Source organism: Heteronotia binoei, chromosome 6, assembly GCF_032191835.1.
Source record: "Heteronotia binoei isolate CCM8104 ecotype False Entrance Well chromosome 6, APGP_CSIRO_Hbin_v1, whole genome shotgun sequence".
NCBI classification, from domain to species: domain Eukaryota; kingdom Metazoa; phylum Chordata; class Lepidosauria; order Squamata; family Gekkonidae; genus Heteronotia; species Heteronotia binoei.
This window is the reverse complement of record NC_083228.1, coordinates 103,182,143-103,254,231: the sequence shown is the minus strand read 5'-3', so window position 1 is coordinate 103,254,231 and position 72,089 is coordinate 103,182,143. Positions and strand designations below refer to the sequence as shown.

The 72,089-nt window shown below is 41.1% G+C and overlaps 1 protein-coding gene across 1 annotated transcript; it reads right to left on the bottom strand.

Annotated features, from left to right (window-relative positions):
• Positions 1-18,132: 18,132 nt before the first annotated feature.
• Positions 18,133-66,240, bottom strand: ATP1B3 (ATPase Na+/K+ transporting subunit beta 3). The gene is made up of 7 exons (XM_060242283.1): positions 65,867-66,240; positions 43,049-43,177; positions 39,365-39,472; positions 26,458-26,642; positions 24,987-25,037; positions 20,132-20,218; positions 18,133-19,255 (listed from the first exon to the last, which is right to left on the bottom strand). Exons 1-7 carry the CDS (start codon positions 65,973-65,975, stop codon positions 19,079-19,081), a joined length of 846 nt encoding a protein of 281 aa, XP_060098266.1. The 5' UTR covers positions 65,976-66,240; the 3' UTR covers positions 18,133-19,078.
• Positions 66,241-72,089: the final 5,849 nt, after the last annotated feature.

Here is a 72,089-nt window from a genome sequence, read left to right as displayed (position 1 = left end):
AAAAAAAATGTGGATGTCAAATTCACTAGGAGTTTCGCTCTTGTCTGGGCTCCAGTTTAAGGTCCTTTGTGAGACAGCCCTGACAGCCTTATTCAAGAGATTACAAATTCCCAGATTCCTCAGGGTCTCAGTAACCTAACCATAAGCTAAGGTGATGTCACATCACAACATTTTCATAGCAGACTTTTTACGGGGTGGTTTCCCATTGCCTTCCCCCCCGCAGCAAGCTGGGTACTCATTTTACTAACTTCAGAAGGATGGAAGGCTGAGTCAACCTTGAGCCGGCGACCTGAACCCTGCTTCTGCTGGGATTGAATTCAGGTCGTGAGCAAAGCTTGGACTGCAGTACTGCAGCTTACCACTCTGCACCACAGGGCTCATACATGGTGCCAATAGGTAAGGACCCTTTCCCTCCATGTTTCAAGTCACAATACCTCTGATTGCTACAGGCTATAAAAGTAGCTACAAGATTATCTGAAAATATGCTGACTTGTTGCTAATTAATCATGAATATATTCAAGAGCAAGTCTTTGAATCCTGCTATGAATTTTCTTTTTAGTGTATGTCACTTTGTGTGTGCTCTCAAGTCAAAAATAATACTCTAGTTTTATAACCTGAATTTCCTCACATGTACATACCTAATACACAAACCTGAAGTTGAGTTTATAGATCTAGCCCAAAGTGCTTTGTGGATTCATTAACTTTTACTAGGTCATCTTAGGAAGTATTTATGAAGTGTTCCCAACATAGTTGCTGTACTTGGTATCAGATCCTTGATAAGCAACATTTGATGTATTCTAGGACAAGGCCTTTGAAACAAAAGATAACTGATGGAAAGTAGTGATTTGGATTCAGAGTGTACATTTTAAGAGGAAGGTTGGAGTATGTTCTATTCCAGTCTCTGATGAAGCTAAATTTAAAGAAATACCATTATTTCTGGAAATCTGATCCTACTAACAGTGACAGCTCTCTCTAGGGTGCATTACCAAGTTTCCTGCCAAGTTTCCATTCATTTCAGTTTTATTCTTCTCATGAAACAAAACTGCTTGTTTCCTGTATATACACACATCCATGAATTCTGCACCATAAAAAAAATCAAATTCCTCGAAACAAACGAGAAGTTATTATGCAGTGACTTAGTATTTTTTTGCATAGCTTCTTCTCAAAAGGCATAAAATTATGCTGGTCAGCAAACTTTCTTCCTCTGAAGTATTCAGCAGGCACTGTCCATACATTTCCAAGCATGTTTATGAAGCTCTTAAGTGCTAGAAACTTAAGATTCTCTTTGGTGCCAAATTCTGAGCCACTTACTATATTGTGCTTTTTTTTCACTTTGTGAAATTGCAGAGTACTGTACAACTTTATTTGTGAAAGATATCAAATTGTTTGAGGGAAACTAGTGCAACAGTTGCAAAATGATCCAATTTAAAGGCATCTTAACACTCCCATTTTAGCCTGGTACGAGGAATGGAAGGCCTGTATTCCTTCCCCAAATGGAGGGGGATGGCTGACTCACAGATATTAAAATCTATAAACTTTTGGTGAACTGAGAATCCATGTGCACATGTAAGCATTTATTATCCTGTATTGGGATCCTTCCACATGTGAGGGCTACACCAATAGTTAACCAGTCAAACTTACCTTTATCTGCCCTCTTCTACCATCTTCAGCTTTCTTTTCCTCCCTCTCCAAGCAGCCTCTATCTGGGAAAATATGACCTAGTTGTGCAGTGCTTAATGCTTGGCCAGGTCCAGTTGCACAGAGGCAATTAATCTATAAGGACTTGAGAGGAGCAGTTCATTTCCTACTGTATCAACACCCTTCCCTCCTCTTTCCTCATTCCATCCTTCTTGCAACCCCCGTATCCTCACCTCACCTTGCTTTCTTCTCTCCTTCCCATCCATCAACAAATCTACCTTTTATCTGCCCCCCCATCTTCATATATATTATTGATTTATTTATACTGCACTTTTTACACAGTGGGAGAGCAAAGCAGCTTCTCCTATCCTTCTCTTATTCTCCTATGCTTCTATTTTATGCTCATAACCGTATGAGTTAAGTTAGGTTGAGTGCATGTGTAACTGGCCCCAAATCACCCAATGAACTTCCATGGCAGAATGGGGATTCTGACTTGGGTCTTCCAGATCCTAGTCTGAAATTATAACCACTACATCACACTGGCTTTCATCAGGTGGTTATTGTTGAATAGTAGCAAGCAGGCCCATAGCTACAGTGGGGCCCATAGAGTCCCACCCCCTACCTTAAAAAAAGAAAGCCTGGTCCCACCATTGGAAGAAGTCTGCAGCTTGGCAGAAGCCCAGGCAGCATGGTAGTTGCAGGGGACTTACTCCTGAGTAGACCCCCACAGGTTTTCCTGGTTCCTGGGGGATCCAGCTTCAATGCTGAAAGCCCATCCCCCTAGCTCCCTTAAAGAAAAAATCCTGCTTGTGGCCCCACCAAAGTTGAAATCCTGGCTACACCCTTGAGGCCAAGGTGGCTGACTAGGAGAAGCAGAGCAGTCAGACACATGGAGAAGACTCTCAGAACTTGTTAGATGTGTCCCACTCTGAAAATGGTAGCCCCGCTGCTGCCAGGGAGCATGAAGGTCAAGGGGGAACAGGGCACCATGCTGAGGATAAGGGGAATGTGCCCTCAGAAGGGACATCTTCTTCAGTTGGTGAATGGGTATCTTTTCGCACCAAGGAACCGTCCCTGGGCAGGGAGGGAGGGAGGCTCTTGGACGTTGGCAATTCAGTCCTTAGACAAGTAGACAGTTGGGTGGCAGAACCACATACTAACCATATGGTGACATGCCTGCGTGGTGCAAAGGTAGTGGACGTTACATGTGGTCTATCTAGATAGGTTGGTGGACAGTGCTGGGGAGGAGCCAGTGGTCATGGTACATGTTAGTACCAACAGTATGGGGAAATGCAGTCGTGAGGACCTGGAGGAAAAATTTAGGCTGCTACACTAGAGAGACAGACACAAATTAGGAGTAATGGATGAGATGATAGTGTAGGGAGGAAGGGTTCAATTTTTTGTTAGCACTGGGATGCTTTTTGGAACAAGCAGCTGTACAAAAGAGACAGTCTCTTTTGTTAAAACGGATAAAAGGAAGTACTTCTTCACCCAAAGGGTGATTAACATGTGGAATTCACTGCCACAGGAGGTGGTGGCAGCCACTAGCATAGCTACCTTCAAGAGGGGTTTAGATAAAAATATGAGCAGAGGTCCATCAGTGGCTATTAGCCAGTGTGTGTGTGTGTGTGTAATTTTTTGACCACTGTGTGACACAGAGTGTTGGACTGGATGGGGCATTGGCCTGATCTAACATGGCTTCTCTTATGTTCTTATGTCTCCACTTGTCCCAAGAAGGAACCAGGCTGCTGGTGCTTAAAATCAAAAAGGTGGCGGGGCAGTTCTTAAACTGAATCTTGGGGGAAAGCTGACAGAAAATGAAATGTCTCTGGTTCTGGATGACTCATTTCAAAGAGATGAAGGGTTAGCTGTTTCTTTTCTACAGGGCAATGGATTAGAGTTGTCCACTGAGACAGTGGCAAACAATATGGACTGCCTAGCAAGGTCTCAAAGCAGCTGGAGGAAGGTTGCAGGGGAATGTCTGGGAACATACCTGGGAATTTGTAGATGTTTTTATACAAAGCTAGAAGTGCCCAAGGTAAAATCGGAGTTGGAATGCTTAGTGATGGGGGGAAACATAGACATTGTGGGCATTTCAGAAACTTGGTGGGATGAAGAAAATCAGCGGGACATGGTGATTCCTGGATATGAATTATATCAGAAGAATGGTGGGGGAGGGTTGGAGGTGGAGTGGTTCTGTATGTCAGAGAGGGTATACAGTCCAGTAAGATTGAGAAGGTAAGATTCGCTTCTGGAAATGCTATGAGTCAAAATAGCAAGCCCAAAAGGAAGCTTAACTCTGGAAGTTTATTATCTCCCACCAGATCAAAAGATAGAGGATGATTAAAAAATGCTGAAAGAATTAAGGATAGCGGCTAGACAAAATAACTGTCATAATAGGTGATTTTAACTACCCGTACTTTGATTGGGATAATATGTGTTCAAATCGAGAGAAAGAGACACTCTCAATGACTGCTGTGGAAGCAGATGGTCACAGAACCTACCAGGGGAGAGGTGATCCTGGACTTGATTCTAAGTAAAGCCCAAGACCTGGTGAGAGATGTGAAAGTAATTGCACCACTTGGGAACAGGGTCCATAATGTTATTGAGTTCAACATTTATATAAATAGGGAGTTGCCCAAAAAGACCAACACAACCACTTTTAACTTTAAAAGGGATAACTTCTCTGAGATGAAAGGGGCATGTGAAGAGGAAACAAAGGAAACCACCCCGTAAAAAGTCTGCCATGAAAACGACGTGATGCGACGTCACTCCAGAGTTGGAAACAACTGGTCTTGCACAGGGGACTACCTTTACTTTTAGGAAAGGCACAAATAGATATAGCAAAATGCCTGCATGGTTAACAAAGTAATGGAAGCTGTAAAAGGTAAGAAGGATTCCTTTAAGCAGGTGGCTCAGTGGTAGAACATCTGATTGGTAAGCAGAAGGTCCCAGGTTCAATCCCTGGCATCTCCCAACTAAAAAGGGTCCAGGCAAATAGGTGTGAAAAACCTCAGCTTGAGACCCTGGAGAGCCACTGCCAGTCTTAGACAATACTGTCTTTGAAGGACCAAGGGTCTAATTCAGTATAAAGCAGCTTCATATGTTCAGTGGAACGCTAATCTCTGTTAGATTAATAAAAGGGAACACAGGCTGTGGCAAATAAAATGCAAGTCTGTGATCAGGCAGACAAAAAGGGAATATGAGAAGCATATTGCAAAAAAACATAGAAGACCAACAATAAAAATTTCTTCAAATAGAAACAGGAAACCAACCAGGGAGGCAGTGAGGCCCTTGGATGACCAAGGGGTGAAAGGATTACTGAAGGACAATAGGGAAATGGCTGAGAAACTGAATACATTTTTTTTCCTCTGTCTTCACTGTGGAAGAGAAGTGCTTGCCCACTCCAGAACCATTAATTTCGGTAGGGGTGAGTCAGATTGAGGTGACGAGAGAGGAGGTCCTGCAACTGATAGACATCATAAAAATTGATAACTCACCAGGCCCAGATAGCATACTTCCAAGAGTTCTGAAAGAACTCAAATGTGAACTTGTGGGTCTCCTGACAAAAATATATAACCTTTCATTAAAATCTGCCTCCAATCCTGAGGACTGGAGGGTTGCTAATGTCGCCCCCATCTTTAAAAAGGGTTTCAGAGGAGATCTGGGAAATTACAGGCCAGTCAGTTTGACATTGATACCAGGTAAATTGATGGAAACCATTATTAAAGAGAGAATTGGTAAGCAAAAGCTACTGAGGAAGACACAGCATGGGTTCTGTAAGGGAAGATCTTGTCTCACTAACCTGTTAGCATTCTCTGAAGGAGTGGACAAGGGTTTACCTTGACTTCCAGAAAGCTTTTGATAAAGTTCCTCATCAAATGCTCCTAAGTAAGTTCGATAATCATGGGGTAAAAGGACAAGTTCTCTCATGGATCAAAAACTGACTGATTAATAGGAAACAGAGTAAGTATAAATGGGCAGTTTTCACAGTGGAGGATGGTAAGCAGTGGGGTACAACAGGGCTTAGTACTGGGTCCAATGCTTTTTAGCTTGTTCATTAATGATTTGGAGTTGGGAGTAAGCAGTGAAGTGGCTAAGTTTGTAGATGACACTAAATTGTTCAGGATGGTGAGAATCAGAGAGGATTGTGAGGAACTCCAAAGAGATCTGTCGTGGCTGGGCGAGTGGGCATCAATGTGGCAAATGAAGTTCAACATGGCCATGTGCAAAGTAATGCACATTGGGACCAAAAATTCTAACTATAAATACAATTTGATGGGGTCTGGACTGGTGGAAACTGAGCAAGAGAGATCTTGGAGTTATGCTTGATAACTCACTGACAGTGTGCGACTGCAGTAAAAGAAAGCCAACGCTATGCTGGGGACGATTAGGAAGGGAATTGAAAACAAATCAGCCAGTATCATAATGCCCCTGTATAAATCGATGGTGCGGCTTCATTTGGAATATTGTGTACAATTCTGGTCACCCTACCTCAAAGAAGGTGTTATAGCATTGGAAAAAGTACAGAAAAGGGCAACTAGAATTATTAAAGGGTTGGAACGCTTTCCCTATGACGAAAGTTTAAACCACGTGGGACTCTTTGGCTTGGAGAAACATCAACTGAGGGGTGACATAGAGGTTTACAAGATTATACATGACATCAAAAAATAGAGGCTTGATTCCTTAGTTCATGCAAGAAATAAGTAGGAGATAGAGAAGAATATCTCAAAGAAAAGTATATATTGCACAACAGTAGAATATCACCACTTAAGTTGCATACAATTGACGTCCTGGATATAAATTGATTGAAGAACCCTAACCACTGGGGAAGAAAAAATTGAAACGAAGTAAAAAAAAATACCTAGAACCTTCATTTGGAACTGGGCTATAAGACCACTGCGTTGGACTCAATTATTTCATAATATAATTAATATCAGAATATTTTTGCCTAAGTGTCAGGTTTCTCACAAACTGTTTTAAACTGTCACTCCCATTTATTATTTGATGGACCTTGGGACCGATCGAGTCTAGAGTTCATAAAAGAACTTGCATTGGCTTTATTGTTCCGTTCACTGTGTATCAGATAAGTACCTTTAATTCTGCTGTTCTGTTGTTTAGCTATTATACAGAGACTGTTGTTGAGTTTATTAATTTTTACTGCTGCATAATGGATTGCAACCTATTATTCTGCTCAGCTGATGGCAGTCTGATTCTCCAAAGCCAAGGGACTTAGTCTGACACAACAGGTTAACTGAATATTGTGATATGATGAATATTGTATTAGCCCAGTTGAGCCCGTGCAAAACTGTGGTTGATGTGATTGAATGCAGACCAGTTCATTAACTGCTTAGGATCTGGCAAAGCAGGATCTGAAGCTGGTTTATTAACCACAGTTTTAATTATGGTTTTGTGTGTGATATGTGATTGTAGACATCCTGGCTTAATCCAGGCTTGCTTTTTGACACCCTTCTAAACTACAGAGAGAAGGAAATAAAACTAGCTTTTGTTGAAGTAAACCAGAATTTGTCTGTGAGCTGAATCCTGGCTTCACAAAATTAACCATGGTTGAAATCATGGTTTTACATTATGTTTAAACTGAGTTGTGTGTGTGAAAAATATGGTAGCACTATATGTGCATGAAACATTGGAAGACAAAGCTCCAAAGAAACCAACCTTTTCACTTTGCAAGTCTATTGTTATTGAGATGCAAATGTATCTGATCTAATAGGAAAGTGCTGCTTTGTAGTATCACACTTTACATATAAATAACTGTTATTTTTGTATGAAAATTTTATATAAGAATCTATTTCTGTACATTTCAAGTGATCCTGTATTTTATGATAATGCTGCAAGTAAGGAGTGTTCAAAATCAGGAAAATAGTTGCATCTGAAATGAAAAGCATGCATACTCTGAAAAAAAAAACCCCCACCCACATCCAGCTGTTTGTGACCTGAGAAGTAAAGCTAAAGTGTAGAGCTGAATAAAATAATTTAAAGACAACTGGGGTTGTTCTTGTTTTCAAGCAAAACACCATGGCAAAGGATAGTTGTCAAAGGTTAGTGTTCATAGCATGTGTTCCTCATTTCAAAAATACATCTTACAGAGTACTCTGCAGGACAAATGGGGTCAAGTCAAATTTATGCTTTCAAAATAAATATAAAACATCACAGATTTCAACACTTAGTGTTCATCTCTGAAGAGTCTTAGTTCTTAATTACATTGTAGAACCTCCTCCCTCTAATGTTACATGCTGCTGGTAATGCAAACATTGGAAAATGCATGTTTACTTGGATCTTGGAAGATGATAGCCTAAATGTCTCTGTCAAATATATTGCAACTAAAATTCAATTAAGCAACAGTGGTTGAGATATTTTGAGTGTACTATGCAGAAATTGTTTAGTGACCTTCATGTAGAAGTATATTAAGCTGACTGCCTCTTTCTAAAAGCAGACTTAACGTAGTGCAACATGTGTGCTAATTTTTTTTTCTTTAACCTTTGCTGTTCCTTTTTTAGAGCTCCAGAAACAAGTAAAATGTCCCTCAGGAAATGCTTGCATCAAATATGCTGCATGGGAGTGACCTTGGCTCAGTGGTAGAGCATCTGTTGTATACAGAAGGTCCCAGGCTCAGTTCTTGGCAGCTCTAGCTTTAGACAGATCAGGAAGTAGCTAGTGTAGAAGATCTATACCTGCAATCCTGAAAGCTGCTCCCAGTTCAAATAGACAACATAGACCTTGATATGACCAGTGCCTAACTGGCTCAGTGGTAAGGCAGTTTCTTGTGTGTTCATTTGGAGCAGCTCTGAAACCATGTGTCTTTTCTGCCTTTTCAGTTTCTCATTAGAGAGTGTATACATGAGTTTAAAGCGAATCCTTTAATGGAAAAGTAAGAAAATACAGCAGCAGGAGTTTGCCTTCTCATTCTGCCTTCAGACAGAATGTTTCATGTTGTAACACATCAAATTGACTCATCAAGAAAGTGGTATGTAAAATACAATTCCAACTGAACTTCTTGTTTTGGGTTAGACAGCCCAGTCTTGCCTATGATCTTCAGCTTCAGGGTCCAAGAAAAGAACATTAACTTGTTCATTAATGATCTGGAGTTGGGAGTAAGCAGTGAAGTGGCCAAGTTTGCAGATGACACTAAATTGTTCAGGGTGGTGAAAACCAGAGAGAATTGTGAGGCACTCCAAAGGGATCTGTCGAGCCTGGGTGGGTGGGCGTCAACGTGGTTCATTGGGGCCAAGAATCCCAGCTACAAATACAAGTTGTTGGGTTGTGAACTGGCAGAGACTGACCAAGAGAGAGATCTTGGGGTTGTGGTAGATAACTCACTGAAAATGTCGAGACAGTGTGCAATTGCAATAAAAAAGGCCAATGCCATGCTGGAAATTATTAGGAAGGGAATTGAAAATAAATCAGCCAGTATCATAATGCCCCTGTATAAATCGATGGTGCAGTCTCATTTGGAATACTGTGTGCAATTCTGGTCACCGCACCTCAAAAAGAATATTATAGCATTGGGAAAAGTGCAGAAAAGAGCAACTAGAATGATGAAAGGTTTGGAACACTTTCCCTATGAAGAAAGGTTAAAACGCTTGGGGCTCTTTAGCTTGGAGAAACGTCGACTGCAGGGTGACATGATAGAGGTTTACAAGATTATGCATGGGATGGAGAAAGTAGAGAAAGAAGTACTTTTCTCCCTTTCTACACCCACATAGCCTACCTAACAAGAACTCATGGGCATTCAATGAAATTGCTGAGCAGTCAGGTTTAAACGGATAAAAGGAAGTACTTTTTCACCCAAAGGGTGATTAATGTGGAATTCACTGCCACTGGAGGTGGTGGCGGCTACAAGCATAGCCTGCTTTAAGAGGCGATTGGATAAAAATATGGAGCAGAGGTCCATCAGTGGCTATTAGCCACAGTAAGAATATGTGTGTGTGTGTGTATACACGCACACATATATTGGCCACTGTGTAACACAGAGTTGGACTGGATGAGCCATTGGCCTGATCCAACGTGGTTTCTCTTATGTTCTTAACATGCTTGGAAATGGGACAAAATATCTATTCCTGTAGATCAGGGGTGCCAAACTCATTTGTTATGAGGGCCAGATCTGACATAAACGAGACCTTTTCGGGGCTGAGCCATGTGTGTCATAACAGAAATATAAACTTTATAAAAGACACAAACAAACATTTTTTAAAAAAACTTAAAAGATGCTTAAAAGATTTGCATTCTTGCATTATTTTATTTAGCAGTTTCTGATAACTGACACCTATTGCTCTGAATTACTGCATCAAAATCTGGAGATAGTGTCTGTGCTGTAGCAATCTTGAGTATGCTATTCAGGTATGTGTCTGTAAGTTGCAAACCTACTTTTGATTACAGAAATTTCATGGTTAATGCTTTGAGCCTGATCCAGGAGAAAACATGAACTGGCTGGGCATTGCAACTTTTGTATATAAGTTGCTTCATGTGCTGCTCAGCCAATGGAGAAAGAGAAAATAGAGGCTTTGCTCTGAAGCTCCTGTGCAATTGAGCAAGCCTGGCAAAACAAACTGTGATGCAGAAGAAAGCAAGAAACAGAGATGGAAACAGATGACAGTGAGATGCTCACGGGCCTTCTGGGGGCCTGATCCGGCCTTCAGGCTGCATGTTTTGACACTCCTGCTCTAGATGTTACAGCTAGTAGATGAGGCCACAGCAGGATTACATCAGTCTCTGAAGTTCCAAATGGCTCTAATGTCACTAAAGGTAAAGGTAGTCCCCTGTGCAAGCACCAGTCGTTTTCGACTCTGGGGTGATGTTTTCACAACAGACTTTTTACAGGGTGGTTTGCCATTGCCTTCCCCAGTCATCTACACTTTCCCCCCAGCAAGCTGGGTACTCATTTAGAAAGATGGAAGGCTGAGTCAACCTGGAGCCAGCTACCTGAACCAGCTTTCACTGGGATTGAACTCAGGTCATGAGTGGAAGGCTCCGACTGCAGTACTGCAGCTTTACCACTCTGCGCCACAGGGCTCTCTTCTAATGTTACTACTTGCTTGCAAATACTGGTTCAGTAAGATGGACTCTGCATTTATATTTCACCATTCTTTCACAGGGCCTCCAAGCCTGCTTAAAATAATGCTTACAATAATGATAGCTATTCTTAGATAAAGTCTTTTGTGTACAGTCAGCTCTGTGATATGTGTTGTATCTAAGATCTTAAAACTGAGACAGAAGGTTTTGTGGACTGGGCATTGGTGGTAAAGTACATGCTTTGCATGCAGAAGGCCAAAAAGTCATCTGACATTTCTAGTTAAGGAATCTCAGGTGGCAGATGTTGAAAGAGACATTTCTCCTAAGGCCTTGGAGAACTTTTCAAAGTAGGCAATTCAGATCTGGATGGAGCAATAGACTGACTCAGAAAGCTTACATGTGTTTTTAAATCTAGTAATCTGCAGTCTAACAGTAATTTAGAATATTAAAATGCTACATTCAAAAGCAAAATGTGTCCATATTTTACATACATGTAGGTTTCAGTTGTATAGCTGACTTTAAATAGTATGTTTCCCATCCATCTAGTGTTTCCTTGAGCTTGGATCACCCAGTGTAGATTCTGGCTTGTTCTATTGACCCCATGATGCCACACTGCGAGGGTCAAAGAAGCTGGCCTTGGGGGTAGAAATATAAGGCTTGCTGACCTGGTTGACTAACCAGCAAAATGCACCAAAGGGTAAGAGGAACCTGAGACTTAGAATTGGAGAATTGTTCTATGTAAATATTTTTCCAGGTATGCCATATCTTTATGAAGCCTTATGAAGCGCATAATTTGGGCATGACATGTTCATGGGTTGTATCACTAATGTTAAAAGAGCTCAGCCTTCTCCATTGGAGTAAGGATTGCTTTTGCTTACACAGGGACAATAGTGGGAAAGTTTTTAAATAGAATATCTGAATATATTATTATTTGTTAAATTGCTCCAGCCCTACAGATTAATTGCCAGACTCAAGCAATTTCTTCTGTATAAGTATTTGTAGAAAGTCTAGCATTGCAAGAGACTATTTTAATAAAAAAGGAGGAAATTGGATTTATATCCTGCCCTTCACGTGGAGTCTGAGTGGCTTATGATCTCTTTTCCTTTCTCTTCCCCACAACAGACGCCCTGTGAGGTAATTGGGGTTGAGAGAGCTCTGACAACTTGTTATGGACCAAACGTCACACCAGCAGCTGCATGTGGAGGAGTAAGGAATCAAACCCAGTTCTCACATATTAAGAGTCCATGCTCTTAACCACTACAACAAACTGGTTCTCTTAAAAATCTGCAGGGGTGTTTGTTCTGCCACCCACACAGAAAGTATGATACGTGTAGGTTTCATCTTTGGGCAGGCTTTTAACTTACACAGGCCCTGTATTCTTTTGTGTTATACATGTGTGATGATTTAATTCTCATTGAGAAAAATCTATGTTTGCAATTACTGAGACTTTTTGTTTGAAACATTAATTCTATTATTACGTGTAGGGTTATCAGTTTGTAAACTGGTCCTTATGTGCAGCAAATACCAGGGGATGTTCTTGATCTCCATGCCTTGAAAAGCTTCAACTTCCTATTTCCACAAATTAACCTTCAAATTAAGGGGCAGAAAATTTCTTTCTGGACAGCTGCCAGCCCTGGTTACTTGTCACTTCTAGGATGTAGACACCAAATGACCTGTAGACTTTTTCTGGCCATATACAGGTTTTTTCCTGAGGTTCTTGGCCATCCCATCGTTTATTTATATATTCTGGTCATATTTTGTCGCCCACCTTACTGGAAAATCCTGTAGGTACCTGTGAAATTATGAGCTGCATCTTCTGAATATCTACCTAGAATATGAGAGGCAGTGGTTAAGAGTGGCAGACTAATCTGTAAAACCAGGTTTGATTCTGCACTCCTTCACATAAAGCCAGCTGAGTGACCTTGGGTCAATCACAGCGTCCAGAGCACTCTCAGCCCCCCAAAATAAATCTAACCAATTTGTGGTGCATAATGCTAAAAGAGTTAGAATTTAAGGCTGCCAGACAATGTTCCATTCTTGTAGCTATAGCATGCACAATGCCATACAATAATAAAGTCTACCTGGAAGATAATCCCATTGAGACCAAAAAAGTTTATTCCTAAACAAATATTTATAGGATTTCAAGTATGTCTCTAGTAACTTGAAATTAAAGAGCAGCCATACCTACATATATACTAGCAAAACCTTGTTTTTATGTACAATTTGTAGTGTTGGCTCACAATTTTTGTTTTGTGTCGACAAAGAGTTTCTTGGGTGGGGGGGGGGGGTAGATGCAGGAAATAAGGTTGACCAAAGTACTGTAAATATTTCTGTTACTTGTATCTCTTTGGAAAATATTATATGAAAGCAACATTGCCCCCAAATACAAAAGTTGTCCCTCCATATTATAGAGAATGGAGGGAAGGTATTGTTTAAATAGTACTACATCTGCAGTTGAAGGGCTGTTTTTTGATACTTGGTTGGATTTCCTTCTTTATGTATTTTTCTGGTTATATTTCTATAAATTATGTGTGGCTGTTCTAAAAAGGTAACCCTGTATTTAAGTGAGGAAGAGATAGATATCCTACAAGAAGGCAACTATCTTCCAAAAATGCATAGGGAGTGAATCATAAGATCCAGATCCAGTTAATTAACTATTTTATGTTTTTGTAATCTTTCTCCTTTGAATAGCCCTACTTGACAGTGCGTAAACCTAGAGGTGAAGGCAGGTTGGAACAGTTATCACAGGTGCTGGTATGAGCCAAATAATTATATGGATCTAGTGGCAGTTACAGTCAGGGTGTGTACTTCCTGGAACGTTCTGAAATCAGTACCAGTTTAAGACTTGCCTTAAACCTTTATGCCAGAGAACAGTGTCCCAACCTGAATCTATGGTTTTGGCTTCTAGTACTCCACAATTACTCAGAAGCACTCTAATTAAGAATTCAAATTGCTGTTTTTGAAAGAGCAGAATTTATTATTGTGGTCACCGCAGAATGCTGAAAGAGCGTGTTTAAATCCTAAGTTACAAGGCAAGTATATTGCTAAAGTGTTGCGTTTATGGATGAGCATAATTTTTTTCTTGCTTTTAAAAAATGTTCAAAATGGATCCTCCTTGTTGGTTGTGGGTCATAGTAGCAGAGACTGGTCATGCTCTGAATTCACTGCTAATAGTCAAGCTTATATAGGGGGATCATCTACTGAGCAGTGCCTGGTTAGACTTTTCTAGGGAGTTGGCCTTGATGATAGCAGAGTCACTAGCCAAGTGAGAGGATTGAAGAGTAAGGCGATAATGATTTTTGCTGAGGCCATTAATGAGGCTATGACATCAGGGCTCTCAAGTACAATTGCTGTAGTTGCAATCCCTAAATAAATGATGTAGCAGAGATGATTCAATGGTAGAGCACATTTTGGGAAGACAAACAGGAGGAGATTTTTCCCTCCTGTAAATGCTGCTATTACTGGCTCAGTTCAGTAAGTTGCTGTAGCCACTGTCTGTTGTCTGAATGTATTTTCTCCATAACAGAGCTCCTTTAATACTCCAGGTCTGCAGGAGCTGTGAGTCACTATAATCTTGGACAGGATGATCCAGATTGAAAACCTGGCAGTGTACTAAGAGAAAGAACACACTTTTGCTTTGTTTACAGCCAACCTCTTGTCTATATTTCAAGGCCAAACTTCTCTGTGGGATCAAGGACATCTGAATTATGTTTTGTGATCTCCTCTCTCCTCCACTCCAAGAACTCCTTATTAGAGCTGGGGGCAGAGAGGGATTAGACTGAACACACACACACCCCTTGGGAAGTCCCAGACAGAGTCTGTCATCTCCATTTTAAAGACATTTTTTAATATATCAAAATGTCCATTGATTACAGAGAGTAAATTCATGTTCATAGAATGTTACAGAAGCAGGTAGAAGGGTAGCTAAAGGAAGGTAACACGAGAAAATCATGAAACTTGTAGAGAAAGGGCTGCATCAGATTCAGCTGGAGATCAGTCTTTGAGACCAGTAGCCTAATGCTATGGAATGATGATGTATATTTAGAATGTAGTACTGAGGAAGTAAGCACAGGCAAGAGCAATAAAGCTAGGACCTTGGGACTGTCTAGGGCGCTTGTTTATGGTAGCACAGTAATATGTTTGCTAAATAAACTTCATGAGACCAGAAGTATTTCAGTTGTGTGTGCAGATATTGCGTTTGCATAGTTCAAACTGTCACTTGGAATAGGGGCGGATTATTCTGCTAAGAATGATTACATGCAAAGACAATGCAAGTCATCTGAACCAATCCTGTAGGTGCTTTGAACTACAGAGTAGGGTGATGTGAAATAATATAGTGAAGATGCATGTAGGATATTATTCAGATATAGCAATGTATGTGGAAATGCAGGGCTCCCATAGTTTAGATCTATCTCACAGTATGAAGGTTACCTTCATGGCTACAAGAAAGTTGTTTTTTTAAAAGAAGTATATTGCTTATATTCAACATGTCATACAAATATGTATCATGTTACAAACGATATCCTGATTTAATGTTTTGTTATTTGCAGAGGCAATATGAAACCTGAGAGTAGTTTTGTTATCAAAGGAGATATACTATACAATGTATTATTCTACTTCTGTGTTCCAGGTATAGTTTAAGTAAAAGTCCTTCCAGTCCATTCAATAAAATTGTTTCTCTTAGTAAACTTCATGTTTTTAGTTTTGAGTTGGTGAAAAGATTTGTATTAAGATTTAGGCAGTAAAATTTAAGGATGTGGACCCAGTAAAAAAGCATGCCATTGATTTGCGACCAAGGTACTTACTCTGCTTAGCAGCAGAGCTCTGATGAGATCAGGCCAGTCTGTGTTATCAGGGCTGCTACAAAGGGCACTGTGCAAGACCAGAAAAACACAGCAATACATCTCCATAATGATTTGGAGAACAAAACAGCCACCAAGGTGTTACAGAACATCCTGTATCCTGCCTCTCCACTCAGCAAAGTTTAAAGCTTTCCTCTCCAGACTAAGGAGTCTTCCTTGAATGTAAGCAGTTCCTCTGCTTATGGAAGAGTTCCTCATGCTGGCCAACAGTCTACAGGTCAACAGCAGACAAATAAGCTTGGATAAAAACAAAAGCTCCTAAGAAGAGCTTTCTTAGAGAAACGTAGCCCTGGGAAAAAATGCAACAATAGCAAAGTCTGAATGTATGCACAAACAGCTCAGCTGGCGTATGGTCAGTATGTAGAGCTGCAAGCCTTTCTAGTCAATGTTGCCTCTTATGTGGTTAAGCAATAAAAATTGCCATTTTGTACCACACAACACTTCATGATTCAAAGAATAATTATATGTGAGGTAATATACTACCTCAATAGAAGTAAATAGTTTCATTTAGTGGTGTCTTAAAGTTCAGGAAGCATAGTCCTGTTAGAAAAACAAAAACCTTTTCAACCTGCATCTTAGGCCAAGCAATCTGTGGACAAAAGAATCGACCTAAATAATTTCCATCTAGGTTGAATAAATGCAAGTCTTTTTAAGTGTCAGGAATAAAGTTACAATCCATATGTATTTTAAATCAGTGGTCTATCTTCATCCTTTCCAGGCCTAAGACCAACAGAACCACAAGCAGGTCATTTGAGTTGTGGTACCAGAGTCATGACCTCATCAGTGTCTGCAGCAGAACCTACGCAGCAGAGAGAGAGAGAGAGAGAGCAATCCAAGGCCAGGAGGATACAAGGTGGTGTACTGTAGAAAGGAAAAAGACAAGGACTGAGCCATGCTGGGACCTTTAGTGCTAACTTTGCCTTCCCTTTTTGCTGCTTGTCTCAGCATGCCTGCAGGAAGTCAGATGGGATGGCACCCTTGCCATATGTACAGGTTCCCTAATAGCAGGTCATTCCAAAGAGCAGCTAAAAATGATTGCTCTGTTGGGAATCATGGCTTGGTATGTGGGCCTCTGTGGCCCCTGGACCCATGTGTAAATTATCAGACTTAAAGCAATCAATTCTACTCCCTAACGATTACACAGCAGTAATGACTGATAGCTTAATTCCATAGCTACAGCATGGCAAACAGCAACTTGTCCTGAACTAACTAAAGCCAGACCCATAACCTAGCAATAACAGCTATATCTGCCTCTTATATTTTGTTCTACATGAAAGGCAACACTGGCTAAATGGGCCCATTAAAAGCCATGATGCAGCATAATTGGCTATGTGTGTGAGAGAAGGTTGCCTTGCGCATTCTGCCAAGGTTCATGGGTCCTGAATCCACTGGAACATGCACCAGAATCCTTAATCCACATTTTTAAAACTTCAAGCAGCAAAGTCTCTGGCACATGTGGAGTTCTTCCAGATTAACAGTCTTTTGAAGTCTATGACCAGTGACTGCTCTCACTGTGTTCAGTGTCATGCATCATTAACCAACAACAATTGTACACAGTACAGTGTTAGGAACTACCAATTCTAGTACCATAAGCTCCTAGAGTAATGTAGGTGACCATTCCCAACATTGAGAGAGGACAAAAAGCTTTCTTTGATAGGAGGGAGAACCAGAGGCACACACTTTTACTCTCCTATAACTCTCCTAAAAACGCAGTAACAACTTTTGTTTCAGGACCTCTGAATGTGTTCCAAAGCCTGTTGGTTAGAAATATATCTAAGCCATACTTAATGCATTATGAGAAGTTACCATATTGCATAGAACAGCTGCCTGCTTCTAGCAGGCTAAAGATTGATTCACAAAGTCCACAGTGGGTTCTGATCAGACATATTATGGAAATGTTGTGCTTCCCACATAATAATAATAATAATAATGAAATTTTATTTATATCCCGCCCTCCCCGCCTAAGCAGGCTCAGGGCGGCTAACAACATGTTCATGGCCTGAATTCTGATCAGGACCATAATGCACAGGGAGAGTTGGCTCTGTCCTGCACCTTTTGCTGACTTGGAACTGCCTTGGGGAGCGATTATTTGCATGTATGAATATGAATGTAGCCATCATTACACACTAGTTTCCTCAATGGGGCAAACAGTGGCACACTAAGGCCATTTTAACATATGAAAACAGCAAGGGGAACATAAACTCATGCTCCTGATCTGATTTGGACCCACACATATGTGGGAAATGCTTTCCCAGTACAAATGTGTGAATTGGCTCTAAGTCTTAAGACAATCCATTGATCACTAATTAACTTCTATCCATCTTGTTTTAGAACTTCTGAGTTTGGGGACCCAGAAGCGTCTTTCTCCTCATTGTAAAACCACCTGTCTGCTTGGTGAGTTTTAAGGAGTATGTTTCAACGTGCTGTGAAACACTTTTTAAAAATTGGATAAAGCAGTGTGTACAGTTAAACTGAGAAAAGTTCATTTCATACTGAGACCTGCTTTAAAAAGTTAAGAAAACATTTTACTTTTACTGCCCCGTAGGTTGTAGCATTCACTATTTTCTGCACAAACTTATGTAGAATAAAATCCATTTGAAACTTTATAAATTAAACAAAGGAATGTTTAATCAAGACAATCCTTACGGAGCTTTAAATTTTGAACAAGCATTTCTCCATTCATGGTTTTTTCTTTTTAAATTGGAAAGTGTAAGTCTACTCCCACATAGTGAGGTCTTTTCGTTCAAGCAGCTTTGTAGTACAATTGTTACCAGGTTTCTAAACCATAGACATCTTAAATTGTTTCATAATGATAGTTCTCAACTAAAAAGTTTTGAAAGTGACATTGTATTGGTTTTATCTGTGCTCCACATACAGCAAGCAATTAACAATACAGTAACAGTCAATTCCTCAACTAAAATACCGAATCCAGACCAAACATTACATGTACACACAATACCTGTACAATGACAAGCACAATAGACTAGTTCAGTACTTAAATAATGTCAAATCAATACTAACACTTAGAAATCCATTTTATATTTTCCTACTACCTACTACCCAGTACAGGACTTGAGTTGTCTCTGCATAAACACAACTCACTATTTTGGGTCAGGTAGTTTTAATTCTCATATTTTACTCTTTAAAAGTATGTTGGTACTGATATGAGAGTTAAACCAGTGTTAAACCAATACAATATTTACATAGCACAGCACAATTACGTTTGAGACACTCACTTGGGGATAAAGCCCACATTTTGCAACAGAACAAAGACCACCATTATTACATTTCCAGAAGCTATTTACAGGTCCCTAAAGTGACAAACTATGTCTGTACATTGATCCAACAGGGCAGGCAAAATCATGACAGGCATTTACTTTGTGAATGATTTAAAACATGATTTGGAAGCACATTATGCTACCCTGAATGCCATGTTCCACCCCAAGCTTCTCCAAGGTGGTCTTGTCTCCCAGAATGGCAGGTCCCGCTGATAAAAAAAACAAAAACACCCCACCCAAAGGTTTACTTTGTGAAGATACTGACAACCTCTATTCAGATATCTGAAATTTGAAGGAAACTCGTCCCAGAAACTTGTCACGATCATCTTCGTTTCTTAAATTATCTGATCCCTTGATCTTGCAATCAACTGTTACATCATCTTTGGTACTGGTACTGTTTGTGTTAAATGTTAGCTGGACAGCCACTAGTGGCTGTAAGTAGCCAGTCTAGTTTTAAAAAAGAGAGAAAATAGTTTAAGTTCACTTAACACTAATACAAGAAATATAACTCTTATCTATGCATGTTTAGTTATATTTAAGTCTCAAAATGTTTAATGAAACTTATTCCCAAACAAGCTGGGATTAGCTTGTTGATTTACAGTGCAATCTGAGGCACAGTTAAAGCCTTGTAAATCTCATATTTGTTTAGGATTGCACTGTTTATGCTATTGCATAAAGATAGACAAACTTGCTTTAGAGACAACTGGTATAACATGTGACACATTAGTTTCATTTTGGATTTATATTTATACTGCTCAGTGGCCAGCTGTGAACAGCTTGCTCAACACTATCCTTCTCAATCACTTGTCTTTTGCCAGGGCATGAAGACTCTTGTCCAGCATTCCCTTACTGACTCTCCTTTTTGTTTGCTTCACACACACAGTATTTTAAAGTGGATTTTAATGGTTTTTTTAAATGGCTGTTCACCATCTTGAGGGATATAACTGGGATGGGATGCAAGTAACTTATTCTTCCATATAAAAATCTACAGCCAAATTCCAAGCCACACTCTGCTCACTCCACTGGGGCAGACCTGGAGCCAGACTGCCATATATTCAAATTGTGCTCACAATAAATCAAAACCAGCATGAACTTGTGGAGTGGTCAACTGCTTCTAATGCTGGTGGTGCCCTTGTCTCTCCATTTCATGCTGTGGCTGGGTTTTTAATAGTATTTATGTTAACACATTCAAAGAAAGTAGAAATTGTCTAATACAGATTCCTCTTGCTAACTCATTCCATGGACAAAGACAACAGATTTTTCAGGTGAAATGCAGTGCAGTTGAGTGATTATGTTCACTATTTTATTTTTAAAAATACTCACGTGTAAGCGTTTTCCATAGTATGGGAAATACATTGGGTCAATTCTTCCCCCAGAAGGAAAGTAAGCTATCTGTGCTTTGTTTTCTTCCTAGACAGGAATATACAATGCAAATTAGGTTCTTAAAAAAAATTACTGTGATAGACATTTAGAGTAGCAGCCGAAGAGCTGGAACAATAATAAAGAAATCACAAGTTTGTAAGTGCAACAAGCTCCCCATGTAACAAAGTTAAAACTCTGCTTATAGAAACTATCTTTGCCCAAGGTACACAGCAGATTTAAGATGTTACATCTTTCAAAGGGGATGAAATTGATGCATGAATTCTTATTAATGAGTGGGGATGCATATTGCATACCTCTTGAAGTCTGAATTATTCATTTTATGTCCCATCTTTTTATTCTTGAGAGAATGTAAAGGCATCTTGTACTCCTTATACAACTAGATCCTACAGTTCTGCTTTTCAGACTCAACTCTGTTCTGGCAGGGGAGGGGGTGTAAGTGAAATGTAGAATATCAGTGTAGACAAGGAATAAGATGGGTTTCAAATGAAGCATATACTTAGCTACACAAATTTTACTATGCTAAAACTTGAGGATTAGTGTAGATGCTGTTCTTGCCAGCTTATCTCCAAGAGCATCCATTCACAAATTTCATGTTTTGTGACAAGAGTATACTAATGTTAGCCAGTACAGCTTCTGCAAACATCCATGATCTCTCAATTCACACACACAGATCCCTCCCAGAATTTGTTGAAACATCTCTTGGCAATGTATTTTTCTTTCAATTATACAGATGTAACCAGTGAGGGGTTATCAAATTTTTTTGCAAGGGTAATGTTTTGCTAGAGTAATTATGTTAAGCATGCTACAAAGAACTGACATTATTCCACCTTTCCAGAAATTTGAAAGGTTTATGGTATCAACCTATGTTTTATATCAAACTACAGAGGGGCAAAACATGGTTTGAAGAAGTCAGCATCTAGTATACAGTACAAATGTTTAATAACAATTTATTAATTTAAAAAATCCAGCTGCAACAGCTGTTCTCTAGACTGAGAGATCCCAGTTTTAAAGCCAAGATTCTTGCTGGGCTGACAGAGGCACAAGAAGATAAAGTGAACATTATTAGGTCACACAAGGTGAAGATTGCATATTTCATTCAGAATTAAAGTAGGCTGCCAAATGAAAAGGAACAGCCAATATGCTATGGGAGAACATACTGCACTTGCGATGGCCATTCCCATGCTTAAATGCTGAAATTGACTTTAAAAATATTAGGCTCTGGAAAGGCTCTTAGCTTACTCTTTCTTCTGATACCCTGCCAAAATGAACAGGGTGTTTTGTAGCATGCTAGCCTAACTGTGTGCTTTTGAGCACAGCATCTTTTGCAACACACCAGGGGTCCTGTAATTTCAGTGAACCACATGCACAGAGACAGATTGCATCCCTCTGCCAAAATGAAACAGTAAACGGTTCCACGATGGGAAGCTTTATATATGTATTCATCAATGTTCATGCAACTGGAATAGAGTTCTGGACTTGGGTGACTGTGTGTGGATGTTTTACCAACCCATCATTTAGAGCTTGTGTAGCACAATCATTAAGAGCATCAGCAACAAAACCAGATGGTATGTTCAGACATAAACCTGATTACCAGTAATAGGTAAGCAACTCTTTTAATGCTCAAGGCTCTGCCTTCTCCCAATAATATGAGAATGATGCTAGTCTGCCTCAATAGGGTTATTCTATAGATAAGAATGGAAAAAGCAGCACACTGAACTAAACGTTTATGTATCACTTTTCCAAAGTTCTGTCATTAAATCACTGCTCCCCTACCATGTACTCTGAACATCAAGGAACTGAAATAATCAAAAAGTAGCCAAGTACAACTTACCCATTAATATATATACAAGTACAAAAATTTAAGACTTCTCTCAAGTTAGAACCCTGCACTATGAATGAAAATTAAAGAGGCTAGACTGTAACATAAGTAATAACAGGAATGTTTCACTGTCACAGGAAAACTTAATAGCCTCTAACACTGATTGATTAAACCCTACACCATGTAATTCTATTAAGGAAAAGTAAGAAGTATAATGCTGGATGAAAAGAAGAAAATTACACATTGGTGTGGAATTGTCCATAAAAACTCCTACTGATAATACAGTCATGGCAGAATTCAGGAAGTTACAGCTACACTAAATAGTAAAAAGTGCAATGACCATTTTATGTGCAATACAGGACTCCAAGAATCTGAACAAGCATGATAAAACAAAAGGCATTAAAGTGGCCTAACACTATATAATATTTCAAAATATGTCTGAATTTTAAACATGAAAATGCAAATGGCTGCCATCCTAAGAATGCCATCCCTACAACAACTCAGCAAGACATAACCATTCCTTTGAAACACTGGGCCATATCAGAAAGGACAGACAGAACTCTGGCTAAAGGGTAATGTCACAGAGCCGCTTTTGTGGGAAGGGCGGGATACAAATCATAAATAAATAAAAATAGTAATTAAATTTAATAAGGATTTTTAAAAGGCCACCAGAAACTCTTCACAGGGAAGGGAAATATTTCTTCCACTGCTGCCCCTGTTTCACACAGTTTGCTCTGACCTACTACAAAGATTTCTGTGGCAAGAGAAGTAAGTTCAGGGCTGGGGAAATGTTAATTTATGTTCTAGTACTATTATTATTCAACAACAGTCCACTTCCCTCCCTCAGAGGCAAGATTTTCCCTCAGTTTTGTTCCTCCTTTACCAACTGAACCACCCTAGTAATGTGTTTTCTTCTTTGCTAAAGAACTCCATCACAGTACAATATTTTAGCTGTTGGCTCAGCCCAGGAACCAGAGGGGGAGGATCAGGAGCCTGCTTTAACAAACTTAAATGGCACTTGAGGCATTTTGAAATTCAAAAATAACAATATTTTATTTCACTTAGGGGGAAAGGTCAGGTGGATATCAGGAGCTGAAATTTCAGAGGTAAAACCAGTACGTGCACAGATATTGTTTCTCATGCTTCAGTCTACAGAGAGTTTCTTTTCACAGTGACTTAAATCTTTATGTTGAGAGGCTTTTGTTCCAGTGTTTTCCCAAAACAGTTCAGTACACTTTCTTTGAGTAATCTCTTAACTTTTGATTTCCAAAAGGCTAGAATTTCCAGTACCCAAACACTCATCTTGAGTTTTTAACTGATTCAGTTAAGGTCTCTAAATGCAGTTTCTAACCACACCAGACCAGGGATCTCTGCACTCTTCAGAACTAACTCCCTGTTTGACTGGGTAGGCAAATTCTCTCTCTAGAAAACCTATCCCTGTTCCCTGGTCCAAATGGGAGTCTCCCTCTAACTACCTACGTGCCCTTGCCAACCTCCCCCAGTTCTCCTGCCTGTGTTAGACTGCTCTCAGTCAGGGCTGAATTCAGAGTGAATTCTCAGCATCCAGTTCAGACATCTTTCTCTGCTCAACTGATGCTAACCAAACAGATCTCTTGGAATAGCCTGTCACTCTAGGCTTTTTGGCTCTGTAAAGAACTAACCTTTCACAGTCCTTTACCTGTTTACCCAGCACTTCTAAGCTTTTAAAAGTGCAGTCCATCACAGTTTACATTTGATTTAAAAAAGTTACAGGCAAAATGGGAGATAATCTTTCCTATTGATGACACCCTATGAGAACTGGTGGCAGTGTAGTTCAGCAATTAAGATATTTTTAGCATAGCACAATAGATTTAAAGACTGAAAGGATGATCAAAACTGTACAGTATCTGTATGGCCACAGTTTCCCCAGGGTGATACATACAAGAAAGAAGGGAAAGAAATTTGAAAAACTGGTATATTAGATAAAAACACTAAAATTATATTTGTAGCACATGAACAACTGAAATGCTAAATACAGCCATCAGTGCACTGTATTTTTTTGCTGCAAGTATTTCAACTTTTTGTATTTGTTTTAAATTATAGTGCTACACATTTAAAACAGCTCCGAGGCCTGGTTCAGACTTAATTCTGGTTTTGGAATTGAGATAAGCTATGCTCACCCTTTTCTGGCCAGGTTTGACGATGTGTGTGAGATCCCCACCAACTCAGGTTACAATGAAACCAAGTATACACCTAGACCCACTTCAAGAATCTGGGCTTTAATAAAAGTTTTGCAAATGAGTTGAGGACATACATGGCAACATTGTACTTTAAGCTGCAAATAACCAGGTATAATGAGTACTGCACATGTATGGGAGAGGGCAGTACTTGCTGGAGAGAAGGCACAAGTGATTGTGCAACTGTTTCCAAAATCAGAAATAATTTGGTAAGTCTGAACAGGGACCTCTGCATTCAGCTGCTCATTTAAAACATACAGCTACAATAGAAGATAAATCTGCTTATAGAAAAATAATGCACACACTAAGATTTTAATATTCTAAACTATTTCAATGCTCAAGTCTTACCCATCATTTACATATTGTCTAAGGTGCATTTGCAGCATGGGGGGAAAAAACAAAAAATGTTTGTTATGAAATGGAGCAAAACAAAATTTAGATCAAAGTAAAGCAAAAGTAAATATGAAGAATGTAACTTCTTTATTAATTGATCCAAAGATGAAAAGCAGTATTTCTTTCTTAAGGCATTAACAAATACAAGTATGGCATGTTTTTAATTGGCTGGGTTAATATATTTTTAATTGATTATTTTTTAATTGTCTGTTTGGGTGTTATGTTATTGTGAGCTGCCTTCAGCAGGTCTGAAGAGGCAACATAAAAAAATTTAGAATAAACAAATGGGGGGAGGTAATTTTATGTTTGTTTTTCCTTCCATTTCAAAGAGACAAGTGTATGTGCATATTTATTTTCAAATTCTTACCTTAGGTTTACACTCTATGTATGGGTTTCCTTGAGGTTTTAATCCGATTATCTGAAACGGGAGGAAACCACTATTAAAAAGACTTTTCTGGGTGAACAGAATAAATATTACACATTTACAAGAACATACAATTATAGAGTAAATAACTGTAGAAGTCTTAACAACACTTTCTGTACCTTACAGTTGAATATTTTTATAGTTCACACAAAAAGTGACCTTCCTGACTTGCAAACTTGTATAGTTCAAGTTGGGAGAAGTGGAATGAAAAGCCACTTTGCATGGGGAAATCATGCCAAACTAATAGTTACATAAAGTTGTCCACTAGTGTATCTATTACAATAGTATTTTGAATATAAGTACATGGCACACCTCCCCTTCCCTAGTGTCACTGGCTGAAAGACTTGGAAAGCTGTAGTCTTTTTTTAGTACAATCTCATTCAGGGACTGGATTCCATCCTGACAGTTTTTCAAAATGTGCAACATATACATCAAACCTTGCCATGAGGCTGCACTGATTTTTTTTTCCATACTGTGCATTCAATCCAACCAACTTTTATGTTGGTGAAAAAGGAAAGAAAATAACCTCTTTGGCCACTGAAAAACATTGTGGTGGGGAGCACCTGCAAGTACAAAATCCACGTGTGATAGGGGCTATAGTATGCAGCAGAGTTGAGTGAGACTGAGTGAAAAAAGGAGGCTGGATCTCTTTCAGTAAGAGTAAGAAAAACAATTTAAGTACCAACTGGCAGGTTCAGGTATTTTAATATTGTCCCATTTTAAAATGCAGCCACAACAGCACCCAAGAGGGTTCCACTTACACATGATACTTTCAGCAGCAGCAGTTCATTACTTCAGATTAGGCATGTAACATTAATGACTGAATCCAGATGGCATATGCAGGCAACATGTCTCATAACATGCAGTCAACTACTGAATAATGAAATACTTTGACTGCAGCATAGATTTAAAGAATTATACTTTTTTCCCCTAGAAAGACACATTAAAAAGAAGCTGTGCATTTTTGTGAAGAATACTGCAGGCCAACTGGCAGATAATTGCATGTGTGACCCAGACAAGCCTCTTGCTTTTTAAAGTAGTACTAGCATGTAGCCAAAGTGCACACTGCTTAAACTGTAATGTGTTAAGAGCAAAAGTTACGTGGTTTCTTAAGTAGCAAGAAATATCAAAGTGGAGGAAGTTAAACAAGATGCAACTCCTCTGTAAAAGAAAGTTTTAATGTAGTCAGCCTGACTCAGTTTCTAATGCACAAAGCAGAAGCATGCAAAATTTTTAGTAATGATTTAAGAGTAGCTCTATGTTTGATTGCCTCTTGAATCTGGAGAGCACCCCACCAAAGGAATCTCTGAGAATAGCTGCTCACAGAGAGGCTTGGAACCATCCACTGTCACAAAAGCCGCCCACTAACTTCAGGTTTCTAATCAATAAAGCAAAAAAAAAAAATTGTACTTACTCTATTCATTTTTATAATAACACACGGTGTTCCTTTGGCATAGCCAAAAGTGACATCTTCTAGTCCAGAACATGGTCCCAGGCTACTGCGATTAAAATGGCACGCTTTTTTGACACTCTCCTCCTGATCAAAGAATTGTCCTGATGTACACAGAATGCTTTTCGATTGCTCAGATTCATTATAAGCTAGGGGGGAAACGGAATGGATCATATTATGCTCTCATTCAAATAAATACATAAATGACAATTACTTCTTAGTTCAAGAACCTCATTGGTTTTTTGGGAGGGGGGAATGTGTTTTTTTTTTTTTGCAGACTTTGAGATAAACAAGTTACATAACACATCACACACACATTCTTCCATATTTATTGCTAAGTATTATTTCCCAATGTCAAGTGAAGGACAGGAGAAAACAGGGAAAGGTATTTCACATAGATGCTCTTCAACGCTATTAGAAAAGTATGTTAGGAAAAACCAGGACAATGTGTTCCAGCAGCAAGGAATAACATTTGTGCAATAACAGACTGCCACCAGGAGAAATCTGGTCCCTTAGTGAAGGCCAGAGTCACATATAAGCCTCAATGTTGATGGGACTTAGAACAACGCTGTTTATTCTGTTTTATAAAGTTGGAACTGCGTGTCAAGACAGCCACAACAACAAAATCTTTGTTTTCTCTCTCACAGACGCAGGTCCTATACAACTGCTGCTACAGAATTTGTCAATGACAACAAAACAAACCAAAGATACATCTAATTCTTTACCTGTATATGTATCATTTAGAGATTTTTGAACTTGCAGCATATAAAAACAAGTATGCAAAATAACCTTTTTAAAAGCAAGTTCAACAGAAAGCTATTGTTAAATAACACAAACAATTCTGCTAGCAATAGACAATTCTTCACAGCCTTACATCCTCACAACCTGTAAAGTTGTAAATGACTGCCAAGAAACTGATGCTAATTTATAACAGAGCCAACAGTTTATGGCAGAATTCCCCCTTTCTGATTCAAACAAGAGACTAATTTATCTTCCTTACGCTTTTGAAAAACATGCTATTTGCTTTCCATTTGTAGCCCTGCTATTTCTCTGGAGAATTTGCCTCTGTCTGCTGGTAGGGAATGGCAAATTGCAACTGTGCTTTGGCCTCCCCCCCCCCCTCCACTCAACTCCAATTATGTTGCCATAGCTATCCCAGATGCCTGTTTAGAAGCTGAGGCTGGTAGTATGAATGTCACTAATGTAGCTTTCCTCTCTAAATTTAGCCACAGTGATCTGCCTGCCACAGACAGCTGACTCCCCACCTTCTGTCTCACCTTCTGCCCTTAGGCAGAGGTACCCAAATGGCAGCCCCAAAAGCCAGCCCATGAAACATAATCATCCAGCCATATTTTAAATTAGGGTATGTCAAAAGTTTGACATGGTTCACTTGTAAAGAAAAGCAACCATGTGTTCACCTATGACAAAGCTGACTTTGTTGCCATTCCTTGCACATTCTGGAAAGACAATCAGGCTCCTGCCAATATGCTTCCAGGGGCATCATTTGGAAAGCCCATTTTAGCCTTAGCACTTCTGAATCAATGACCTCATTAATCGGAGTGCCTATGTTGCACTTTGTAGTTGACAAGCCTTATTGCTAAGGGATGTCAATTTTATTACATTTCTAAGGATGGTCAAGATAACCACCGGTTCTTCCAAGACTATTGCTGGGAGAACACAGTATCTTTAGCAATACAGAAGCTGCCCCTCTAGGTTTAATGTTAGAAAAGAAAGTGACAGACAGCTCTCTCTACACGCAGTCAATATAGCACTAGTGTTTACCCTACTTAAAGGGAGAAAGTACGGTATCTCTTTCCTCATTCTCATACTCACACCCCTGAAATGGTAGCAGAGAGTATTTCTAGACTGGAATGCGAAGAATGGAGCTACACCTGCTGCCAGTTTCAGGTTTAACTGTCCAAGGCAGACTCCTCAGACAAAGCTAGCAAACAGAAAGAACAGGATTTTGTGTGGTTATTATATTAACAAAGGTTGGAAATAGATTGTGAACCTGGACATTTTGTCTAATGGGAAAAGGGTGCTTCATTTTGAGTTTCAAATGCTCTTTACTTAAATGACTGTTAAGTCAGTTATTCACTTCCCCATACAAATGGGAACTGCAATAAAATATAACAACTATGGGACAACAGCCCCATAATGCTTTTTAGGATAGGCCAGTAAAAGTAAGAAGGTTGGTCCTCCCTCTTCACTCCATCAGCAGCAATGGTATGGAATGATTGCCCAATAGCCTGGCAAAGGTCTGGATCACAGCTTAGTGACCACAGAGGTCTGGCCCTGCCTTTGTTAGACTATTCTGTACTTCACCATAGCACTTTTGTTAAGATGGGCAGGGAGAGGTGAGAGGCTTGTTCCTTGCTACTCCTAACCCCAGCCTCAATGAAACTACTATAGCATTCTGTGAGACAAAATCCACAGCACTTTTGCTATGAGCAATGGTGGGAGTTGGAGATCTTGCACCTCCTCCACCCTGACAATATAAACACTTCGACAACATACTATATGATAATGTTCCATAGCCTTGCAAAGGCCTGAGTTAGAGGCTTGGACCTTGTAGAAGGCCAACACAGTAAGATTGAAATTGAATCCAGCAAATACAGAGGTCCTGTGCCTAGTTTGTGGTGGTCTGGGTACAGAGATCCCTCTGCCGGCCTTTGATGGGACACCTGAGGGTCAAGAGTTTAGGGGTGCTCCTGGAGCCTTCGCTGACTATGGAGGCCCAGGCAGCAGCCACTGCCAAATCTGCATTTTACCATCTTAGGTGGATAAGGCAGCCGGCTCCACACTTGGCAACAGTGATTGATGCGATGGTCACCTCGAGATTAGACTACTGTAACGCCCTCTACATGGGGCTGCCCTTGACTCAAATTCAGAGGTTGCAACTAGTGCAAAACGCAACAGCCAGGTTACTAATGGAGCTACCTGTACGGGAGCACATTCAACCTGCGCTGGAAACGTTGCACTGGTTGCCTGTGGCATTCCAGATTCACTTCAAGATGCTGGTCATAACCTTTAAAGCTCTTCATGGCCTGGGACCTGTCTACCTTCGGGATCACCTCTCCCCATACGTACCCCAGAGAGCACTACGTTCAGGTTCCCAAAATCTTCTTAAGATCCCCGGACCAAAAGAAGCTCGATTGTCAACCGCCAGAGCATTCTCAGTAATAGCCCCCGCTCTGTGGAATGCCCTCCCCAGAAACATCAAGGCCCTGCGGAACCTGCCACAGTTCTGCAGGGCCTGTAAGACCGAACTGTTCAAACTTGCTTTTAATGGTTAAGGGGAGGTGGCTATTATTCCACAGCACTGACAATCTCACTGAGCAAATATAACTGAATCAAGAAACGTCAGAATAACTAGATCAACATGCATCTTGGACTTTTAATGATTATATAATGGAAATGATTTTTTGTATATTTGTTTTTAATATTTGATGTTTTTATTTGTTGTCAGCTGCCCTGAGCCCATCGGGGGGGGGGGGGCAGGATATAAATTTGATTAAATAAATAAATAAATAAAATAAAAGGCTACAGGGCAACAGTCTCTAAGTGCTTGGAAGGCAGGAGGATTTAAGATGCTTGCTCATCTACACCCATCCACCTCTCTTTATCTCTCTATTCACATGTATGGTGCTTCCATTTAGATGCTCTGTTGGTGAGGACTCAATGGAACTGAGTGAGGACTTGATCAGGGGGGGTGCTGTAGGAAGATCCCCTCCTCTTTGGGTATAGGAAATTATATGTTTACTCTTATGAGCAAAAACTGTTTTTCTTGTGGTTGGCCTTATTGCACCAATTTTTGTTGCTTTGTTATGATACACAAGCCCCAAACTCAGTTATAAAGAGGTATATAACAGCTGGTTAAAGATACCACCAAACTAAAAGGAAGCAACTAAAACAAAGAATAACACAGTGTCAAGTGATCTTAAAACTCATCTTACAACTGCTACCACCAAAGCATATTATTAGCCTTCCCGATAAAGGTAGCATAGGATTAAACAGTGGATGAGTAATGAGTGTTCAGTTTTCTCTCCATAATAACCCTGTGTTTTATCAGCCATACACAGCTGAAATGATTATAACTTCAGCAGATTACAGGCACTGACATAGTTTTCATCCCAAGGAATGTGAAAGGCAAACCAGTAGAACAGAGAAGCAAGAGAACTGCAGGAAGCTAAACCTGTAATGAGCAATCAGATCAAAATAGTGAGTGGTGATGGTATATGTAGTACAGGTGGCCAGAAGCCATGAGAACCAAGCTAGAAAATGTTTATTTTCCTGAGCAGTATGCTACAGAAGATGCTCACAGGGTGTTTTAGAATTACAGCCAATGCTCCCTTTAAGTTGTGGAGTCTTGTGAGCAAAAATTCTATCTAATGAACTGCTGGCATTAAAGTTGTGAGCTGCTGCATAAATTAGCTTGCTCTGGGGCTATCCTTCCTGAGCTAAAACAAGATTATGCATGGGATGGAGAAAGTAGAGAAAGAAGTACTTTTCTCCCTTTCTCACAATACAAGAACTCGTGGGCATTCAATGAAATTGCTGAGCAGTCAGGTTAGAACGGATAAAAGGAAGTACTTCTTCACCCAAAGGGTGATTAACATGTGGAATTCACTGCCACAGGACGTGGTGGCAGCTACTAGCATAGCCAGCTTCGAGTGGGGTTTGGATAAAAATATAGAGCAGAGGTCCATCAGTGGCTATTAGCCACAGCATATTATTGGAACTGTCTGCGGCAGTGATGCTCTGTATTCTTGGTGCTGGGGGAGGGGCAAAGTGGAAAGGCTTCTAGCCCCACTTGTGAACCTCTTTTTTTTTTACCACTGTGTGACACAGAGTGTTGGACTGGATGGGCCATTGGCCTGATCCAACATGGCTTCTCTTATGTTAAGACAAGAATGTGTGAGCTAGAGGCTAAAAAATTGTGAGCTAGTTCACACTAACTCAGCTTAGAGGGAACTTCAGCATATAGTAATTTAACATTTAATTATTTTATACTCCCAATACATTGCAGCATGGGCAACCCCTTGGCACATGTACCAACATCAGCACCCCAGACCAGCTTACCCGGTACCCAAAGCCAGATCTCTGCTCAAGCATCTGAGGCACTAGCAGCATCGCTGGGAATATCAGTGTGAAAGAAGACAAGAGGCATGGCTTACATCCATAATCACTTCCAATACAAGGCAAATTCTAAGATGCTGCTAACACTGATGATGTTGACTTGTTCCAAACATGTCTAGTCAAGTACCACCCTCTTTCTCCCCTTGTGTTTGCTGGCCCGCCACCAGCATCATAGATGGATGCAATTTTTTCAGCACTTGGACCAGAAAGGCTGACTATCCCTGTTGTAGACAATCATGACCTCTTCTACACTGAAAGACCAGTGAGGGACTTATGATGGGTATTCTTGAACACTAATAAGTAAGCTCAAGAGACAGCCCATGAGGTTAAAGAGAACTACTGCTAGCTTAAATGCCTAAAATTCACCATATACAGCTTCATTCAAGTCCAAGGCAGATCAAAGAAATGTCTGAAGGAATCCATTCCTGCTTAAGGATACAATAGCTACATATCAGTAAGGAACCATCCCAAGGAATGATCAGAGAATCTAGCTGTGCAAACCAGCTCCATCAGCTACCAACAATACCAGCCTTGCTAGCTAGCCAAGATTTATGGTAGCCATTAATTCTCTACCTCCAGGGATTTCACTGTTCCATTCCAAATGCCTCCAAATCCAGGAGAAGCCACAGCCTGTCCCTGAACAGAACACATTACAGCAATGTTGATGCTTGAGTACCTGTCATATGTGAACCAAAGCTTCTTTCTTCTGTACTGTACACTAACAACATATAGCTTTATGCAACGCCAAGGCCCTGGCAATGGGTACATTCCACCTTCCCTACAATAGCTAGGAGGTGTGCAGAATTCCACAGCAACTAGGGGTTAAGAACCATTTAAGGATAGTCCCACAAAGAGTGAGCAACCCCCAAATCTGTAAGATCCTCATTCTTAAAGAAGAGTTGCAGAGAGCATATCTAATAATATGCAGCAATCAAAATGGTTTTCATAGAAGCTAAGCAAGGTCCAAGAGCAATTCCAGATACAGAATCGGGGGATAAACATAGAATTTGATTTTTTAGCACTGAGTTAACACAATTTCAATTACTGCTAGTGATACACATGGAGAATTTTCCTGATGGACAAAAAGCCACACTGGTTCAGGGAAGGCTGTTTGTCCATGCAAGTCTTGTAACTCCATCATCTTTCCAGCTATCAAAAGGCACTGCTTGGGGAAGAGGAAGGACAGGTTTCTTACCTGTAACTGGTGATCTTCGAGTGGTCATCTGTGCAGTCACACATATGGGTAATCCGCAGGATCGGGCCCGACCTCAGAGAATTCAAAGCAATCTTGAACGTTAGTTTAGGCGCGTCTTCCCCTCGTCCTGGGGAGGAGGCATCGTCTGCGCATGCCTGGAGGAGGGGGAGGCGCTAGCCCACTCAGTTTCTTCCCGCCGCCGAAAGGGTGGAAATAAAGATGAGGAGTATCCAGCAGCGGGGAAGGCTGGGTGGGTATGTGTGACTGCACAGATGACCACTCGAAGATCACCAGTTACAGGTAAGAAACCTGTCCATCTTCTTCGTGGTCTCTGTGCAGTCCCACATATGGGTGATTAGCGAGCTATTCCATCAGGAGGAGGGTGCTGGACCTGCAAGAATAGGCATGATTTAGAGAAAAAACAACAGAGAGAGTGGTACTCACAATAAAGCGTGAAGAACTCACTCAGTCAAAGATGGGACGCAGTACAGCCTGTCCAAAGGATGAGTCCCGCCGGGCACGAACGTCGAGGGCGTAGTGCGAGGCGAAGGTAGACGGGGAGGACCAGACTGCAGCGGTACAGATGTCCTCTATTGGGATGCCCTTTAGGAAGGCTGACGAGGTAGCGACGGCTCTGGTAGAGTGAGCTCGTATATGCTCTGGAACTGGCTGGTTTGCCAATTGATAGCATAACTTAATGGCAGCGACAACCCACTTCGAAAGTCTTTGGGTAGAGATTTTACTGCCCTTGTGAGTTGCATACGTGACAAAGAGTCTGGGATCTTTACGGAATTGGCGAGTCCTGTCTATATAAAAGGCGAGGGCTCTCCATGCATCCAAGTTATGTAGCGCTCGCTGACCTGCATCCGAGGGGTGCTGGAAGAAGGCCGGTAGGGTAGAAGGTTTCCCTAGGTGAAAAGGTGAGACAACCTTAGGTAGGAAGGCAGGGTCAGGGCGAAGGACCACTCTGTCATTATGGAAGGTGGTGTACGGTGGGTCCACCCTGAGGGCACAGATGTCACTGGCTCTTTTGCCTGTCGTGAGTGCAGTCAGTAGTGCCGTCTTCCAAGACAGTAGATGAAGGGGGATAGATGCCATAGGCTCAAAGGGTGGCTTCATAAGTTGGCTTAAGACAAGGGAAAGGCTCCAAGTCGGTAAAATTTGTCGAATTGGGGGGTGTAGGTGGATAAACCCCTTGAGGAAAGCCTTGGTAGCGTGGTGGGAAAATACTGTAACACCTTCAATGCGTGGATGGAAAGCAGAAATTGCTGCCAGGTGGACCTTCAGGGAGGAGTAAGAAAGTCCCGTTTTGGAGAGTGCTAGAGTGTAAGACAGAACCTGAGAGATGCTAGCTCAGCTGGGGTCAAAGTTATGCTGCAGAGAATAGTGAGAGAAACGCTTCCACTTTAATGAGTAGGATTTTTTGGTGGAAGGCTTCCTGGAGTTCACTAGGACATGACGGACATCGGGGGGAAAGTCTAAAAATTGATTTTCCAGGCCGTCAGTTTCAGCAGAGCCGGATTGTGATGTAAGACCCTGCCGTGTTTCTGGGATAGCAGGTCCTGCGCTTGAGGAAGTTGAAGGAACGTGTTGTTGGACAGGAGCAGAAGGGTGGTAAACCATGGTTGACGTGGCCACCAGGGAGTTATTAGAATACAGTTGGTGTGATCCACTTGTATTTTCTGCAGGACTCTGGTGATGAGTGGAATTGGAGGGAAAAGATAGTGTAGTGCTCCCTTCCAGGATTGGAGAAAGGCGTCCCCTAAGGAGAGGTGGGACGGAGGCCCTCTCATGTAGAAGCGGGTGCACTGGGCATTGGACGGGGATGCAAAGGCATCTATCTTCGGGGTACCGAAGAGCTTGAAGACAGGTAGAATGTATTGTCTGTTGATGGACCATTCGTGGTCGTTGACCAAGTGGCGGCTCAAGGCATCTGCCTGCACATTCTCGATTCCTGGTAGATGGACTGCAGTGAGAAATATGCCTTGACTGATGCTCCAATGCCATAGCGCTAGGGCTCTTTTGCATAGTCTGGTGGAAGCGGTGCCCCCTTGTCTGTTGATGTAAAAGACAGTGGCTATGTTGTCCGAGGTGACCTGGACGTGGCAGTTCTGTAGAGATGGAAGGAAGGACCTTACGGCTCTGTGGACTGCGAGGAGTTCCAGGCAGTTGATATGGAGGGAGCTTTCGTAGTCCGTCCATTGGCCTTGAACTGTGAGGGTTCCCAAGTGGGCTCCCCACCCCCACTTGGAAGCATCGGTGGTGACGATCACGGAGGGAGGTGCCTGTTTGAATTGCATTCCCACACAGAGGTGACGTTCTATCGTCCATCATCTCAAGGATGGGATGATATGAGACGGAAGCGTCAGTAGTGTGGACTGGTGTTGTCTCTGAGGGTGAAAGGTCCTGATGAACCACAGTTGAAGGGGGCGCATATGGAGCTTCGCAAAGCAGAGAACTGCGGTGGTAGCTGCCATTAGACCTAGCATTTTCTGATAGATGAGCGCTGTTTGGGAGCGGTGAGTGATAATTGTGTTGGCTAGTGATTGAATGCTGTGTACTCTGTCCTGTGGTAGGGAGGCTGTTTGGGAGACCGTAGAAATGTTTGCTCCTATAAACTGTATTGTCTGAGTTGGGATTAACTTGGACTTTAACAGGTTGACTTGGAGGCCAAGGGTGGCCAGAAGAGAAAGAGTGGCGGAGACATCCAGTTGAAGTTGTTCTCTTGAGTGAGCGACGATCAGCCAGTCATCTATGTACGGATAGATAGATATTTTGCGTTGACGTAGTGCTGCGGCCACCACCGCCATACATTTGGTGAAAACTCTCGGTGCCGTCGAGAGACCGAATGGGAGGGAGCGGAATTGGAAATGTTGATCCCCGATGGCGAATCTGAGGAATCTTCTGTGATGGGAGTTGATGGTAATGTGGAAATAGGCATCCTGTAGATCTATCGATGCCATCCAGGCCTGTTCTGGAATGAGAGGCAGGATTGACTGAAGGGTGATCATGCGGAATTTCTTGTAAGTGATATGGAGATTGAGTTTGCGGAGATCGAGGATAGGGCGGAGACCTCCGTCTCTTTTCGGCACGAGAAAGTAGCAGGAGTAGAATCCGGTCCGGTGATACTGTGGTGGTACCGGTTCTATCGCACCCTTGTCCAGCAAGGTTGTGATTTCTGATTTGAGCTGTATGGATGGTGACGTGGTGAGAAACCTGTGATGTTTCGGGGTGGACCTGAATTCTATTGTGTAACCCCTGTGGATGATCGCCAGGACCCATGAGTCCGATGTTATGGACTCCCATCTGGGATAAAAGGGTAGAAGACGGATGTCTGAACGGTGGTTTGGCTGAAGTTGGATGTCTGGGCGTCTCGGGGGGGCAGGGGAGTCAAAGAGACTGTTTGGTGGAAGGAGTGAACTTCTTTGATGTTTGAGGGGGAGCCCTTTGTTGAAAGGGCTGCTTGGATTGGGGAGGCTTGCGCTTCCATCCTTCAGGTTGTCTTGGAGATCTCGAGTTCTTATAATAATATGGTCTCCAGTTTCTTTGTTTGTTAAGCTGAGTTTGAGGCTGGGTGACCCCCAGTCTTTTGGCCCTCTTACGGCTGTCGTCTACGTTTGTGAGGATGTCATCTGTGGTAGCATGAAACAATCCAAGGCCGTCGAAGGGCAAGTCCTCAATTTTAAATTTAATGTCTGGTTGGAGCGATGAGGATCTAAGCCAGGCATGTCTACGGAAAGCTATAGCTGAGGCGAGAGTCTTGGAAGAACACTGGGCAGCGTGGCGTGCTGTGTTAATCTGCTGCTTGCTTACTCTGGCAAGCTCTTGCAGGGCGTTGGCAGCTGGTTTCTGTGTCGCCTCGGGTAGCGAAGGAATCAAGGTGTTCAGATAAGAAGTTAAATTAAATCCGAGAAATAAGCCATGTAATTATGGATCTTAGTCGTGGCAGTAGTGAGGGAGTATATCTTTCTGCCGATGGTATCCAGCTTCTTGCCCTCTCTCTCCGGAGGCACAGGGTGTCTGGTTTGTTTGGATTTGGAGGAGGAATGAACTATCATGGAGTTCGGTGCAGGGTGGTTAAACAAAAACTTTGATTGGGGAGCATGGACCTTGTAAAGGGCTTCAACCCTTTTGGAGGTTGGTGGTACCGATGCTGGCTTATCCCAAGCTTCCTTGAGCGTTTCAAGATGGACGGGAAGCATGGGGAAAGAGGAGCCTGCAGGAAGGTCAGCATTCACTAGGTCGTATACAACGTCAGAGACCCTAGGAGCATCGGAGGTGAGTTTGACGTTGAGCGAGTTGGCCATATTAGCCAGAAGGTCTAAGTAAGATTTAGGGCCTTCAGAAGGCGACAACTCCGCTGGTTTAGCTATGTCGGAGAGTGGAGAGTGTAGGTCTGAGGTCGACGAATGAGAGGAGTCAGACTGTTCCGCTTCAGAGTCGACATCGAGATCGTGGTCCAGAGGTTTAAGCGGAGGCTCTGGAGGCTGTTGCTTGGGGGCGGCAGAGGCGGATCTCGCCAGAGAGACAAGCTTTGGTTTGGATGCAAGATGAGCTGGCTCTTCTCGGTATCGAGGATGATCCTCGTAATAGGAGTAGCGTCTGTGTGGAGAAGGTTCCTGATATCGAACCCGATCATCTCTATAGGCTCGGTCACGGTATCGAGGAGAGTCGTGTTTGAAATCGTCACGGTACCTAGGCTCGGCCCGGCGGTAGGTGTCGATAGAAGGGGATCTTCGATGTCTCCTCCGATCCCGGGGAGACGGTGATCGAGACCCTGAAGGGGAATAGTAATAGTAACGTTCCCTAAGGTGGCTTCGGGATCGTTGTGTTCAAGGACGGAGTGGTATTTCCTTCGGGGTCGAAGGCTCCCTGACCAGGGAAAGAGCTGATAGCGGTTGCAGAGGAACTTCTGTGAAGGAGCGAGGATCGAGTGCGTTAAGGGGTTGGTTTTTATGTGAAATGGGCGAGTCAATGTCCAGTATTTTCTCGGGTGGAGAGTCTTGTATGGATGGTGATTTGGAGGAGATACGAACGATCTCTAGTGGAGTGATGGCTGGGGACGAAGTCGACTTCGAGCCTGGCGTGATCGGGACCAAGGCGGTGGAAGTCGTCATCGGATTCGAAGCCGAAGGCCTAGGGTCGGAAGACTTATGGCTGGTTTTAGGCTTCTTCGGAGGCTTGAGACCGGTCGAGTCGGCATGAGTCGAGACCGATCGATGGCGCTTTTTGACGTCATCGGACTTTTTGGAGTGTTTCCCGGACTTAAGCTTACAGGGAGCCTGTGTCATGGAAGCTGCCGGCTGCGCCATCCCCGTAGTAGGCAGGGAAGATGGCGTAGATTGTTGAGCCGCGTGAGACATGGCTGGCCGGAGGGAAGATTCCAGGAGATGGCTCTTGAGCCGCGCGGGCCTGCTTGCCGAACTGACTGCAGTGCAGGCAGGTATCCGTGCGGTGTGCCTCGCCGAGGCAGAATAGGCACAGGGAATGGCCGTCTGTTGACGGAATTTTAGAAGAGCAGCGAGTGCAGCGTTTGAATGTGACTTTGTCTCTTCCTTCCATCCGCCCGGAGGGGAAGGGAAAGGGGGGGGAGAGGAAGGGAAAGATCGAAATATAGCAAGATTTTTTTTTTTTTTACAATACCAGAAGACGAAGCAAAGAGGTGAAGAGAAGCTGTAGAAGGACGTTGGAGGGAGATTGCAATGAAGAAGCAGGAGACTCAACGAGGTAGGTATGATCCAGACGGCGGTAAAGAAGAAACTGAGTGGGCTAGCGCCTCCCCCTCCTCCAGGCCTGCGCAGACGATGCCTCCTCCCCAGGACGAGGGGAAGACGCGCCTAAACTAACGTTCAAGATTGCTTTGAATTCTCCGAGGTCGGGCCCGATCCTGCGGATTACCCATATGTGGGACTGCACAGAGACCACGAAGAAGATCCTGCAGCATATTCATGTTTGCCAACATCATCTGCTGGGAGGACAGGTACAACACTATGGCTAGATACAGATAAAAAAGGTGCATTCAAATGCACACATCTGGGTCCCGCCTCGCTCCTGCCAACCTTATCCTCTGACTTTGCTCTACCACTTCAAAGAGCTACCAAATAGGAAGTGGTAGCAGGTATCTTTTCCGGCCATCTGAACCCCAGGGGAGTGTTGTTCAAGCACTTGGGTGAGTATGACTGCTCCTCTGGGGCACACACAGCCTATCCCTGTTCCGGCAGCAGGCCATGTGCTGTCTGACCGCCCTGAGGGCACTTTCAATTATGTTGGCTTTAGTCTGTGATGGGAGACAGCCACCTCAAGATGCCCATCTGTATCCAACCTATATGTAGATTGACTCAAGGAAAACTTGCTGTTCAAATTGGCAAGAGTTCTTGATATCTTCTAAAAATAATTTATGATTTTACAAACCAGTAATTTTGCAGGTAATATATTCTACCATTTGCCAACCTCCTACCAATGGAAAGAAGTTACCAGTCTTCTTGGTTATATAGTAGTTTAAAATAAGTACTTGTCAAATAGAATATGTGCACATACCTCCAAGAAATTTGTGAAGGGCAGACACATAGCTTTCATAACTTTTAGAGTTATTCTTGTCTAGCAAAAATTCCAATGCTGTAGCAGGCTTCGGTGAAATCATAAGCCCTACCAAAAGATGAAGTTAGCCAATTAGTCCATGCATTCCTCAGGAAGAATTATTTCTATTGCTTAAACAGAGAGATTTAGACTTTCATGAAATGTCATATAATCACAAAGAAATTAGAACATAAAAAACATAAGCGAAGCCATGTTGGATCAGATCAACGGCCCATCCATTTGCATTTAAATTATACCTTTTTTTGACTGCATTTAAATTGCACCTTGTCTTTTATTCTAGGCAGAAGTGATAACAGAACTACCAATTAGGTAACAGTTTTCATGCACACAGCTAATTCAGTCCAGTAGAGTTTATCTAATGGTGTAATCATGGTTCCCATTTATAGGACTTAAGTACCATCAGGCCCCACTAAAAGGGATAAAATTATTTCCTACTTGAGTTTGTTGGGGAGAACTGGAAATATAGTCACAATTGATGTTGAGAACAAGCTTATCAAATTATCTATGCCAGAGCAGGAAAGAGAAAATAGTAATGTAATTTCAGGATGTAAAATATGAGTAACATCTGTAAATGAAAACAGTTTATTCCAGTGCATCACTACGAAACAGCATTTCTAATTTCCTTCTGCTCCAGCAATAGTTAATATAGTACAGATGCCAGTGGGAATGTGTCTTATTCTGGACACTTCCCAAAGGAGAGATGGTTAGATACTCACAGAGGAGATAACAATTTGCTGCCAGTCCCTACTGCTTATAAAAATGATGTAGTCCATTGGCCATAGGTTAATCCTTATCTTAGGCATCTAGCAAAAAGTTGGGCAAGGGTGGGGAGGGGGGGAGAATGAGGATTAAATTTTTACAACCCGTGATATGATAGGATTGCCAGTTTTCTCTAGGAAAAAAAGTCCTGTCCCTTTAATAGAGGCTTAATACAATATTATACAATATTTGCCTCCACATATCAAGTTTCTATTAAAAGGTCAGCACATGGCTGTTGGCAACCTCAGACATGTATCCAGCCATATGCAGTTATTTCAATGGAATGGCAATCTGATTTGTGGAAAAGGGAGCAGGCAGTTTCCAGCATCTCCTCTCTCACACTAAGACCTCTCATTTTCCTTCCTGGACCATTCCTGTATGCTGACCACAGGAATAAAAGACGGGAGGTGCCAAGTGGCAGCAGGCAGAGGCAGAAGTGGAAAAGTCCCACTCTGCAATGTCCATGGATGGTTGAATACATGCCAGTACTCAAAAACCAGAACTCACCAGAATGGATTAACATACACGCAAGCTCTGAGGACTCGTTCATATAATGTCCTGGAATGTAAAATACTGTTTTTGGATTTGCTCGCTTAAACAGAATTTAACTCCTCCATAGAGATCACAGGGGTAGCTCAGTATCACCTTCCACAGCTTCACTTTCAGCACTTTCTATTTTTATATCAGATTGGTGATCAATTGGAAAATTTATATTAATATTCAAAAGAGCTAGGGGTGGATCCAGGTGGACGTTGATTTGTATAAATTTCACTAATTTTTAAAATAAATACATAAATACTTTCCAGAAATACTTCCTTTCAAATTACTTAGGTCTATGAGCCAAAGATGCTCACAAAAACAACCCTTGGATTTTATACTCCATCCAGCGGTATGGAAAGGGGTTCCCCCCAACCCCCGAGATATGCTGTATTTTTAATCAGGGTTAAAAACACTCCATTAATACATTTATGGTTTCATATTTAATCTTCATTTTTATTAAACAGATTAACTTCTTAAAAAGAAATTACTCAAAACACTGCAGTAAAATTGGTATTCTCAGTCTCCATTTTTTAGTTGATTAAATTTGGCACGTTATTCTTCATCTGTTGTTTCCTTACATGAATAAATTAGTTTATGTTGCTCTTCTTAATATGACTTAACCTAATTACAGTGGCAATAGTTTGGGGAAAATGCTGAATATTTGTACTACTACCATTATAATCACCAAATCTGATTGATCATGATAATTAAATATTCTGCCAGTCGGTTAAGTCTTGTTTTTATGGTTTTCACTATGGGATTAAAATTTAATTTCCTCTAAAAGAAAACATTTTGTACCAATTTTTTCTTAATGCCTAGCTGGCTGTAAACGTGATATATTTTCCCCATAAGCATTCCCATTGATCCACATCTCCCTGAATTGATATGAGTGGTTCTAAGGCAAAAGCAATAAGAGTCACCTTTGTTTAATGTGAATAAAAATTTGAATTATTTGTAATACTTAGAGTCAGAAATAATATGGATTTTCATGGTATTTGTCTCTCATATTCATGTTAAGACAGCAAGATAGTTAATAGAGCCATTTGAAAGTATCAAATACTTTATGAGCATCTAAGGAACCAACTGAAATTGGAATGTGGGTAGTAAATACAAAGTTGGCCACATTTAATAATCTAATTGAGTCTGAAATCTACCTACAAGCCCCAAAACTTGTTTAGTCTGTCTTTATACTGTGGGTGATAGAAAGGTTGGCTAGGATCGCTGGGAAGATTTCTGCATCTTCATTTAACAGGGTAGAGTCCCACATAAGCTGCAAATTCTCAACAGATATCTGTGGGACATATTTTGACAAAACTAACACAGAATAGAGCAGTTGCACTAATTGGCCTATACCAAGCATTTCTGAAATCTTTCAATTAAAATTTTAATAAAAATTATTCAACTAACTCAGAGGAACAGATTTTTGATGCCATGATGTTCAATTAACCAAATGAAAGAGCACAAATTATTTTGAAAGGATTCATACAGTAAAATATTACATACCTATGGTGGAGTGACTCTTCTATATAAACAAGGCAGGATTTTAAAAAGCTAATTTTAAAAAAATAAAATAAAAAACAAAACCTTAAGCCCTCAAGACTGAATTTGGTGTTCTCTAAACACAGTTCTTCGGTATATTAAAGCCAAAGTATATATATATTTTAATGACCTGCTTTCCCTGCAGCCACACAGCAACTACAGGCAACATCGTTTTAAATATCTACAGGGGCCTGATTCATTCCCCCATTTGCAATCTTCCCAAGACAACTGGGGGGGAGGGGGCGTTGTTTGTCCTATAGCTGCACATGCAGCAGCTACAACATGGGGCAAATAATCCACCATTTCTGGCCAGCAATACAGTACAGAAGGGAAGGCAAGAGCTCCTCTTGTCCCATACTGCAGTTTCAAGTCAAATTGAACCCTGGTGACTTTTCATATGACATTCCCCTGTTTTCAATACCAAAACAAACAAATTCTCTCTTCACTGTTCCTTATGCCATTTGATTACTCAGCAGATCTTTTATAGTCCTCCTTCAGTTTTAGCTTATGTTGCTGCTGCAAGAAAATCACTATCAATTGATTTCCTGTATTTCCTTGCTGTATGTATTTGAGGAGTTTAAATATTTACTTTAAAGCGCACCCTTCCCACAGATGCAGATGCTTTGAAATGACAAGAACCAGAACACTGACATATTTACAGTAAAGTTAACTGTTAATGCTGCTAATTTGAAATTAAGAAAACTACCGGTAATTATCGTCACAATGGTTTTTGGGGGTTTTTAGTTCAGCACCAGGCTGCATTTGAAAAGAAGAACACACACTTACCTGGACTAGAAATCCGGTCACGATATTTGGGAATATCACTACTCAATGTCTGCAGCATAACCCACATTGTGAATGTAAAGAGCGCAGCTAAGAAGCCGTAGAATACAAGATAAAACAGCAAAATTAAACCTGGGAGGAAAAACACACATTCAAATTAATAGCGTACTTTCAGGAAAACAGAGGAAAAAGTATTATAAGTAGATTGTTTATATTTGAAAAAATTAATTGACATCTAATCCTACAACACTGACATAAACAAAGAGATACAAGTTAACGTGCTATTCTTATTGAACATTTTTCTAAATTATATTTTTTATAAGGGAAACAGAGAGACGTCAGTTACACTTTTTAGTCTGCTACAGTAGTAACATCCTTTACATATTGTACATGCCCAACAACAAGCCTGTTCCTGAGTTATACCTGCTGAGTGATGACAGGGCCACAGTGCAACTCCCCTATGCCAGTTAAACAAAAATGTATGCCAATCCACCAATACAGGGGGGTGGGGAGAGACTCATGCCAACGGGTGGAGTTGGATGCAAGATCTAATTTGTCTCTTACGTACATGAAGAGATCATTTCCACTTCCTGTACAAATAGGTGGGAAAATATGCCATAACATTAAATATGATCCTGTATGTTAAAAGAACCCCCATTAGTCAATGAAGAATTCTGGAACCAGCCCTCTCCCCAAAATTTGTGGCACATCAGAAAACCTGTTATTGATTTATTAAGAATCCTACTGGAAGTGCTCACTTTGGCAGCAGGTATACTAAATTTGGAACAATGCAGAGAAGAATCCTACTGGAACATGGAATCAGGACCATATAAATCCCAGCAAGGTAACAGAGTTCAGACATCAAGATGCATATTATGGTGCTACTTCACTCTGTTTCCAAGTCTAGAAAACTGAGTATAACTGCATATATGAGAACCCTATAAAAGGCAGATTTAGGTGAATGGTTGACAGTGCAACACTTCCATCAGCAGTCCTGGCATGGGCAAATTAGGCATGGTAGGTGGATAACATTTATCTTCCTAGACCCCACTTTAGGACTTCAGGGCTCCAGATACATCTGTCAAAAACTCAACATATGCAACTGGAGCCACATAAAAAGACACCCCAGCTACACACACAAGTAAACAAGATGAGCCATTACCTAAAAAGTATCACTTGTATATTTTCTGTCTCTCCCCATAGCTATCCTAAATATGCAGAACACTTACACATGGCTAAAGAATTATCACCACTCCAATATAAAGACACTATTACATAGGTTGCAGCAGCGTGTCTCATCAAGACAACACAGGATAAATGTCTAATTTGCAGTAAGGGATTCCTTGTTAGCCACACACACCCCAACCCATCATCCCCCCCCACCACCCACAAATTTACTAAGAAGGCTATGGTTGGCCAAACACTTCAGAGTCATGTTTGATTACAGGATCACAGCAAAGGCATATGGATCAGAAATAGTGGTAACCAGAGACAGCATTTCAATGCAACTCCTTATTTTAGTTGAGCAAGTGTTGCATTGATGACATTACTCTCAACAAGAGAATTCCTAAACTTCAACATTAGAGTGATCAGCAGATGAATATGAACTCACTAGAAAGGTAAGGGAACTGAGTTGGGCTATGTGGAATGAAAATTGCACTCTGTCTCAATTGCTCAATGAGCACCTCATCACAATACTGCTTGGTGCCTTTGTATATCATTACCTGTCTTTCACAGCTTTACTCCACAGGCAAGCAAGGAGCTGCTAGTAACATGTGCACAAACAAGAGTGTGGTGCTTCCCATTCCTACATATTCCGTACATGCAGGCTACAGTGAAGCCTACAGTCTCAGCAGTGCCCAATGAAAAATTACCCAGTCCTATGGTGGCTTGCCACATCTTTTCTTCCCAGAACCGCTGTACCTTTCAAAAGTACATGGCATGTGGAAAGGCAACAACAACTTCATTCTTGTTCAAAAGACAGACTGGTCACCCTTACTCATGTGATGCTATCAAAACCTATTCTACCATTACTGTGGTTTGATTAAAGCTGTAATTGTTTCACTTGTTTGCTCTCATAATGGTTGGCTAATCCCCACTCCTCTACACATATATACCTAAGGTCTGACATAAACATAACACTAAAGGTCAAGAAGAATGTACATATATGATATTGCACGTGTGTCCAGTGCTTCATTTCAAGCTTGCTGCTATGCATATAATACTGCTACATATACAACATTTACACTGGTGGATGATCTCAGTTGTGCTAAACTTGCATGCAGAGCAGCTACAATACTAGTTTAAAGGAGATGCCAGGCATGTGAAAGACCACACAGCTGAATTCTTTTTGCCTTCTAGCATTATATTTAAATCAGACCTAAGATGTCTGTAAAATTGGACACAAAAAAGAAGCAAGAATATTGCAATATGTGCCTCACTGCAACATCCTAGCAGGTTAGAATCTACATTTTGCCCATAGCCTTGCTACAAGAGCACCAGCAAGGATGAAGCAGCAGGCCCTCACAGTTCAGTGTCTTCCCACCCCAGTTATTGCTGGTATAAATCAAGTACTGGTATTGCACAGAAATGAGGTGGGAAGAAAGAAACCTGACAAAGGTGTATGTACATACATACACACCATCTAGTCATCGCTACCCCAGCAAGAGGTTTTCAAGAAAAGGTGAGAAGCAGAGACTGGTTGGCAATTGCCTTCTGCAGAATTTTCCTAGGTAGTCTCCCTTTCAAGTAATAACAATTATTGTATGGCATTGTATGTAGAATAGCCAGGAGATCCTAAGATTGTTTGGCAGCCAGACGTTCTCACTTTTTTAGTGTTATGTACCACTAGATGGCAAGCTACACTTGTTTTGAAGGCAATATATGTTTCAGAGATTGTTTTGCTATTGCCTACCACTGCAACATGACCTTGGTATTCCTTGGAGGTCACTCTTTCAAATAGCAGCAAGGCCGACCCTGCTAAGCTTCTGAGATCCGATGAAATCATGCTAGCTTGGGCTATTCAGGTTAGTACCCTTCCAAGTACTAACTCTGCTTAGCTTCCAAGAGCTTAGATTTCACATCACCTGACAAGGTATACTAGGGAAATAACTAGCATGCACTACCACTTAACCAAGGGAAGTGGATATGTAGGATGCAGGGCAGTGTGCAAAATGAGAGGCAACCTGAAGCATGTCAATCAGTTACCCAAGAAAAACAACAGCCAGCCACTAGCACCCCCACCAGAAGAAGGCTTGAACCTCCATTTTTCATTGCTTTATGCTTTCCTAAAATTCAAATTAAAAACCCTTATTGGTTTAAAAGAGTGAAATAAAAGTACAGACAGGATCAGAATGAATAAAATCTAGCAAAAGTTCTGCTGCCCAAGGGGTAGTTAAAACAATATCATAGAGAAGCAGTGCATAGAAGCAAAACTGGTCAAATATTCATAGTCTTTGCATAGAAATATAATAGCCCTTGTGTTTATGTGCTCCTAATGAGCTACCAGGCTCTTCATTATCTCTAGCTGTTAAAACAGGCATCCATGTTTTTACTCTTTGACACAGCCACCAATATAAACCTGTTATCAGCAAGCTTCTAAACATAAGACATTTGGAATTATTGGTAGCAAAAGGGGGCTCAAATTGGAGCCTATGGTTTTTAAGCTCAACATGAAAACCCGTTAACCACTGGGCTACAGATATCTTTTGTGAACAAAATGTGGGCTCTTCCTGGCAGCTCTTTCTTGCATTCAGAGGAGCATATCTGAAGAATTGCATATTGATGTTGTTCTCTTCACTATGCAATCCTCAAATGGCAGTGATAACCCATGTAACTTATCAAGGAAGAAAGTAGTAGCTCTCAAGGAAAAAACAACCACCAGAGCAGCATCACTATGTGTTGATCAGTACCCTCTATACTTCAGCAATATGGAAGAGTCACTGGGTGGTGACAAGTGTGATAGGAATATCACGGGAAAGATTGCTCATCTCTGCAGCTATTACTGTGATTTTGTTTACTTTGCTGATGGAGTAGATAGAACCATGACTACATTACTCTATTGCAAGTATCTTAAACACACACACACTGGGGGAGTTAATCTCAGATGATAATAGTGCCTATAGCTTTAAGAAACAGAAAACCACAACAATATTGCTAGCCTGAGAAAGACTTGGTTTTGTCAGAAAAAAGCAAGGCTGTTTGGGCATTTGAAGAACTCACTGCAAGTCAGAGCCATCAGCAACCACTGGACAACTTTCTACTACATGACTCACCCAGGCACAGCTCATTGTTATTGTTCAACAACTGCCACCCCATAAAAGCTAGAGTATGTAATGATTAGAGTTTCAAACTAAGATCTGGGAGACCCAAATTCAAATTTCCACTTCCATGTAAGTTCACTGGGTGACTTTGGGCCAGTCACATACTCTCAGCCTAACTTACCACACAGGGTTGCTGTGAGGCTATAAAGGAGCAGAAGAGAACAATGTAAGCCCCATTGGGGCCAAGGTGGAATACATATGAACTAAATCATAAATACAGGTGAAGGAGGCACATAAAAGGTAGATTGGTCAGTTGGTGTGGAGAAGAAAGTAGAGAAAGAGGATATTGGGATTTTTAGAAGGAGGGAAGAGGAAATAGTATGTAAAAGAGGAATACAGGATAAAGGTGCCCCCACAAGTACTAGTGGATAACCCACTGCACAAATCTGCTTGGCAGTAAGCACCATATAAATGGGGCAGTTTTCTCCCAGCTGCCAGGGGGAAGGAAGGCTGAAGATGGGGGTGTTAGATACAGCAGATTGGCTTCTGGTAGGAAACAGAAAGAAGCAGGAAAGGGGGAGAGGATATAGGGGATTTCAGAAAGGGAAAGAAGAAATACTGTGGGAGGAAAAAATGAGATGCCCCCACAAGTATTGTGTGTTCTCTGTAGAGATGGGCACAAACCAGGAAAATGAAGGTCCATCCCAGTTCATGGTGTCACACAAAGCTTCATGAGCCTCCCTGGTTACCAAACCAGTTCATTTCAAGAGGTCTATGAAGTGGTGGGGGAGAAATCTGAGATCTTTCTTCCCTTTTTCCTGCTGGGAGCAGCTCCCTGAGGCAAGCAGAATGGAGGGGGGGATCATCCCTCTCTCCTTCCTGCTAGTAGCAGTTCCAAGAGGTCAGCAGAATGGAGGGCCTGAGAGATCTTGCAAAAGCCATGTAAAGGGAATGCTCTCTTTTAATGGCTTTTGTAAGCTGTGCCACACGCAAGTGAAGTTATGGTACTTTTAATTAATAATTTTAACATGCTTCTTGCAGTATTTTATCTATGCTGGTCTTTGACCATACAATAAATTTTATTTTAATTGATATTGTTTATGACATACTAAAGACCGTATTATTTTATTACTCCTTTGTTTCTTACTGGTCTCCAAGACTGCTCTGTTCTGGGTCTCTGGACTCCATATTTGGAACATTTAGACAAGAGGCCTAGCCAGCCCTGAACTTGGCCTCTGTTATCATTTTAGTTTAGTGAAGATAGCAATTGTTCCCTTATATTCCCAGCCCTATCCATGACAGAGGGGCAACTTGCATCATTGTAGCAGATCTTCCAATACCACTTGAAGATCCTCAAAGGCCTTCCGGGGGGGGGGGGGGAGGGAAATGTTTTTACCTGGCAATTTAATGAACAGGTGTTAAGAGCTGGATTTTAGTAACTGACTGGTCTGACTTAAACTGCCTTGGATATTTTTAACAGAAAGGCAGGCAGCCTAGCAATTTTCTAAACAAAGAGAACATACAAGCTGTCTGGGGAAGGTAGTAATGTAGGAGATTTGTAAGAGATCCTGACCCACTGTTATCAGAAGACTGAATGATGCAATTACAAACTGGGCTGCCACTTACATAAGAGCTTTTTTGACTTCATGGAGTATTTAACTACATAACTGACAATCATCCTGACCTGATCTGAAATAATCTGTGGGGAGGCAAAATGTAAATATTTTAAGGCCTCCTTCCCTTATGAACTGAAGAAAATGATTATTCTGATATCTCACTTTTTAAAAAAGCTTGGGAAAATCTTTGCCAAGTCCTATTAAAAACATTAGTCAAAAGACATTCTTCACATGTAGATTTCTCTGTACAACGCATGAAATTTTATACAGAAAGATGAGACTAAAGCAAAATCTGTAGCCTTCTTAAAGAGTTTTTCATGCACCACACAACATGCTCACTCAGAAAAGGGAGCCACTTCCATAGCATAAATTTAAGGACACCGTTCTTAAAGACTTCTATTCTCTAGGATTTGAAATAACATTTATGAATTACTGTTGCCACCAAGTTTATTTCTAACAGATTTCTAAATGTTAAAAAAATCCAAAACCAATTCCTCTCTACCCCATGTTTTAAATATGAGCAAATTTTGGCAGAGGCCTATTATGCACACACGGTTTACTGCGGATTTTCAGAGCAGTAAACCTTTAAGCTTGACTTCAGATTCTGTGCCAACCTTACACGCCATTTTTTTTTTTTGTCCAGTGTATTTAATCTGCAGCTACAAGTTTTTTAAAAACCACTTTTCTAAATTGGGGTGGAACATCACTTATGAGAAGTGGAGAATGGTGTCCAAAGTTTTTTCTTTTTTTAAATTACGCAATTGCCTATCGCAGCTGTGCAGTAGTATCCAGCTCCACGGCTGGGTATCAGAGATTCTACAAGGCAAAAAAAAGTTGTATTTGCTGCCATTTCTTTCTTGAAGTCCCGAAGGGACCAACATCACTTTAAAGGCTTCAACACAAATAAGACGTTGCAGTTTAGTGCAGATGCAACTCATTTTGAGCCATGAATGCTGATTTCACCAAACACTGTACCCCACTCTCTACTATGGGAAACCCACCGACTCAAATGAGTGTCTTTCCACTACATACATCATCTGCATGAAGAGAGAAGTGAAATGAAGTTAATGGCTTTGAGGACGAGAAGAAGTATAGAACCTGGATGAAACCAAAGGTGCTATGGACAGTTTCTATCCAAACTGTATGCTCACCAAGACAGGAACAAATAATTTTTATTTGATTAAAATTCCATCCTACGTGCAGAAAAAACTTTGGGCAAGGGTACAAATTCTTTACCATACAGTGTCAAAAGATATTGCTTTTCTTGGAATCTTCACGTTCACACCTGTTGCATAGACTTGGAGTCTTCACCTCTATATAAAGTATTACCTTATATTCTTCTTTAGGAGCGTTAACTTTCTGATTCATAGCCTCAAACATCTCAATATTTTTATTTAATATATCCTAATCTTTTCATGAAATTATTTCGATTCGTAATCATGAAGTGATCCAATTATCCAAAAAATACACTTTTCTTCAAAATCACAATTTATAGTATTTTCACTGCTTGCATCACAGGGAGAAAAAAGGGGAGTGCTTAATGACACCCATAATCCCCACCAACTGACTTCCCTCAATTTTATTTACACCCACTCTTCTTAAAGTCACATCCATAGCATTCCCACAGAGTACAGTGCTCATAATTCTTATACAGCACACTGCATTACAGAAACAAGGAGGAAGGTCATTAAACAGAGCTATAAAGTTTTTTCCTTGATTCTAACTATTGGTCTTAAAGATGCTGCTGGACTCCTACTTTGTTCTATTGCTTCAGACCAACAACACTACCCACCTGGATCTATCTAACTATGTTTGTGAGATGTGGGGACCCTCCCTTGCTAAGCATGCTCAAATACCCCAGAGAAGGGTTATCAACTGAGCCTTAAGAGGGCATGACACAGGATAGAAAGAAATCAGCAGAAACAATGAAGCATATTTTTTTCTTTAAAAAACAAACAGAACTCTAGATATATGCGCAATAATTTCTTATCAAGCCCGAATTTACTTTAGTGCTTTATCAGAAAGTAATTTATAACTTGGCTTATTGTAGTGCTTTATCACAAAGTGATTTATAACTTGGCCTACAAAATTCTATTTGGCATTTTTAACATGTGGAAGAGATTTAAAAATCAATATACATTCTCTACAAACAAAACTGCAAATAAACCCAATACAAGCTGTATATTACTGCACACACACCTACTTCAGCACATGTATCTTAATTTTTGCTAATAGGCAGGAAAGAACATAAGTTGAAAATGGCATACAAAAATGTTGTAGTAAACAGAAATATGTGCACTGTCTCATACAGACCAAATTAGCAACATACTCAAGTGCCTTTATATCTTTGTACAGCTAATCCCCCTTCAACCCTCTGCATATTATAAAAAGTGAAGGCTATAACAGTAATTTGCAATGGTATGCTCTGCCCCAACACTGAAATCTTCAATAGGTCTTATCATAGATATTTTAGCAAATTAGCATGGACAAGATTCCATTTAAATAGACATACTAAAACATGGATTATATGTCTATACTATAAAGAATTATTCTGTAATACTTATACGGTTTTTTACGCCATATTTCACATTAAGTATTGAAGCATTTTAAGTATTAAAGCATTTTACTCAGTCCAAAACACAGAACATTTCCAAAGGAGTTTTCAGTGCTATCCAAAACTTCCACTTTTTATACTGAAAAAAAAATTGAAAAGTTCTCAGAAGAAAAAAAAGGCAAAATCTACCCACCCACTATTTTTTTGTGTGTTCTGCCCAGGCCTTATAACTGGATATCAGCAATCCACAGTTAATTAGTCCTGTTGCTAATCAAGTTTCACTCTGACCTAGATGGCATAGGCTAGCACAATCTCTTCAATTCTCAAAAGCTTAAGCAGGGTCATCCCATTATCAATTTGATGTAATTAATATATGGACAGAGTACTTATTTTTTTAATTCAGCTGCCAATTATGTATGTGTGTGTGAATATATATATATATGTGTGTGTGTGTGTATTGTGTTTTGTTTGTATTTTGTGTATATATATATTTTGTTTTCTGCTGGTATGCTATGCTTATACACAAAGAATGATTGCAGATACAGTCATTTGTATGTTTATTAAATTCAAAAAAAAAAAGCAAGGTCATCCTTGGTTAACATCTTAATGGAAGATGACAAAGGAAGTCCAGGGTTTCTACATAGATATAGACAATAGCAAAGCACTTGTTTATCTTGCCTTGAAAACCACATAAGGCAGGGGTATCAAATATGCAGCCTGGGGGCTGAATCAGGACCCCAGAGGGCTCCTATCAGGCCTGTGAGCAACTGTCTCTTGTCTGCTTCCTTCTCCCTCTCTCTTGCTTCCTTCTGCATCTCAGCTTGCTTTGCACAGGAGCTATAGAGCAAAACCTCGATTTTCTCCATTGGTTGGGGCTCCTTCCCCTCCTGGTCCCCTGGGGAGGGAGGGAAAGAGCCAGAGCTTCCTTTGCCCAGTTCCTTGGATCCCATGGGAGAAATACAAAGGAAGCACCTTCAAGACCAACAAGTGTTGTTTTAAGCATGTTTTATTTTAAGGTTGTTTTTTTAAAAAAAAATATGTAGTCATGTTTGTCTGTATCCTTTAAAAAGTTCATACCTCTGCTATCTAATTTTAAACAGGTACACACATGGCCCGGCCCAACAAGGTCTCATTTATATCAGATCCAGCCCTCATAACAAATGAGTTCGACACCCCTGCCATAAGGGGTAGCCATAAACTGGCTGAGATTTGATGGCATTCTACATGAACTCAGTTAAGCTCTTGTCAATCAGTTAAAGCCCTGTACTGCCTGTATCCTCTCTACACTGTAAATTAACATGCATAAAGGGCCTTGTCTTGTTAAGGAACAGATCTCCCTACCAATCCCTTAATTTCAGAAAGGAATTTTCATTATTATTATCCATTCTGGAACTTCACAAAGCAAAGAGCAGCTAGGCCTTGTCTCTGTGGCAGATATCCTTTCCCTTTCCCAGCAGGGCTTCAAGTCCAAACAGACAGAATGCAGTTACTCAGCGTGTGGTTTCCAACAGCCATATTAATTGGTCTTAGTCCCACCCCATACAGTTTATTACCCTACTAGAGTTCAAGAATATGCAGTGTTCACCTTCAGACCATGGTTCTTCTGGATACTGACACTGCTCCACATAAAGGGGAACAGCTCCAGTTAAATGGTCCTTGTAACAACCTGAGGTGTGCACCTCCATCTAAGCCAGGGGACTCCAACCTTTTGGAGCCTGTGGGCACCTTTGAAATTCTGACACATGGTGGTGAGCACAACCACAAAATGGCTGTTGCAGGAGGCAGAATCACATACAGATAGGCAGTTCAAGTGCAGCAAAAAAAGAAGTATAATTTTAAAATACACTATGAAAGAGGTGAGAATAAAACAAATATAATCCTGGCAGCTGCCATTGAAACAATATTAATTTAATATGCACAGCTGATCAGATCTTCAGTAGTCAGTAAGAAAACCTGCTGGGTATAAGCCCAATTTGGCCCCCACCCACTTTCTAAAAAATACTCTGTGGGCACAAAGAAAATGGACAGCATGACACCCCCATGAACACCACACTGGGGATCTTAGTCTAAGTGGGCTGCCCCATGTAGCTTCGGGGGCAGGAGACAGAATGCTGTCAGATGTTGACAGGTAGAATTTAGAATCCTCCCTGAGGAAATTTATATGTTGCAAACTTCTGAGATGCAGTGTATGTGTGCATGTGGATGGGGCAGATGAAGTGAAACATCAGCCCTTGACCCACAAAAAAGCCAGCAGGTGGTTTAGACCCTCTGTCCTACAGGGGAAACTTTCACTGTGTTCCACAGCAGGGATACATTGAGAAATTTCATGATAATAGTAGACCATGAGGTACCTGGGACTTTTAGGGTGTGGAAAGAGACCTATAGGAGAAATATCTAACCAAACTATGCATGGCAGGGGGGTGGGGAGGCAGCCAGCCTAAGATTCTACCTGGCACCATGAGATGAGTAAATCGGAAGAATGTGAACAAAGCAACAGAGAGCTGTACACCAGACTGTCCAACCAGGAACACAGTCACGGAACTAGGGTGGAGAGATCCATAGCAAGAAGACCTTGGAGGACCCGGATTATTTACAGGACATAAAGGATGTGCTGGAGAACCAGCTCTAGGCAAAAATGGTTAACAATGCTTTCTGCGCTACCACTTGGAGATAATAATGCCACAGTGACTGAAGGCTCCAAACCAATCTAGGGTCTCCATTTGAGGGCACATGAATGTATGAAAGGAAGAGTATCTTCCTTGTCTGAGAAAAGAGTGCAGAGTGCATTTTTTGTCTCTAAAAGACCACATTCCCTCTTGTCAATATTTCTTGTAGGCAAGCTAAGCATCAGGCTCATAGCAGGAAAACTAAAATGATTTCTCAGAGTTGAAGTTCCAATTGTAAAGGATTTTTTATTCAAAGCACAGATAGGCAAATTACAAAAAGCAAAGAAAGCTTAACATAAAGTAGTAAAGTTTCTGTCCGCCTCCAAATTTAGAAAAATTCTCCAGCAGTTAGACCAATGAACAGTTTTCCCTGGATCATGCAGGCTTCTGCATCTAGCACTTACGTAGCTGTGAGCAATACTGTTTGTATGTGCAAGGAAACCTGAGGTGTCAATATCAAACAGAAGCAAATTCTATTCCCCCTCAGTTGACATGCTACTATTTCAGTTATGTAAAAGATGACAAGGCATCCATACTCTTCCCCACCCTCTGATCTCAACCACCACTGTGACTTCAGGTCAAATGGATTTGCTGCCACCCAAGCTTTTCTCCTTTCATTAACTGCCATCCTGTAGTGACTGAAGCAGAGTGGTCAGATCCCTCCTAAGCAGCCTCTACTAACCCTTTCAAAGAGAACATGACAATTCATGCATGCTCTCCTGAGGTCTTGGTTTTGTGCAAGAATTCCCACTCTGCTAGCTGGTCAGCAAACTCCACAAGCAAGCCAAGTGTCAAATCTTGTTCCAAAATAATGGGAGTTTTTCATCAGCCAAAATCCTCATGCAAAACTGGCCTTTTTTACAGCATGTGGATGTTCATCATTGGTAAGGGGGAGGGTGTCAAACGGTGGGGAGGGCCGGTGGCTCAGTGGTAGAGCATCTGCTTGGGAAGCAGAAGGTCCCAGGTTCAATCGCTGGCATCTCCAAAAAAAGGGCCTGGGAAAATAGGTGTGAAAAACCTCAGCTTGAGACCCTGGAGAGCCACTGCTAGTCTAAGAAGACAATACTGACTTTGATGGACCAAGGGTCTGATTCAGTATAAGGCAGCTTCATATGATATATATGTTCATACCCCCAGACCCTCATAAATGAGGTAGAGGACCAAGCAATCCCTGTTCAATTTTGGCAATTCAAGCACCAACACTTGCATACAAAGCATTCTCATTGTACTGACAATCACCATCCTGAAGTAGGTTTGTCTGAGAAGTATCACTTGATCAATGCCATCAGCAAAATTCACAATAAAGCAGCAATATAAACCTGCAGTTCTCATGTATCAACAGGCCACAATGCCATATAATTTCTGTATTTAAATCCCACTTTTTAAAAATTCTGTTTTCTGACTTTGGGGGAGGGGTTAAATTGAATATACCTAACAGACATAGTCTCTATATACTTTCTAACTTATACTATGTTTCATTTGAATATCCTCCACTAGTCTCGCTTTAAAGGGGGTTTCATGAAGCAAGTACATAATTTACACTATGGGATCCCAATTACTAGAATTAAGTTAAGGATTTTACAAAACAAATTATTTACTTTTTACCAGCTCTCAGGATTGAAATATATCAAAACTCTGTTGAAATTGACTAACTTCATTATGTGTGCCTTGGAGAAGGGAAGGGAATTAGGAATGGATTTATATAGATGTGGGATGTGAACCTTTCACACTATGTGCTTTGGACAAATGTAACTAAAGCAACATTACCAATCCTCTATTGTTAACGCACTAAGATTTTCTCTCATGCTTATCTGTATGGCTATGAAAATGGTTAAATAAAAAGAAATATTGAAGGCTCCGACCCCCTTGTGCTTTCAAAATGGGCTCATGTATCTTTTCATCTGGAAATCTTTGTTTATTTTAACCTCAGCTTAGACATTCCATAGAAAAAAAATATTGCCAGTCAGAGTAGACAATAGACTAGTGGTCTGACTTAGTATATGGCAACTTTCTGTTTTGGGGTTTTTTTAGGTAGGGTGCTTGATTTTTGTATATTCTTCACTTTTGGTACTCAGGGAGCAAGCATAAATCTTTTACCTCCACTGGGTTTTTAAAAAATAAGTGCTTAGTAACTTCTGACTTTTACAGGAGCAGCATTGAAATAGAGAACATTTTAACTTTTCGACTGGCAATATTTGCCCAGAGCCTCAGGCAGAGGACTTCCACATCACCTACTTCCTGGCCCTTTTAACTGGGTATTAAACCTGGGACCTTATGCAGATACTCTAAACACTGAGAAACATTCCCACAATATAACAAGAGAAGAATAAGTTGTTCAAGACACAGCATCAATTAAGACCCTGAAAATCCCAGGAGCCTCCCATACACTTTTCAGTTCAGGCGCTTGTATCAGGATTTCACAATAATCACTGTGTAGGGTTGCCAATCCCCAGGTGAGGGCAGGGGATCCCCCGGTTTGGAGGCCCTCCCCCCACTTCAGGGTCATCAGAAAGCGGGGGGAGGGGAGGGAAATGTCTGCTGGGAACTTTATTATTCCCTATGTAGATGTATTTCCATAGGAGATAATGGAGAATGGATCCGTGGGTATCTGGGGGGGCTGTTTTTTGAGGTAGAGGCCCCAAATTTGCAGCGTAGCATTTGGTACCTCTTCCCAAAATACCCTCCAAGTTTCAGAAAGATTGGACCAGGGGGTCCAATTCTATGTGCCCCCAAAGAAGGTGCCCCTATCCTTCATTATTTCCTATGGAAGGAAGGCATTTAAAAGGTGTTCAGTCCCTTGAAATGTGATGGCCAGAACTCCCTTGTGCTTGTCACACCCTTGTTCCTGGCTCCACCCCCAAAGTCCCCAGATATTTCTTGAATTGGACTTGGCAACCCTATCACTATGAAAAAATAGAAATGTAGAAAAAACGTTATGTAGATATATACACTGATTCTGGGTGAATCATACACCAGCATAATACACTGTAGTGGCAATTGCACACGATGTGGACACCCAAATCTTCATACTTCCACATGTAGTATATCACCAGGATAATCAGTATAACAATCTTCCCATAGTTGAACAACAACATTAAAGATAAGCAGATCTGGAATTAGTTTCAGAGGGCAGTGGTGTTGGTATGCAGTAGAACAGCTAGATTTGTGTCCAGTAGCACCTTAGAGACTAACAAGATTTTTTGGGGGTATAAGCTTTCCTGAACCATTGATTGGAATTAAGAGTTAATAAGCAGAGATCCTATTGAAGAAAAAGACAATAAGAAGCCTCTGTAAGAGTTAAGTCAACAGAGACCATTTTAAGTAATAAACTGATATTCAGAAAGCCTTTTTCTACTAAAGAAAACGTCCCATTTAAATGCACTGTTTTAATATTTGTTTAAATGAAAATATCTTTAACTGAAGAACCAGCTTTTTGATATCATGACAAAAGGGCACACAATTTAATATGTAATTCTTCAGCTCCAATTAAATTATATCCAAGCATCTATATATCTAATAGTGACATGTGGCCCCAGTGCAAAAATGGCTGTTTAAATTCTCCTTGATTTTTTTAAAAAAGACACCAGAAAAGCAGATGGAAGCCCCTCGGGGCCCAGCCCCAGCAGGCCCTGGAAGTGCCTCCAGGCCTACCTACCATGGTGGTGGACAGAATAAGAGGCTCCAGGCCTTCCCCCCATAGTGGCAGATGCCATGAGAACTCTGGGCACAGAATGGCTCCCAAGCACTGCCACTGGTGCAAGCAAGCTCTAAGGTGGGTGCATCAGGCTTTGTGCTGTGAGAGGAGATAAGATTCCTGCCCCATGAATCTTGTGGACTCCCCACTTGTATCTACTATTTACTTCTGTTACACACATTTAAGAAAAAATAAAAGGCACAGAAAGCAAACACCCTAATTTTAGCACAAAGAATTGTGTGTAGTAAGTTACACCTCTGGTCATATATTCATCTATCAACAGAATTTATTTCTCTTCTGCAGAACCCACTGGAACATTCACTGTCACTCTCTGTAGCATCACTTATTAGTTACATTCTAGATAGGCAGTTGCAGTACCCCTTCCAAAATATGAGTGGAAAATACAAATACAGTAAGAAATTTAGTTTTGGTTTCACCCAGAATGCTTTGCACCAGCTGATGTGTTCTAACAGTGCATTCATGGGCACACACTGTGGCAAGTTCCCTAAATTGGACAACATTTCACTTTCAAATGTCCTGGCTCTGTTCCACATTAACTCAAATGTAGCATGTTCACAAACACAACAGCTCTGCAACTGCCATTACAAATGAGCACACACTAATATATACCGAGTTCTGTGCTAGCACTTCAAGCTGGAACAACTTAAAGTGAACATGTGGGTTGATAGTATCATCTGTCAATCTGAGGATACTGCAATTTGAAACCACACACTAAATTATAAAACTTTATAACTAGAAACATGCAACAGAATGGACAAGGGAAAATTCAGTATAAACACTTCCAACAGTAAAAACCGAAGAACATATATATACCTAAATCCAGTTCCCTATATCTACAGTTGTGTTGTCTGCCAAATCCATTACGCATTAAAATCACCCACAATCACTGGCCAGGATCTGTGGCACTTTCTTTCATCATCTTCCTTTCATTCTCTTAGTATGCTGCATACTCTAGGCCACAGTATGGCTCTAACTCAATAGCAAAGCATCCCCTTTACACACAGGTCTCAAGTTCAACCTCCGGCATCTCCAGTTAAAAATACAAGATAGTATTTCCAGTTAAAAGGACCAGAGAGCAAGCGTGGTGTAGGTTAAGATCAGTAGACTTTAATTTGGAGAACCAGGTTTGATTTCCCACTCCTCCTCATGAAGCCTGCTGGGTGACCTTGGGCCGCTTGCACTTCTCACAGAACTCTCTCAGCCCCACCAACCTCACAAAGTGCCTGTCATGGGGAGAGGAAGGGAAGACAATTGTAAGTCACTTTGAGACTCCTCAGGGTAGAAAAAAAGTGTTATAAAAACCAGCTACCTCTTCTAGTAGGTGATGGAGAGACCTCTGAGACCCTGAAGACTCACTGCCAGTCAGAACAAATGGAGTAATGGTCTGATTCAGTATAAGACAGTTTCATGCATTTGTTATTATTTCAAAGAATGAGAAGTAGCAAATACCGTATTTTTTGCACCATAAGACTCACTCCCCCCCCCCAAAAAAAAGTGGAGGGAAAAGTGTGTGCGTCTTAAGGAGCGAATACTGCAAAAAAGTAACTACTTCAGCTAGCCCAATTCTTGTGAGATTCTTGAAAAGTCTTGTTTTCAACATTCTACAATAGGTTTAGGAATTAGGAGCTATTACCACTCAGTTTGCCTTTTTCATGTGGAGCTGAGCAGAGAAAACATGTTTGCTATTTACACCCTTTAGCCTCAGGGAAAGATAATTAGAATACTTTCTCTAGGATTCCAAAAGCTCAGCACTGCATAGACATGGAGCCTTTCCAGATGACAGTTCTACCACACAGGGAACATGTAATCTTTACTTAGCTCAGGACACAAGTGACCCTCCCCCAGCCTTTTAGCTGCGGGGAAATAGTTTTCCCACAATCTGCAGGGTGAATCATGAGAAAAGTGCTGCTGCATCAGACAAAAGTTCAATTAATTACCAGCAACCTATTTCTCACAGTTCTATCAACCTACAAATTTTTCTCAAGCTCAGGGGGACTTACAGGGCGCTCCCCTCCACCATTTTAACAATCACCCTGAGAGGTAGTTTAGGTTCAAAGAGTGTCTGATCCAAGTTTATGGCTAAGTCAGGATTTGAACGTGGATCTTTCCACAAATCCTAACCCAACACCCTAACCACTACATCAAAAGTTGGCACACAAATGCATCTGTGATACTCACAAGCAGGGAATAAAGGCAACGTTCTCCCTCTTCATGATACTGCTATCTTGCAGCATCTGCTCACAGATGCCCTTCCTCAAAAACAATAATGCTTCATAGATGTATATCTAGCTGTTTCAACAAATGACAAATCACCTAGAACGTGCCTCGTACCTTTTTACAGGCATCTAATTTAGTATTATCTTGTGGCAGTGACTTCTATAAAGTAATATATGAAGAATTAATCTAATCCAAATTCAATTTAAGGTGTTAGTTATAACCTTTTAAAAATATTTTTGTATTTGTGTGGGGGCGAGGCATGCATGCCTGGAAGTCACGGCGACTTCTGGCAGCCCCTACCAGGGCACGGAGGACTTTCAGAGAAGTGGCCTGATACAGCCTGCCTCTGCCTCCCACTCCTGGTATTCCAAGGAGGTCTCCCATGCAAGTACTTGCCATGGTCAACCCTGTTTAGCTCCTGAGATCTGATGAGAGTGAGTCTGCCTGGGTTATGCTTTGAAGGTGCTAACTATAACCTTTGATGCCCCTCATGACTATGACTCGAGGACCATCTCTTTCCAGCTACAGACTTCTGGTTGTCACCTTCCAGTTGACCCAATACTTAGGGTGGTTTGTTTGGTGTCTGCTATTTCTTTATAGTGGCTCCCTCTTTTCCAAACAAACAGCTTGAAGTGCGAGAGGAGGACATTATCTTTAGGCCATTTTGTTTGCAAGGGCTTTGTTTGGTGTAGTGGTTAAGTGTGCGGACTCTTATCTGGGAGAGCCAGGTTTGATTCCCCACTCCTCCACTTGCACCTGCTAGCATGGCCTTGGGTCAGCCATAGCTCTGGCAGAGGTTGTCCTTGAAAGGGCAGCTTCTGTGAGAGCCCTCTCCAGCCCCACCCACCTCACAGGGTGTCTGTTGTGGGGGAGGAAGGTAAAGGAGACTGTGAGCCGCTCTGAGACTCTTCGGAGTGGAGGGCGGGATATAAATCCAATATCTTCTTCATCTTCTAATTGTGTTTAAGCTGTTTTTCCACAGAAGCAGTGTTAATCAAGTAATACTGTATTTGTTTTATTTTAATCTTGGAATTGCAATCCACAGGGAAAGGCAGTTTATAAATATTTTAAAGGAACAGTGTGAATTACTGACTGAAATCAATTTTCCCATTTTGTAAGTTACAACTCCTAGGCAAAGTTCATGATAATTGGTTGAGTTAACCATTCATGCAACACTCTTGCTCATTCAAAAACTGCATTTTCTAGCAAGATCACTTCAAGACCTGCAGTGCAATCCTAACATTACACCCTTCTATGCCCACTGAAAGCTTGGAAGGGTGTAATTCTTCTTAAGATTGCTGTGTAAAGGACAAGAAGAAAGTGCTGGTATTTACTGTGGGAGATCAGTGTTTTTTCTATATTCACTAGTAACCGCCCACTAATTATGAGAGATACTACTCTCAATTTCCTTTGAAAATATGTGTTGATACTTAATTAGACATATTTCCCAAGGTCAGCTGACCTCCTTATTAATCCTGTCAGTAGTTAAGGCAACAAACTTTTAATTTGATGATGGACCACCTCCATTTGGAGGATGTACATCCCATCCAGGGCCAGTTATGTCTCCCAAGCAGGTCATCCATTTCCCGTTCTCCCCTACAAATCGTAACTCCAACCAGGTAAGAGATCATGCATGTCACACAACCTTTATCTCACTGCCCGCAGTTTACAACCCCATATTTATCTGCAAGACTCTAAGTCAGGGGTATCAAACACACAACCCACAAGCTGGAACCAGACAATCCAGGGCTCTTATCCTGCCTGTGAGCAATTGGCCATTACCATTATTGTCAGATGACAAAGACCATACATTATGTTCCTGTATACTGTTCCAGTGCTAATGTAGGCATTGAAAGTGGGAGGGCAGGCATGAGGGAGATACTGTAAGGAAATATTTAAAAAGTGTTAAAGTTTAAAGTATGCTTGTATTTTGATTCAAAAATAATATCATTAATTACGTTTTCCTGTGCCCTTTATAAAGTTTATATTTCCGGTACTGGGCATAACATTTTATGGCACACATGGCCTAGCCTGACAAAGTGACATTCATGTCAGATCTGTCCCTCATAACAAATGAGTTTGATACCTCTGGTCTACAGTATATCAATGTAAAACAGGAATGGACAAATGCCATGCAGCAGGTGGGCTAGAAATGACACTGTGGTGCCTATTTTTAGCAATTATGTTGTCTTGCAGCAATTCTTAGGAACAGTACACAGCTTATTTATCATTTTGTACCAGAATATTTTGTTGTACAAAAAATTAAATTTGTGTAAAGCTATCACTCCTTGTTTATATGTAGTCTTAACTTTAATTTCAGAGAGGTTGAATGAATTACCTTTTTTAACTAGATGCTTTCTATACTTGTTCTAATATTCAATAATGGAACTATGGAAAACTTTCATTTTAAGAAAAACTCTCAATAAAAATGTATATTTTTTAAAGGAACTACAAAAAACAGGGGAAGTTAAGATTATAGGTTAAATTTGTTATGCTGATAACCAGAGTTACCCCTATATTTTTTTATATGCCACGACATTGGGGTAGCAATAATTAGAAATTATAATTATTACAATACAAAACTGTGACAGTTAAAAAGTGTCTTTAACTCTTAACTTTCAGGCTAGCTTCCACGGCAGCAGAAATATTTTTCAAGACCTTTAGTAGAGACCCTCTCCTATCCTACCCTCCCCACATATAACCTATTTTTAATATCCACCCTAATGATATGGAAAGCATGTGGTCATTAATAGATTTAGCTTTCATTTCAAACCACACTATTTTAAGGCAACACTACTATTTGGTGTCAAATTGCAAGAAATGCACCTACTAATAAATGCCTGTATCATCACTACAGTACACTCCTTCCCTACCCCAGTTTGTCAAATGTTCTCGGTGTGTTTTCAGAAAAGGATAATGCACAGAAGTAGTATTCATGACACCTTTAAGATCACAGGTCACAAATGCTGCAGAACACTAGCAAAAGTATCCCTTTCCCTTCAACATTATCTCTGATTACTTTCACTGTTTTTTAAAAGGACTTCAACTCTGTATTAAGCAAAGGAATGTACATTGTTAAAATATGGAGGGCGGCAAGTGGGTGACACACTTACCCTACAGCACAGTCAGAGCAAAACAAGCTGCAGTTGAAAAGAAAAGATTCTGGAAAAAGCAGAGATGTTAGTAGGGGGCCTCCTCTCAGTACCATATCAGTCACAGGTCTGCAGTCAGCCAGTAGCCACTTCTGCCTGGTGCCCTCAACTACAGCCCTCTAAAGTTGGCAACTGGATACAGAAAGAATAGCTCCAAGATTTTGGAATTCTTCACCTCAGTGCTATTTTCACAAAGAGAAATACAGCACCCTTGATCCAATTTTCCCTTAGCAACCTTCTCTCCTACCAGGGACACTCAACGGAGCAAGTGGAATATCAAAAGGAATAACTGGGATATAGCAAATTCAGAGGTTTTTGGGGGAAAGCGAGGATGTAATAAATACCTTTTTAAAATTGCATGGGAAAAACTGGCTCAGAACACTATGCAGTGCATCTATAGAAACTAACATTTGATACTCTAAATTGTGCTGTTTTACAAGTGCAAATATAATCATGAAGGGGGAATGATGGTTTTACATGTGCTAATATAATCATTAAAGGAAAGTGGAGTGATGCTTTTACATTTCGATAATACCTGACCAATGGAGCACCATCAGCTACACAACAGGTAAATAACTGTTTTCATTCATATAGGTTATCCTGTTGCTCTAAAGGTACTTAGTTACTTTGTTCTCAACTGCACGCTACCTTTCACTTTCCCCTTGTAAGAACAATAATATATAACTGCCAAATACGAAAGATTATCTCACATCTGGATTTTATCCAACTAAATTAAATTTAGTACATGTAGACAGGAGTGGCAAAACGTATTTTAGCTTACTAAAATTCAACAGGGAACATAAATGCTTGTCATGTACCATACTGATTTATTCAGAGACTTGATCACTGAAATGTTTTATTTTTACGTGTACAAAGTCAAGCACACACAGCAGCACACAGAACTGATCTGATGTTTCCCAATGCAAACTAACACAGCCACTTAAGACTTTAAATAGCAATTTCCTGAATTTATTCTTAAAATTACAAAGAATCCTTATACCAAATCAAGACATAAAACACAGCTTTAATTTGTGCTACTTACAAAGAATCGGCCTGTCACAATCCCCAAGAAAACTAGCAAACATTTCTCCCAGACATACTATACACAACTCCTTCCAAAGTGTTTTAAAGGTTCTTTAAGTAACTTTCACAACACAAATCACTTCTCACTCCTTTGGAATAACTTCCCCATTAGTATGACTCAACAAACCTAGTGACTGGATTGCCTACATTAGAAGGTAGGCTGCAATATGACAGCAGGATGGAAATTTCCTTTCTAGACTTCAAACTGCAAAGTAAGTAGGAGGACCTTAATATGAAGTGAATGAAAAATCTCACATCATATCCAAGGCCCTCTTCTGACAGAAATATGACCTTGGTGACACAAAGGATTCACATATGTTCTCTGATCTTCCTTACCATTTCAATATTTGCTCCAAAAATTCCATATGCTAGCAAAATGAGTATAATAAACAATACATGGTAACTAACTGCAGAACAACCGCTGGTTTTGGTTTGAATTACACTTCCTTGCATTGATTCTGAAAGCAGTTTTCTGTAGCTTTCCTAATATGCACATGCTCAGATTCAGAGAACCTCACACCTTAAAGAAAGAGGAGACTTACAGCCCAATGGCAAATGTGGATACAAATTGTAAGAATCAGTTTAGTAAACACTGATGACTGGAAGTTCCCAACTATTGTACACCAGAAAACAAAAGCAAGGAAGGAGTGCTTGAGAAATAATAAGAACACATCCTTCCCAGACCACCAGGGCAATTACTCCATGGTGGATGGAGCTACTTATGGGAAGAAAGAGAAGCAGAAATGAAAGTATATCCGTTGCATCTGCTTCTTTAACCGCAGAGCAGCCTTCCAACAAGAAAGGCACTCTTCAGTCAGCCGACAGCAACAGCCTAAAGGGAGGGGAAGGGAGAAGCAGCAGCAGCAGGCCCGAAGCAAAGAAGAGTCGGAGAGGGAGGGAAGAGATCTCTCTCTCTCTCTCTCTCATTGCGTCCTCGGCATGGGGACTCCCCCAGCAGGACCCTGCCCCATTCAACACTAACGCGGTTGCCAGGAAAGGCGGAGCCTGATGGTGGCACTAGGTGGCCCCTCTACAACCCTGATGTGTAGGAGGAGGAAATTATGAGGCGAGTCAGATGGGGACACGCGTTAAGAAAACCGACACCCCAACCCCCACCCCGGTTACGCACCTCCCTTCCTCCCAATTGGATTCAAAATCTGTTCTACTGCTTCAGTCAGACCACCTGGATCTCTCTTCCCTTCCCAGTTACTCCATCGGGGCTGGGTCGGCGTCGTCCTCCGCTCCCGCAGAAAGCGAGATAACGGAAGGCAGCAGGAGAGGAGGCGCGCCACAAGCAGCGGTAGCAGCAGAGGAGCCCTCTTGAGCGGCTCTCTCCCCTCCCCTCCCCTCCCTTGGTCTCGTCTCCTCCCGCCTCACACTGTCATCTCCGCTCTATTTTTAGAGGCGAAGAAGGCGTCCCGCGTCAAAGCGCTCCCGGCCCTGCCGCCGGCCTCGTGGCCCCCCGGGCTGCCTGCGCAGGGGCCACTGGCTCAGGCCGAGGCCGGGCAGGTCCAACCGCCCTCTTCCCCAGCTCCTCGCTCCGTCCGGCGCCTTACCCCAGCTCTTGGCTGTGCGCCCCAGAAACTCGCCGCTGTTGGGGTTGTAGATGAACCGCCGCCACTCGGCCATGGACTCGCGGAAAGGCTTCTTCTCCTCTTTGGCCATGGCTGGCTGGCTGAGGGAGGGGAGGCAGAGGAAGGAGTAGGAGGGCGGAGAAAAGGGGGCTGCGGATTCCCGAGCTGGGGGCTCTCCCGGCCGAAACAACAGCGGCGTTTCAGAACCGCTAAGTAACTGTCCCTCAGGCGCCCGGCGGGAGAGGAGAGGAAAGAGAGGCTGGGCCAGTCACACGGCCTCAGCCGAGCACCCGCCTCCTCCTCCTCCGTCTTCCTCACCACCCCGCCGGCCTACGTCAGCACCCGGAGCAGCCAATGGCCTGCCGGCGTCGGCTCCCATCGCTGCCACCTGTCGGAAGGCCAAAGGAAAAACAGCGAGAGGCTGATTCCTTCAAAGAGTGCCCTCTGAGCTTAGCCGCCGGCTGCCCGCGTCTTCGAAGGGAAGCCGTCAGAAAGCCCGCCGCCGCCGCCGCCGCCGCCGCCGCCGCCTCCTCCCCCCTCCCCTTCCTTTTTCCAATCGTCGCTCTGTCAGGGAGGGGAGTAGCTGTTGGTCATCCTCCCGCTACTGTTTTACCTTCTGGTTGAGTCGGAAGGAAGGCAGAGATGCGCTTCGTTTCACGTTAATAGTTTTGGGGTTAGTTTTGCCTTTACCATGTATGGCGTTAAATGTTGCAGTGGTTTTGCTGGGGTGAAGTAAGGTGAGGTGGGGAGGAGGATGCCGTTAGGAATCTACACGTTCTCGTCAGTATCGACACTCAGGCTTCAGAATGTTCTGCGGTGCTACTGCAGCCTCAATAGTATTGTGTAAAGAAACTCACAGGTTTGTCCTTGACGCACTTCGTACACACAGGATGTTTACTTCTACACATTTGAATTATGCATTGATGGAGATCTCAATTTATTTTGGGGTTTTTTAAAAACATGCTCCTAGTTGCTGTTTTTTTTTTAATGCCTGTGGTGGCATAGATATGCAGCATCAGAATCTTCCTCATATGAGATGTGGCATTCTGCCTGTTACGCTGGAGTCTAACACCCCCTGCCAATTGGTGGTCACTTTTGTTCCAAGTGCCAGAATTTATTGACTTCATTTATATCCTGCCTTTCTCACTGATGGGAACCCAAAGCAGCTTACATAATCCCCCCCCCCTCTACTTTTTCCTCACAACAGCCCTGTGAGGTTAATTAGACTTAGAGATGTAAACTTTCTGAAAATTTTGAAGCTTGAAAAAAAACCCAGTTTTTTCTGGGGGGGGGGGGGGGTTCCAGAAAAAAAAAATGGAAATTTTCAGAAAAAATGCTGCATTCGCACTTCTTTTTTCTTTTCCAGATTGAAAGTCATTCTGTTTCTTTAGGAACATAACATATGACTATGGACAATATTACTTGGCATGAAATTATCACAACTATCATATTAAAAATATAGTGTATCCAAACAATTATTACAATATTTATTTGTAATTGTAACAAATGGAGCAACAATCTCCTGAACTATTTACTAGTTTACGTGGAACAGACAAAAAAACCTCCACAAAACAATTTTTAAAAATCCAGAAGTAACAATTATTCATATTTCCTCTCCACAGTATTAAATAAAAATCAAAAACTCATTCTCATAAAAAGAATTTAAGAGGGGGGAAGTGCATGGAAGGGAGTGTAGGACTAAGTTTCAATTAATGGTTGTGACCTAGGACTTGCTTGTCCTCAGTGCACAGAAATTAGAATAATCTGATACCATACATGTTTTTTAGAAATTATTTGGAAAATATTTGAACACCTTGTCTTAAAATATTTTATTCATCATGTTAAAATAAAATGTTCCATGATTGAGCGTTAATAGGTTCCATTAAGTCTCAAATTTATAACACAGTGCATTTCAAAATACGTTGCTTGAAAAAATCCCATTCAAATCAATCTCAGAACGTTTTGCTACCAGAGCACAAACCAAATGGTAGCTTCTGCCCTGCTGGAGCAGATGTGCAATTTTACCCATGCCTGTGGGACAGAATGGCTTGGATCTGCCCTGCTGTATTCACTCACACATCTGACTCAAGTTAAACTTGTTAAACTATCAGATTGTGAACCATTGTGCAGGGGGGAAACATTAGGATGACATCTCCCCAGTCTCTGTTTCTATATACTGTTAACCATTTTCAGAGGTCCCACACAGCACTGGTGCATCATAACAATAAATCCATTTTAGTTGCAGCAACAGATTCTGTACTGCAGACACATTGTCAGAGAGTTCTCACTATAAGCCAGCGTGGTGTAGCGGTTAAGAGCAGCAGACTCTGATCTGGAGAACCAGATTTGATCCCCCACTCTTCCAAATGAAGCCTACAGGCAACCTTGATTGAGCCAGTCACAGTTCTCTCAGGAGTCAGAACTGTCTAGGCCCCACCTACAAGGTGACCGTTGTGGGGAGAAAAAGGGAATGTGATTATAAGCTGCTTTGAGACTCCTTAGGGTACAGAAACGTGAGGTATAAGAACCTTCTTTTACAGTGGTGAGAAATATTCTGCTGGGAATAGATTCTTGTGACAGATGTGCTCCATGAAAAGATTAGGCCTGAAGGCCAAGTATAAAACTGATAACAGTAATTATAAATTCCAGCATCCAAACCCAAATGCAAGTTGTGGTAACAGTTTGCTCACTGGTTGCATAGATATCTCTGAATAAAATAATCTGGCATAAGAATACCTAGATGTTATCTGTCATGGGACTGCTGCTCTTGTGTGGGAATGAGGGATTTATGGCAGAAAACTCTCAGTATCACCACAAATAATTCTCAGGGTTCTTTAATGGAAATAATGGCAGTGCCAGTTAGTAAACTGTTTTAAATAGGTGATGTAGATAGGTGGTTATGATCCAAGAGTCCAGAATGTGTTGGCTACATGCACTAAGGAAATTTTAAGCCAGTGGTTCCATGACAGCGCAAAGAATTTTCAGAGAGGTTACAAACCATACTGAGACAATATATAAGATGCTTTAAAGTGTCTTCACATGGTAGCACATGTGCTGGTTTGTGTGTGTATCAACTTGTCAAATGTACTGACCACAAGGCGTTACTGGAATGATGTGTTGAACTGTTTTATGGTATCAAGTTGCCATGAGCAATCCAAGATTCACAAGGCATCATTGGCAACGATGTGGATAAAATAACACAGTGATAGCTGAACTATATGTCAGTCTGATATATGCAAAGGAGTTTGCTTAATATAGCCACCACCACTGGAAGACAGATGCAGCTTCTGTATGAGGGACAAAGTATAAAAAGGTGTATGTGAGAAAGTCTGTATGTGAAATAAATAGATCATGAAAGAAAACCACAGTGGTTGAACATGGTACTACAACCACAATCAAAGAAAGTTTGCTTGTTTGACTGACACTTGGGAACTGAAATCTTTTTAAGAAAGAAAAGCTTTGTTTATAGTACTGAAGAGGACACATGGGGCATTTTCTACTTCTGTGCATGAAGTTGTTTTGCTGAATCTATATTTATGTGCCTAAACAACCCCGATGCTTAAAAGAATGAGCTGTCCTAACTACTACTACCATGCTGTACTTGAAGATCATAACATACTGGTTATTCCTTTTCTTTTTTCCATTATCGTATACCTTCTATGTTCATCTGTTTAATTAAAAGGCACTTAGATGATGTCATACCAGAACTTTGCCTCCTGTCTAAAGGAAAGGCAACACAGGGATATAGTTGTTTTTCCTTCTAGCTGAGAAAAACACAAAAGGTAAAAGACTCAAACCTTTCCTAAGCATTTTCTTTTTTCTCTAATAAAAAGTCTGGAGAGAAATGATTATTAAACTATTATTGTTATATCAAATGATGGAATTTCTTTTCATTTTACTGTCATTAAAAGATTTAAAATATCCAAGGATTAAGGGGATAACAGATCTATCCATCAGTTAACCAATAGCCCCAAACCCTCCCCTGTGGTTTGTAGGAGGGCACAAATTGCCAGGAGTTAAAACATGAGTTAAAAATAGGAGTGCTCTGCCCCCCTTTGCTTAGTAAGCAGTTCTTCCTGCAAAGCTTTGCTGAAGAAGGAGTAGTGTTTTTACAAGAGACACCAAAAACACCTTTTACTCCGGAAGGCATCATTGATTTAATGTTGTGATGGCAGGTGAGAAAGCAGAACAAAGCTGATTTTAAATCTGATGTTAGCCAGTGGAAGTTAATATTTGCACTTCTCATGCAAGGAGTCAAGATTGGGTTCAGTTGTGGAGAATGCCACAAAAACCTCTCCCCTGATCCAACTGCAACGACTGTGCACCATCAGGTTCTTTCTGGAGGTTTGTAGCTCTCTGATCAGCTTTCTTGCTCCTGCCAGTCTCTCTCTCTCTCTCTAAACATGCATACCAGGCAAAGCACAGAGCTGAACACTAATTAGAGGCTCAGCAAGATGCAGGTGTTGCAGCAGGAATTTGTTCTCACATTCCAGAGGCTTTTAAAATATTGAACAAATAAGCTAGAGATTAAACAGTGATGAGAAAACTGATGAAAGAGAGCTGAATTTTTAAACTGGAACAGCATAAGAAATACCTGAGGAGGAAAAATGTCAAACATATCACAGACTACAATTTTAAATCCATTACCACAAACTCTTCCTGACTGTTGGAGCTCTGAATAACTCTGTTTTAAGCACCTTTTGGTGCATGTTACAAAATTCCAACTAATAAAAGCATGCAACATCCTGCATGCAGATTGCCATGTTTGAAAATGTACGCTGGGCACTTTTCCACTTATACACAAAATATCTGGAAGACCCAGATTTGAATCCCCACTTACGCCGTGGAAAGTCACTGGGTGACCTTGAGCCAGTCACATTCTCTCAATTGAGCCTACCTAATAGATTGTTGTGAAGATGGATCAGAAACAACAAGAATGATGTATCTCTGGGCCCCCATTGATGAGAAAGGTGGGCTATAAAGGAGAGACATAAGTGCTGAGATAATCTGCCTATAAGGCTGCATGCTAACTTCTACATGGAAGCATTTCCCATCTAGGCATTTCATAGCGTGAGAAGGGGTCCTCATATTTGAAATTTTTGTTATCAGCATGCTTCTCCAATGCTCTCATAAGGAAGAGCTCAGAAACGAGAAAATGCTAGGCATAGGGCAGATCCAAGAAAAGTTAACTTCTATAATCATTGTGACAAAAGAAAATGTGAAAAATCACTTTCTGTTGCACTGTAAGCCATTTTGTAAAAAGCCAAGAGACACAAGCTTCCGTAAGCTATCCAAAATAATAAGACTTCCCACTATAAAACAAGGATGAAAATGTCTGTGTCACTGTGAAAGTAAAGCAACTGCAAAGGTCTGGCCTGCTGCCATGGAATCAGATGAGTAGCACACAGCAAAATGGGATCATTGTATAAATTCCCATAAATACTCCCTACGCACAGAGCCAGCAGGACAATGGTGAGATAGCCAAGTAACTAGGGGGGGGTGGTGGATTTGGCTCAAACACCAAACAGAATGTGGCAGGCTGGCAATTACCCTTTTTGTTTTTGTTGTAACGCTTTCCCTCTCTTTTGTGGTTCTGGAATGTTATGGTGCCATCAATGCAAGGCACCTTGCTCCCAGAACAGTTGCACAGACAAATCATTTGTTAAATTAAAATTACTATATAAATGATAAACAGGAGGAGGAAGTAGTCCCATTAACAAAATAATGTTCTCAGATCATTTGGTTGTTTTTAATATGACTGGTAAATGAGGTGTAATTTCAAAAAATCAACATAGTTAAGTGTGAAAGCCAACATAATGGTTTATAAAGCTCACACAGAATTTTATTTAAAACATGTTGTGCAAGTTCAGTTGCAGTGCTTTGTTTTTTTACATCCTGATCCACTGACACCCTAAATGAATGCTCATGAGTCATGAGGGCCTATTAATAGGCTCTCATTCATGCAAAAATCCTAACAAGGATTGCATTGGTGAAAGGTAGCTTTTATGTAGAGTCAAGAAGATTGCTATGCTGAATAAACCAATGACACAAATTGTTCTCTACAATTAATTTAACTGTAAAATGTGCATCATAGTTTGCTGGTTTAATACTTTTATTTGGGTCTTCCGCTGAGCATGTTAAATGTGCAACCATTAAGCCTTTTTTACAGAGCAGCATTATTAATAATAACATGCAGTTATTAAAA

Coding starts and splice junctions, on each gene's coding strand:
- ATP1B3 (XM_060242283.1), bottom strand. CDS start 65,975: ATGGCCAAAGAGGAGAAGAAGCCTTTCCGCGAGTCCATGGCCGAGTGG. Junction 26,643..39,364: donor CCTTCACAAATTTCTTGGAG/GTATGTGCACAT, acceptor TTTCCCCCCTAG/CTTATAATGAATCTGAGCAA. Junction 19,256..20,131: donor ACTATGGAAAACGCTTACAC/GTGAGTATTTTT, acceptor TTTTAAAACTAG/ACTGGCTACTTACAGCCACT.